General features: G+C 41.5%; 1 long non-coding RNA gene across 1 annotated transcript; it reads right to left on the reverse strand.

The window, feature by feature from the left end:
• Nucleotides 1–21,479: 21,479 nt before the first annotated feature.
• On the reverse strand, nucleotides 21,480–47,103 carry LOC308475640. The gene is made up of 4 exons (XR_013985327.1): nucleotides 46,994–47,103; nucleotides 28,130–28,226; nucleotides 25,456–25,642; nucleotides 21,480–23,137 (listed from the first exon to the last, which is right to left on the reverse strand). It is a non-coding gene; the product is annotated as an uncharacterized lncRNA (long non-coding RNA).
• Nucleotides 47,104–72,089: the final 24,986 nt, after the last annotated feature.

Below are 72,089 nucleotides of genomic sequence, written 5' to 3' on the forward strand. Positions count from 1 at the left end.
CCCCCCATGCCATTTTTACACCCAAAGACCAGGACATGTCAGGAATTTTCCTGACTATGGCAAGCCTATTTCAGCATTGCACCTATTTCCTGCTTATGGAAGGTTATGGGCTTACTTGCATCTGCTGGTCAGGGCCTCACCCTCAACAGGGGATAGACCATAAGGTAAGATGGTAACTTGGTCCATTATTGATAAAGAATGGCCAGACTCACTTCTGAAACAAAAGATGTACCAGAATGGGAAAGCCTAGCTGCTCCTGAACAGTTGATAGGGTGGGCCTTGCAGGCTATGCTTGCTGATGGAAAGAGATCTTTGGCAATGAAAAAATCCTTAAATAAGAGACACGGGGGAATGATTAATGGGGACACAGAAAGGGCTGAACTCCTCAATGCCTTCTTTGCCTCAGTCTTCTCCGATAAAGAAAACAATGCCCGACCTGAAGAATTTGGAGCAAATGATTCAGCAAAGGAAACACAGCCCAGAATAACTAAGGAGATAGTACAAGAATACTTGGCTAGTCTAGATGTATTCAAGTCTCCAGGGGCAGATGAACTGCATCCAAGAGTATTAAAAGAACTGGCAGATGTGATCTCAGAACCACTGGCAGTCATCTTTGAGAATTCCTGGAGAACAGGCGAAGTCCCGGCAGACTGGAGGAGGGCAAATGTTGTCCCTATTTTCAAAAGGGGGAAAAGAGAGGACCCAAATAATTACCGCCCAGTCAGTCTGACATCAATACCAGGGAAGATTCTGGAGCAGATCATTAAGCAAACAGTCTGTGAGCACCTAGAAAGGAATGCTGTGATCACCAATAGTCAGCATGGATTTCTGAAAAATAAGTCATGTCAGACTAACCTGATCTCGTTTTTTGACAGAATTACAAGCCTGGTAGATGAAGGGAACATAGTGGATGTAGCCTACCTTGATTTCAGCAAGGCATTTGACAAGGTGCCCCATGATATTCTTGTAAAGAAGCTGGTAAAATGCGGTCTTGACTATGCTACCACTCAGTGGATTTGTAACTGGCTGACTGACCGAACCCAAAGGGTGCTCATCAATGGTTCCTCTTCATCCTGGAGAAGAGTGACTAGTGGGGTGCCACAGGGTTCTGTCTTGGGCCCGGTCTTATTCAACATCTTTATCAACGACTTGGATGATGGACTCAAGGGCATCCTGATCAAATTTGCAGATGACACCAAACTGGGAGGGGTGGCTAACACCCCAGAGGACAGGATCACACTTCAAAATGACCTTGACAGATTAGAGAACTGGGCCAAAACAAACAAGATGAATTTTAACAGGGAGAAATGTAAAGTATTGCACTTGGGCAAAAAAAATGAGAGGCACAAATACAAGATGGGTGACACCTGGCTTGAGAGCAGTACATGTGAAAAGGATCTAGGAGTCTTGGTTGACCACAAACTTGACATGAGCCAACAGTGTGACGCGGCAGCTAAAAAAGCCAATGCAATTCTGGGCTGCATCAATAGGAGTATAGCATCTAGATCAAGGGAAGTAATAGTGCCACTGTATTCTGCTCTGGTCAGACCTCACCTGGAGTACTGTGTCCAGTTCTGGGCACCACAGTTCAAGAAGGACACTGACAAACTGGAACGTGTCCAGAGGAGGGCAACCAAAATGGTCAAAGGCCTGGAAATGATGCCTTATGAGGAACGGCTAAGGAAGCTGGGCATGTTTAGCCTGGAGAAGAGGAGGTTAAGGGGTGATATGAAAGCCATGTTCAAATATAGAAAAGGATGTCACATAGAGGAGGGAGAAAGGTTGTTTTCTGCTGCTCCAGAGAAGCGGACACGGAGCAATGGATCCAAACTACAAGAAAGAAGATTCCACCTAAACATTAGGAAGAACTTCCTGACAGTAAGAGCTGTTCGACAGTGGAATTTGCTGCCAAGGAGTGTGGTGGAGTCTCCTTCTTTGGAGGTCTTTAAGCAGAGGCTTGACAACCATATGTCAGGAGTGTTCTGATGGTGTTTCCTGCTTGCCAGGGGGTTGGACTCGATGGCCCTTGTGGTCTCTTCCAACTCTATGATTCTATGAAAACAAAAATTGAATTATACTTCTGTAATACAGTGCGAAACATATAATGTGCCTGCATCTTAAATGAAATTATGCTTGCCTCTCAGCCACCAAAATTCTGGCAGAGGGGGAAATTAATAGCAGGGAGGAAAAATGGAAAGGTGAACTCTTTTGAAATGTACATTAATGAGGTCTAAGATCATGCAATTATTAATGAATGTTGGGAAGTTATCAGTATGGGGTGAAGAAATCAGTAGGGGAAGAAAACCTGGGAAATGATGACTAGGACTGCTCCTCTCCAACTTGTTATTTATTTATTGCATTTATATCTCAGCTTTTTGTCCAAGGAAGTCAAGCTGGTGTACATGGTTCTCCCCTTCTTCATTTAATCCCCACAGCAACTCTGTGGTGCAGGTTAGGCAGAGAGGCAGTGGCTGGCCCAGTGAACTTCATGGCCAAGTGGGGATTTGTACCTTTGACTCCTAGGTTCTAGTCTGATACTTGAAGCATTGTGCCACACTGGCTTGAAATCTGGCATGTCCATTCTCCAACTCAGGGCCCCCCAAGATCAGTTTGGACACAAAGACAGGATATAAGTGCAGTTGGTAGTTGCTAGTGACTCCCAGCTGGTTGCCCGGGAACATACAAAGACAAGGGAATGTTTCTTACCATCCAGTTTTTATTCAGTATTTACAGAGAGAGGCTATAGAACCCAGCCTCTTGGATAGTGGTGTTGTCCCGAGTGAATCTCCACTCCCTGTCTCTCCGACTTCCTCATTCGTCATTCTCGTCATCTCTCCTACGGGTGCTGCTACATGCCCTCTGTCTTTGAGCTCTTTGCTCTCCTACTTTCAAGGCTCGCCGGCCTCTGGGAGGAGTGGTCTGGAATGCTTTACAAAGACACTATGTCCATTGGCTATCGCCCCCCTAGTGCTTCCTCCTCCTCCTCCATTATTCCCCAACTTTTCTCCTCATCTGCCTCTGAGCTGTGATCTCCCTCAAACCCCTGTTGTAAATCTAAACTGTCTTCCTCCTCCCTGGATGGGTCAAGCTGGGGAGGTGGTCTCCACCATTCCTCCTCTGTCCAGTCCCTGAAAGTATGGTACTGGTTTACACACTAGGCAAGAGCTGAAGACCACCTTCTTGGTACTATGTCTCGTTTCACTTCACAGGCTTCATATTGTCTGGAAACTGCAAGAGTCAATCTTGTGAGCCTCTGTTATTTTCTATGCCTTAAGCTGACAGGTTTATCTACCTAGGTCCAAATCTCAAATTATACGGTACTTGGTCCAAGCCCCAGAATCCATGACACTTGTGTTTGGGCTATGGAACTATTTAGAGCTAAATGAAAAGCAGAGCCAACCCCAGGACTGAAGGGGCTCACTGTATATTACCCTTTGGAAGGCTCCCTTCTATACCAGTCAAGTCCTCCTCCTGCCATGGGCATTGTGGGTTTAATGGGTAGTGGCAGCACTCAACTTTGGTGCTAAGCAGTTACCATTTAAATTTCCCACAATGCCCCTCCCTAAACTGTACTCCATGTAACATGGAAAAATTTAAATGTCAGCTGCTCAGTGATGGGTCCTGGTGGACTTCAGCAACTGTTTGAGGTTATCATGTGGTGATGAATTTAATGAAAGGCACTGCATATTCACAAAAGGCACCCATACGTTATTACATGCTTCCTTAGCCCTGAAAACCAACTCTGGGAAGACTTAAGTTAAGTCCTCCTGAGCAGCATTTGGCAAATCATGTAAGTGTTTGGGGAAGACTCCCCATGTGGTTTTCAGCATCTTTACATTTCCATATCTGCAGTGATTTATTTGGAATTATCTACTGTGAGAAAACACATATACCCTTGTGACATTCCTCTGTGCCTCCTGGGTGATCCTTCTAATTTTGTCCCTCCTGAAACCTAAATTGTTTACTATTGTTCCATTCATCATAATGCATGTTAGAATAAATCAAGCATTATGCTGAGATTAGTTTGGAGCTGTGGAAAACAAAACCCAGTGTAAATCACGGCAGAAGAAACAACGCAATGAACACAGGCGTGCATCTAATGAATAGAATACATTTTTCAGCATTGATTTTCTGGTTTCATGAAGTGCATAATATTTCACTGAGAACTGGAAAATCTCTCAGGAACTCTAGTTTGAAGAAATGATTAATATATCTGCTATAAAAAAATTCATGTGGTGTGCTTTCCCTTCAGAATCCTATATTGTATGACAACTTTTCATTGCAGAACCTTGCCAATGATGAGAGCCTAAAATGCTATATGGAAAGAAAATGTGGTCATCTTCTATCATGCCTGCATAATGACATAAAAGGAAACAGTGTGGCTTAATGTTTATTTTTTTGTGTGAAAGGGGGAAATCCTTATTGTAATAATGTCACTTCTACCATTAGCAGGAGTGAATTTGCTTCATGCCCTACCCCTTACCTGAAGGAGACTCCATTGGAATTCCCTGAGGGGACGTGGCAAGGAGGTCACCTGGGTAAGTGTGACCAATTGTGGTAGAGCAGATCTGGCCAATCCGACCTCTACTTGTCCACATTCTGCTCACTTGCTAATGGAAAGAAATGAATTTGGTACGTCTAGTTATTGTTTATTGTTGAATTTGGTCTCTTTGGTAGCATTGGTATATAGTGTAGGGCAACTGAGCAAATTAAGGTCACCTGCTCTCACCTATTAATTCACTATTGATTTGTGGATCTTATATTATATTTCATATATATATATATTTCATTATATAACCATTCCACCAATATGCTGGCTTTTGAGTCTTTTTCAGAGGTGGGGGGGGGGGGAATAGCCACCTGTCTGACAGGGAAAGCTATACTAAAGATCTTGCCAAGTTTAGTCATGCAGGAACTAGATACTAGTGTTGTGCCAATTATTTCAATTTTGTTGTTTTTTTAATATAATTTTTATTAACAAACCAATCAAATCACATTAGTTCCAAATTACAAAGCCAATTTTTGTTGGGGGTACCCATGCTTCGAGCTCAGAAAGGGATCCAAACATCTCTCTTGCTGCTGCTTTGATATTCACAATTCTGTCCAAATAATATTCACAGTTCTGTCCGATCTTCTCTTTATTGTTTTCCTCATCTTCTTGTTGTTATCATCATATATTCCTTTCCTTGTGACCTCTGATAGTCTCCACAAGCGGGTTTAAAACAAACGTTGTTATGGAGACTTCCGGGGTGGCGCCATCAGCAATGGCGGACTCCCTCTGAACTGGAGGGACTAGCTCCGCGCAAAACGGGTCTTTTCCGCTACGGCGAAGCGGGGACCCTTTTAAAAATCACAGGCAGATGAAGCCTGTGACCATGGGACTCAGCGGGCACCCTTAGCGCCCCCCCAACCCGCAAAGGAACCCACTAACGGGCTCCGAAGCGAAGAGGGGGAAGTGGCGTAGTGCTGTGAGTCAACTGCTATTTCCGTGGAGCGAAGCCGCATAGCTGTTGCCGGAGAGCGCTGCCTTTTTCCTGGGACAATTTGGCTTCTAAAATAAGCACCCGTGAGTACTTAAACTTTGAACAATTGGACTTTAAATAAGGACTTGCGAGCAGAAAGGAATTGGATTTAAAAATTTACTTCAATTTGGTACTAAACAGGGAAGGTCTAAACAGGAAGTCAGCCTTCCGTTTCTTTGTAGACAGAACAAAGCAAAGACAACGTAAACTAGAGCTCAGAAAATCGCTTCTAAAGGATCGGCTTTCATCATTTAAAATCCTCGAACCCCCCTTCGGCAGCAGGAGAAGAAGGGGGATCTTTTTCGGACTGTTTAAACTTGCAGAAGTGAGTTTAAAGTAAAGTAACTTTCCACCGTTCTGATCCTGGAGCGGGGTGTCAGGACTGACGTTTGAAGCTCATTGACCAGAGACAAATGTTTTTTGACAGATAGCTAAAAGAAGAGAAACATAGTGATTCCACTGTTTCCTCTCGCATTTTAAAGGAACAAATATTGACAAAATATCTCAAAAAAGAAACTTTGTTGCAAGAACAATTAGAAGTTTTCCCCCTAGAGGGAGACTGGGAAACTGTAACTAATTCCAGGGAGCTTGCAGCTGTCACAGATTACAATCGTGGGAAAAGGCTTGTGACCTTGTAGGACAATGTATTCAGAAGCTCTGTTGTGTGCTCTCTGTAAAATAAATGCTCTACTGGAACAGTTAACTGAGAAGACGGATTTGATGACTAATGCGGCCAGAATTTTTGAACAGGCAGTGGGAAACTATATGGAGCCCACCCAGGAATTAAATCAGGAGTGTGCCCTGACAGAACAGATGAGAGAAGAGGATGTTGTGGAATCTTGGGCGCCAGAGATTGAGGGAGCTGCGGCCCAGCAGGAACATGAGCTTTTGGATTTGACAAATGAACTTGGAAAAAGCCAGAGTAGGAAAGATAAAGTTTGGACTGATTTGGAAATGGGCCGTGAGATGTTTGGAGCTGTGGGGGCTCTCAATTTTGGAGGGATTCTGAAACATGTTTTTAAATACTACATGGAGTTTAGTCTGGACTATGGAAAAGGGGCTGATTTGTTGAAAAGGGTCAAAAACATTACCAAGTTGGAGTTCCCACGAGTGAAAGGTGAATATGAAGAAGAGCTGCGGAAGGGACATGGAAGGGACTTAAGGGCCTCGGATATAAGGTTACCAGGTTAATGCGCTAGATCGATGGGATAAAAAGGACTGACAAAACCCGGGACCAGGAGGAAGGAACATTGGATGAAGATTGGATTGTTTCTATTTCTTTTTTTTTATCACTAGGATTGTTTTATAAAATTGATGACTGTTAGAAAAATGTTGGAACGAAACTACTTGGCTCTAGCAAAAATGTTTAAAGAATTAGGCAAGAATATTATGGTTATGAGAAGTGGGTAAAAATAAGTTTTACGTTTTAAGGTTTTTTATAAGATAAGATGAAAATAGATTAAGGTAATGTAATGACAGAATATTATGAAATATGGAAAGGATTTGCTGCGATAATTATTAACTGGGATACAAAAAAAGGGAGGAGGAGGAGGTCAAAGAAAGAAGGTAATGAAAGTTGAAGATTTGAGAATGTTGGTTTTATTTTTATCTGTTTGTGGTGTATTTTTGTTTTTTGAATTTGTATTGTTGGATGTGTGTGTTTTTTCCTCTCTTTTCCGTTTTTTCTTTTTTCTTTCTCTGCTTTGTCTTTTTCTGTAATTTTAAAATTTTTCAATAAATATCATTTAAAAAACAAACAAACAAACAAACGTTGTTATGTCCTGTGTGGATTTTCCATTCCTCCAAGAGCCATATTCAAACAGACAGATGCCATTTCAACACTTCCGTACGAAACATTCTTAAAGTCTGTCCGTTAATCCTCGCAGGCCTGTCCCTCTCTCATCAATCTTCTTCGGGGGTTCTGCCCGGTCAAACTCACAGTCTGATATAATAACAAACCAAGGTCTCCCCCCCCCCCCCGATCATAAATCCTGCAGCCAGGCCTGCTTCCTAACGAGTCTCTTTTTATAACTTCGTCATTCCAAAGGTCTTTCATTCCTTTCCAGATATTCCACAAGCCATGTCTTTGAATAGTAATTCATTTCCACACAGTTCTTAATCATCCCGCTTATAATGAGTAATTGCAACGATTCTTCTTGGGGGGAGGATTGTTAGGTAATCACATAAGGTTAAAAAAAAAAGGAAAGTTTCCCCCCATTCCGTCCCGTTCCGACATACCGATCCTTTGATGTGTCTTCTTCTTAATATATTGTTGAATCCAGCCCGTCGCTCCACTTCACAGAGGTCACTTCAATTAGCAGTCTTAACTCCCGTTCTTCACTCGAAATATGTGCATTTGCTTCTCTCTAATTGTTTATTTTGAGCTCCTGCAACCAGGCCGCGTGATCAGAGACAGCGTCTGGGAGAGCCGTCCCACACGAGTGCTGTGCGCCTTCTGCCCTCATCCCCTTCTTTCGAACTCGGGGGTGATTTATGGTAACCGCAGGTGAGGCAGTGTTCCCCATTCCCTTGGGGTAACAAGGGAGGCTGCATACTCCCATATCAGCCTCTTAATTACCTCGTGTGAGCCGGAGAGATGGTACTGTCGGCCATCTTCCAATGCGCCCCTAGCGCCCCCCCCCAATTATTTCAATGTTGTGGGTGCAGGTGTTACCTTTCTCTAGCAATTAATGATGGGGGGGGATGGTCAGAAATAATCAAAAGGGAGAGAAAAGTTCATTAAAATTCTCACAGGTAGCATGTGGGAGGTTGTTGCACTTTTGAGGGGGTTGAGGGGCATTTGTAGGTATATTTCATTCATTCAACAAGTTATCTCTCCCGTGGCCCACATTCTACAGCTTTCCCAGATGTCTGTACTTCCTGAGCATTCCATGATATCCTTAAGGTAAGCTCAAACCCATAACCATTGAAATTAAAAAGAATTTTAGGCCCAGTATACCTGAAGGAGGGTCTCCACCCCCATCATTCAGCCCTGACACTGAGGTTCTCCTCCGAGGGACTTCTGGTAGTTCCCTCACTGTGAGAAGTGAAGTTACAGGGAACCAGCCAGAGGGCCTTCTCGGCAGTGGTGCCTGCCCTGTGGAATGCCCTCCCATCAGATACTAAGGAAATGAACAACTATCTGACTTTTAGAAAACGTCTGAAGGGAAGTTTTTTATGTTATTGGGAAGTTTTTTTATGTTTGAAGATTTACTATGTTTTTATATGTACTGCAAGCTGCCCAGAGTGGCTGGGGAAATCCAGCCAGATGGGCAGAGTGTTGATGATGATGATGATGATGATGATGATAGCACCAAACTACAAACACAGAAGCCTCTTTCTCAGAAAAATAAAACATTTAAAAATTTTGAGTGCAGGCTTTGGCACAGAACTGCAATGTACACAGGTCAGATGTGGTGACAGAATTGCAGTCCAAGGTCTCTAGAATGCTCAATAAAGGTGTTCCGGGGGAACATCTTACTTCACCGTATATACTAACATCTCATGGTGACCTGTCCTTCTTTGGCCTCAGTGTGGCTTGCTACGTGGACCCTCCCATTTAAGTTGGAAAGATTAATTACCAGTGCCAGGTGATGGCATGGAAATATTTCAGGCAATCCAGAGGAGTTACTATAAACATTACAATAAGGAGAGTGGAATACTTTCCTTGAAACAGCATGGTGCAGAGATGATGTGAAAGGTAGAACGACCTTCTGACATGATGGCAGTGTTGAGAACACCCTCACTGGAAATCCATTGGTATTCATCCAGGGCGGCCCATAACCCATTAAAAATAAAATACCAATTTAAAATATGCCCGAATATTGCCACACAAGTGTTAACATTCTGAAAAAAGCATTATTAAATATTTTGCACATTGACTTCCAATTTGAATTCTATATGCTCTATTTTTCACAGAGACATGCTATTGACTTCAGAAAAGTTATTTTATTATTCCTTTGCAACAATCCTTCAGGCCTTTATTTAGGGCCATGTTGTGTGTTAGCTTCATAAAACTAATGAGGCAGTTGGATAAAGGTAACTGGAAAGCCATCCTTCGGCTACTTCCATAGAAATTCATGAAGCAAATACTGAAATGTTGTGAATGGTTACCCCACTGCAGCCAGCCAAGTTCAGATCACATTTATCAGTCTAGGAAAGCACGGCTTCTTAAATGTATATAGAATGGAAGAAGAGGTCTCTACAAAGTATTTTAGAAAGCTGTTTGCTTGCTCTGCATTTTCTTTAAAAATGGCTGGCTGCTGAAGCATTGCAATTAAAGAATTTAAAGTGGATTGGTTACATTTTCCTTCAAAATTATAGGGAGGGTTTCATATGCCAGCTTCACCATTTCCTTCATTTGGTGCAGGTATTTTATTTTCAGTATAAACAGGACTCTGTTTTTGCACCTACACAAACACATAGACCAAAGGCTCCTGTTTCCAGAAAGGACTGGAAGTTGGGTGTCTGATCTCTCCACCACTTTTAATTGTTCACTGAGACATGGAAGGGAGGAAAAGGGAAAATCAGGAGATTCCGAGATCAAATCAGAAACCGGGATTGCTTCTGTAATTCCGAGACTGTTCCTGGAAAATTAGGGATTTGGAGGGTATGGAATATAAGAAGAGCTGTGCTGGATCAGCCCACAGGCCCAACTACTCCAGCAATCTCATAGTATTGAAACACATGCCCGAGGGAAGCCCACAAACATGAGGCAATAGCACTATCCCCAGCAACTGCTATTGAGAGGTGTACCACCAGAAATAGTACACACCCATCATAGCTAGTACACAGCCATCCAATTCCGGAAATAGTACACATTCATCGTAACTAGTAGCCATTGACCCCCACTTCTCCGTGGCAAACTTTTAACAGAGAGTAAATAGATGCTGGGATACTCAGCCCCTAGGAAGTCAGGAAAGATGGGAAATATTATTTAGACCCTCTTATGTCAGGGATGCCCCAGAATGCTGCAAAACATGGCAATTCTGTCCAGCATAGGATTCATCAGTTGTGCCCATTGCAATCAAGAGGCTGGTGAAAATACCATACTCCAGCCACACTGGAGGCTTGGAGTATATGTGAACTACTTTGATGTTTGTTGTTTAGTCATTTAGTCATGTCCAATTCTTCGTGACCCCATGGACCAGAGCACGCCAGGCCCTCCTGTCTTCCACTGCCTTCCACAGTTTGGTCAAACTCATGCTGGTAGCTTTGAGAACACTTTCCAACCATCTTGTCCTCTGTCGTCCCCTTCTCCTTGTGCCCTCCATCTTTCCCAACATCAGGGTCTTTTCCAGGGAGTCTTCTCTTCTCATGAGGTGGCCAAAGTATTGGAGCCTCAGCTTCAGGATCTGTCCTTCCAGTGAACACTCAGGGCTGATTTCCTTAAGAATGGATAGGTTTGATCTCCTTGCAGTCCATGGGACTCACAAGAGTCTCCTCCAGCACCATAATTCAAAAGCATCAATTCTTCAGCGATCAGCCTTCTTGATAGTCCAGCTCTCACTTCCATACACCACTACTGGGAAAACCATAGCTTTAACTATATGGACCTTTCTTGGCAAGGTGATGTCTCTGCTTTTTAAGATGCTGTCTAGGTTTGTCATTGCTTTTCTCCCAAGAAGCAGGCGTCTTTTAATTTCGTGACTGCTGTCGTCATTTGCAATGATCATGGAACCCAAGAAAGTAAAATCTCTCACTGCCTCCATTTCTTCCCCTTCTATTTGCCAGGAGGTGATGGGACCACTGGCCATGATCTTCATTTTTTTGATGTTGAGCTTCAGACCATATTTTGTGCTCTCCTCTTTCACCCTCATTAAAAGGTTCTTTAATTCCTCCTCACTTTCTGCCATCAAGGTTGTGTCATCTGCATATCTGAGGTTGTTGATATTTCTTCTGGCAATCTTAATTCTGGCTTGGGATTCATCCAGTCCAGCCTTTCGCATGATGAATTCTGCATATAAGTTAAATAAGCAGGGAGACAATATACAGCCTTGTCGTACTCCTTTCCCAATTTTGAACCAACCAGTTGTTCCATATCCAGTTCTAACTGTAGCTTCTTGTCCCACGTAGAGATTTTTCAGGAGACAGATGGAGTGATCAGGCACTCCCATTTCTTTTAGAACTTGTCATAGTTTGCTGTGGTCAACACAGTCAAATGCTTTTGTGTAGTCGATGAAGCAGAAGTAGATGTTGTTCTGGAATTCTCTCGCTTTCTCCATAATCCAGCGCATGTTTGCAATTTGGTCTCTGGTTCCTCTGCCCCTTCGAAATCCAGCTTGCACTTCTGGGAGTTCTCGGTCCACATACTGCTTAAGCCTGCCTTGTAGAATTTTAAGCATAACCTTGCTAGCGTGTGAAATGAGCGCAATTGTGCAGTAGTTAGAGCATTCTTTGGCACTGCCTTTCTTTGGGATTGGGATGCAGACTGATCTTCTCCAATCCTCTGGCCACTGCTGAGTTTTCCAAATTTGCAGGCATATTGAGTGTAGCACCTTAACAGCATCATCTTTTAAAATTTTAAATAGTTCAGCTGGAATATCATCACTTCCACTGGCCTTGTTATTAGCAGTGCTTTCTAAGGCCCATTTGACTTCACTCTCCAGGATATCTGGCTCAAGGTCAGCAACCACACTACCTGGGGTGTACAAGACATTCATATTTTTCTGGTATAATTCCTCTGTGTATTCTTGCCACCTCTTCTTGATGTCTTCTGCTTCTGTTAGGTCCTTTCCACTTTTGTCCTTTATTATGGTAATCTTTGTACGAAACGTTCCTTTCATATCTCCAATTTTCTTGAACAGATCTCTGGTTTTTCCCATTCTGTTGTTTTCCTCTATTTCTTTGCATTGCTCGTTTAAGAAGGCCCTCTTGTCTCTCCTTGCTATTTTTTATTATTTATTATATGCATTCAATTTCCTGTATCTTTCACTATCTCCCTCACATTTTGCTTGCCTTCTCTCCCCTGCTATTTGTAAGGCTTCATTGGACAGCCACTTTGCTTTCTTGCATTTCCCTTTCATTGGGATGGTTTTCTTTGCTGCCTCCTGTATAATGTTATGAGCCTCCATCCATAGTTCTTCAGGCACTCTCTCCACCAAATCTACAGTAAATCCTTAAAACTGTTCCTCACTTCCACTGTGTATTCATAAGGGATTTGATTTAGATTGTGTCTTACCGGCCCAGTGGTTTTTCCTACTTTCTTCAGTTTAAGCTGGAATTTTGCTATAAGAAGCTGATGATCTGAGCCACAGTCAGCTCCAAGTCTTGTTTTTGCTGACTGTATAGAGCTTCTCCATCTTTGGCTGCAGAGAATATAATCAATCTGATTTCGATGCTGCCCATCTGGTGATGTCCATGTGTAGAGTCATCTCTTGTGTTGTTGGAAAAGAGTGTTTGTGATGACCAGCTTGTTCTCTTGACAGAACTTTATTAGCCTTTGCCCTGCTTCGTTTTGAACTCCAAGGCCAAACTTGCCAGTTGTTCCTTTTATCTCTTGACTCCCTACTTTAGCATTCCAATCCCCTAAAATGAGAAGAATATCCTTCTTTGGTGTCATTTCTAGAAGGTGTTGTAAGTCTTCATAGAATTGGTCGATTTCAGTTTCTTCAGCACCAGTAGTTGGTGCATAAACTTGGATTACTGTGATGTTAAAAGGTCTGCCTTGGATTCGTATCGAGATCATTCTGTCATTTTTGGGATTGCATCCCAGTACAGCTTTTGCCACTCTTTTGTTGACTATGAGGGCCACTCCATTTCTTTTACGGGACTCTTGCCCACAGTAGCAGATACAATGGTCATCCAAACTGAATTTGCCCATTCCCATCCATTTTAGTTCACTGATGCCCAAGATGTCAATATGTGAACTACTAACATGGGCCTACTTAGCATGCTTCAAACAGGCCGTGGGTAAAGTGACCATCTAGCCCTCTTTGGATATGCCTGTATAGTGAACTGTAGAAGTCAGTCTGGCTCCTGCAATCCACTCTTTTAAAAAATGACTCAGGGTAATGGATATGTTTGTCTGCTGCAAAAATGTTGCCAAGTGGAACCACTTGAAATCACTTATCCTCAGTGCAAGGCCATTGGCTATTAGCACTACTCTCTGTGGAAATGAGGAATTAGACCAGCATAACTTGTGAACCACAAGCTGAACGCCCCAATAGAGCTTGTAAAGTATACAATAAATGGAGAGTGCTCAGTTTTTCCCCAATAATCTCAGAATACTAGTAGACCTTCCTAGGATGAACTACCTTGTTTCTTATTCTCCTTATTTTTAAACAGGAGGTCTGTTCCATTTATGAGAGAAACTGGATGTTTGACACAACAAATCAATGGAAACTGCTGGTGATAGAATTTTTGTCTTCTCTGTTGCTGAATTTAGTATTACCCTTTCAATGTTTACAATAGCATTCCCCATTTTTCAGTGCATCAAGGACAAAGCTGTCAGCCTCCACTTTTAAATCACCAGCAGTCTTGACCCTTCCTTCTTGTGACTTCCTACTTCACAAAGCTGTCTTTGCATACCACTTTGCAAAGAGTATACAACTGTGAAATTGTAATTTTAAAAAGTGTGAGTACGTAATAAAAATAGCAATTATAATATATTTGCAATAAATTCCCAATCAAGGTTGTTCTGTGTTTCTGTTGCAAGAGAATAAACAAATCTGTGTTGTGAGCATCCCTCAAGACTAGAATCCATGAAATCAATTACTCTGCTAAATAAATTATGTGTCTGTGTGGGTCTACAGTCATGCACTTGTTACATTAAGGTAGTAATGAATGGTGCTTGCAAGAATCTGGAAATGTGAAGTTTACAGCCTCGTAGGCCTTCATTCGCATAACATCATAGCTGTCTTTGCCCCTGCGTGAGTGCCTGAGGGCCCCGCTCCTGCCACTCACCACCAGGCCCAGGGCGGGGCCTGACAGGCCTCATAAGGACTGCTTGCTGCCCAGGAGGACTCCCCTGCGTGAGTGCCTGAGGGCCCCGCTCCTGCCACTCACCACCTGCACAAATGTCATGAAATGGACATTGTGGTTCAAGCTACTGTGCAGCCATGCAACTGTTTAAAGAATAGTCTCATTCCTTTACATGGAAACCATTTAAAATTGTTTGTTTTAAAAAATGATATTTATTACTTTTTCAGCATTTCCAACACAGCACTACAAACAAACAAAAAAAGAAAAAAGAGAAAAGAGAAAAAACAATACAATACAAAAAAAAAACGCTACATGGACTAACAAAGCAAACAAAAGCAAACAAAAACAATTTAAAAACACCTCAAACATTTTCAATATCTTATATTTCATTCACTTTAAAATTGTTTTCAATCCTATGCGTACTTATTTGTGACTGAACTCGGTTTGGAATCCTGTTTCAGTTAGCATCAGTAGGAGTGACAACTGTCTCCCGATCAAAATATCCTTTTTGGCCCCTTTAAACTGCAAGATAAAAGTTTGTATGTCATAAAACCGGGACTTTTTTCAGCCGGAACTCTCCGGAACTAAGTTCTGGCACCTCTCAGGTGGGCACCATTGTCATTATAAGGAAACAAGGGAGGTGTTCATGGTGAGTTCCAGCACCTCTTTTTCTAGAAAAATAGCACTGAGTAAAACAATCTTCCACTAAATAGATGTTTAGTTACCATGGAGAGCTTCTTCTAGTTTAATGTCTCTCTATCTTGTTAGTCTTTATAAACACTGTGTTTGCACATTATCATCCTTCCTGCAGAATTGTTATTCTCTTGTTGTGAAAGGGTATTTTGTTGGCTTTATAGCAGAATCACAACTCCAGGCTCTGTACTCACAACAACATATGATTGGTTATATAATGAGAATAAAAACAATAGCATATTAGGTAAAGAATTAACATCACACCAGATGTAGCAGTGTAAACGTTGCACAACCGTTCTGCAAACTTCAGGTTTGCTGTTAGGTGACAGACAGTAGGCAGAACTGCTCAAACACCTCCTTTGCCTCTGTTTTCACTCAAAAGGAAAGCAGTGCCCAACTTGATGATAACAGAATAAAGGATACAAAGGAGTCAAAGCCCACAATAGGAGAAGATGGTAAGGGAACACCTAGCTATTTCAAATCAACTCAAATCTCAGGGTCTGAGGAACTGCACCTGGATCTGGTCTGCGACCACTCACTCCAAAACCTTGCTCAGGAAAGGGAGATTAGCAACCGGCCAGTAGTTAGTTAGGTTTTCCGAATCCAGGGAAACGAGTGCTTTTACCACTGCCTCCTTCAAACAGGCAGGGACCACCCCCTCTTGTAAAAAGACATTGATCACTTCCCTGGTCCAGTTGGCTGTTCCCTCCCTGCTGTTTTTTATCAGCCAAGAGGGGCAAGGGTCTAGAGTGCAACTGGTTGCCCTGACCGATCCGAGCACCTTGTCCACATCCTCGAGACTTACCATCTGAAACTCATCTGACACAACAGGACTAGACTGTGCTCTGGACATCCCATGAGATTCATCTGCTATAACAGCAGAGTCAAGGTCTTGGTGGATGCAAGCAATTTTATTCTCAAAATGCTTTGCAACAAGTCATAGCGAGCTATCGTTGGTTCTATCACCTTTTAATGTTTAATAGGTTATTGTATTTTAATATTCCGTTGGAAGCTGCCCAGAGTGGCTGGAGAAACAATGGAGGCAGCAAAATATGCCATCACTGCCACTAGGTAGGCACGATAATGAGCCCTTACCAGTGTTCGGTTGCATTCATTTGGATCTTTCCTTCACTTGCATTCAAGCCATCTCCCAGCTAGTTTCCTCACCCTAAGCTCTGGAGTATACCAGGGGGGTATACTCCATCTTGGGGAATATGTCCTCATCTTTAAAGGGGGGGGGGAGAAGACATAGGTAACTACCAACCATTGAGCTTGATACTGATTCCAGGAAAGGTCCTACAACAGATAATTAAACAGTCAGTCTGTGAGCACTTAGAAAAGGATGCTGTGATTACTAAGACTCAGCATGGGTCTAGTCCAATCCCTTGCAGATAATGAAATAGGAGAAAGACTTCCGCAACATAAACCACCATATGAAACATAAAAACACTGGATAAAAGTGCAAATGAAAGTTGGAATGGATTGACACACATTCATATGTTCCCTACTTGACAGTCAATTCTATAAGGCCAAAACGACATGCTGTATAGAAATGCATGACCACTGCTAGGCCAAATCTTTTGCTGTATCTCCCCCGTAAAGCATCATTGCAAAAAAGCAAAAAAGAAAGGGAAAATGGTACAATCACATTAGAATTTCCCTGCTTCACACATACAAATGGCATGACATCCTATTCCATTCAATTCTGGCTGGGTTACTAGGAAGATGCAGGCACAAGCTGCATGTCACCATAATCCTTGAGGCTTAGTGGCATGGCACATGTTTGGCTTTCCTGAAGATTATTTAGAGAAGCAAAAGAAGTATGAAGAGACCAAAGAAAATCTATAGTTGTGCTGAAAACATATAGGCTGACCAATGGTGCTGCATAAAGCTACAATAGCTCTGATTAATGTTTAACCAATAACACCAGGGAAATCAATAGCACTGCAGTGCTCAATTATTTTCATACACATATTTTCTTGCTTTGTTTAGATTTTCTTGAGTGTTTATTCAAGCTTTTCATAGAAGACAATCCTTCATTGGTCTGGTGAAGTTCTGAGCAGCAGTTAAAAAGTTATTGAGGTTTCCTGCCTCATAAAATTGTGGCAGCAACTACAGTGGTACCTCGGGTTACATATGCTTCGGGTTACATATGCTTCAGGTTACAGACTCCGCTAACCCAGAAATAGTACCTCAGGTTAAGAACTTTGCTTCAGGGTGGGAACAGAAATCGTGCTCCGGCAGCGCGGCAGCAGGAGGAGGCCCCATTAGCTAAAGTGGTGCTTCAGGTTAAGAACAGTTTCAGGTTAAGAATGGAACTCCGGAACAAATAAAGTACTTAACCTGAGGTACCACTGTACTGGGAAAATAAGACAAAAGCACCAAGCATTTTTTGAACCTCCCTTTTTTTCACAGAATGGCAATGTTTACAGTAGGAGCCACCTGGTGGATTCTTTGTACAATGCCTATTCCTTTAGTTCTGGAAGATCACTGGCCTTTTGGGAGCCATGGACAAATGGGGGGCTGTACCCAAAACTCACACATGCATCCCCACAGTGAAATGCTTCACAGAAACCCTGTCACACACTGAAACCCCACATTCACAGCCTGCTCCACACCGAAGCTCCACACAAACAATCCATCCCACAAGGTAACACTGAAAACATGGCATGGGTTGACTCACAGGAGGATTCCTCAGAACCTTCAGAAGACAATACAGGTGTAGCCTGATGTGGAACATCACTGCTGATCTTGGACATTCAATGCTCCCTATTTGGATTTAGCCCAGAAAGATGAAGGGAAAGTGGATTCATGGAGGCTGGGTTGTAAGCAAGCACAATATCATTGCTGATCATGGGGCACATCTGTTACATGTCAGCCTTAGCTTTCAATTTCCTGGCTTTGTGGACTTAGCTAACATGTGGGAACCTTAACTCTGACCTCAAATTGGCAAGGTTTTTGATCATTGAAGCATTGTACTGCATCTCTGCCGTTGAACAACTCAGATTGCAAAATGGATTTATTTTTTAAGAGAACTGTTGCAACTGCCATGTCAATTTGCAGTGTTCAGCCTTCTACAGGGACCTTTTGATAATTCAGTATTTAAGAACCTTTTACTTTATTATATCTAGCAGATTCAGCCACAACCACTTTCAAAGTTCAAGCAGTAATTTCCAGCTTTAATACATAGAGTGCCTCTTGGGACATCCTTCTGGAAAATCTCTACTGAGGAACAAGGAAACGGTCTGTTTGTGAATAAGAACACAAGATAAGACCTACTGGATCAGACCAAATACGCAGCTAGTCCTATGCTCTATTTTCCACAGTGGCCAGCTAGAAGCCCTCCGAGAAGCCCAAAACCAGGACATGAAGGCAACAATCCTTTCCTGCCCATTTCTTAGCAATTGGTGTTTGTTGTTGTTGTTGTTGTTTTTTAAATGATATTTATTGAAAAAAGAGTTTTTTAAAAAAAATTACACAAAAGAAAAAACAAGACAGAAAAATAAAAATAAAAAAATAAAACCATCATTCTCCAATTCTCCACTGTCAATACCTTCTTTCCTTGACCTCCTCCTCCTCCCTTTTCCTGTATCCTGTTTTATAATAATCACAGCAAATCCTTTCCATAATTCGTAGTATTCTGTCATCACATTACCTTGATCTATTTTCATCTTATCTTATAGGAAACCTTAAAGTTTAAAACTTAAATCTTAATTTTTACCAACTTCTCCTAAACCATAACATTCTTACCTAATTCTTTAGACATTTTTATAAGAGCCAAATAGTTTCATTTCAACATTTTCCTAACATTCATCAATTTTGTAAGACAGTCCTAATGATAAAAATAAAAGAAAAAAGCAATCCAGTCTTCATCCAACGTCCCTTCCTCCTGGTCCCAGGTTTTGTCAGTCCTTTTTATCCTATTAATCTAGCACATTAACCTGGCAATCTTATATCCGAGGCCCTCAAGTCTTTTCCATGTCCCTTCCATAACTCTTCTTTATATTTCCCTTTTAGTCGTGGGAACTGCAGCTTGGTAGTGTTTTTGACCCATTTCAGCAAGACAGTCCCTTTTCCATAGTCCAGGATAGGCTCGATGTAGTATTTACAAGCATGCTCCAGATTCCCTTCAAAATTGAGAGCCCCCACAGCTCCAAACATCTGACAGCCCCTTTCCAGACTTGAAAAGTCCAAATCTCCCTGTAAAGGGGGGGTCTATCCAACCCCCCATTTCCAAACCAAACCAGATTTTATCTTTCCAAGTCTGGTTTTTTCCAAGTTTTTCCAAGTTCATTTATCAAATCCAAAAGTTTATATTCCTGCTGGGCCGCAGCTCCCTCCGTCTCTGGCGCCCAAGATTCAGCAAGGTCCTCTTCTTTTAGTTGTTCTGTCATGGCACGCTCCTGTTTTGATTCCTGGGTGGGCTCCATATAGTTTCCCACTACCTGTTCAAAGGTTCTGGCCGCATTAGTCATGAAATCCGTCTTCTGACTTAACTGATCCAATAGGGCATTTATTTTACAGAAAGCACCCAACAGTGCTTCTGAAGACATTGTCTTACAAGGTCACAAATCCTTTCCCACAGTTGTAATCAGTGACAGCTGCAAGTTCCCAGGAATTAGTTACAATTTCACAGTTCCCCTCTAGGGGGAAAAACTTCTGGTTGTTCTTTTTCTTGAAAACAATAGCAACAAAGTTTCTTTTTTAAGATATTTTGTCCATATTTGTTCTTTTAAAAGACGAAAGGAAACAATGGAGTCACAATGTTTCTCTTCTTTTAACTATCTGTCAAAGACATTTGTTTCTGGTCAATGAGCTTCAAATGTCAATTCTGACACCCCGCTCCAGGGTCAGGACGGTGGAAAATTACTTTGCTTTAGATTCAGTTCTGCAGGTTTAAACAGCTCAGAAAAGGTCCCCCTTCTTCTCCTGCTACCGAAGGGGGGTTCAGCGATCTTAAATGATGAAAGTCGATCCTTTAAAAGTGATTTTTAAGGCTCTAGTTTGCGTTGTCTTTGCTTTGTTCTGACTACGAGGAAACGGAAGGGTGACTTCCTGTTTAAACCTTCCCGTTTCAGTACCAAATTAGGGTTAATTTTTAAGTCCAAATTCCTTTTTATTTCGCCAGTTCTTATTTGAAATCCAAATATTCAGTGTTCCAGTACTCACGGTTGGTTGTTTTAAATGCCAAATTGTCCCAGGAAAAAGGCAGCGCTCTCCGGCAATGACTATGCGGCTTCGCTCCGCAGAAAAAGCAATTGACTCACAGCACCGTGCCACTTCCCCCTCTTCACTTCGGAGCCCGTTTGTGGGTTCCTTTGTGGGTTGGGGGGGCGCTAAGGGTGCCCGCCGAGTCCCACGGTCACAGGCTTCATCCACCTGTGATTTCCAGAAGGGTCACCGCTACGCCGCAGCGGAAAAGACCCGTTTCATGCGGAGCTAGTCCCTCCAATTCAGAGGGAGTCCGCCATTGCCAGTGGCGCCACCCCGGAAGTCGCTTAGCAATTGGTGTTTGACAGCATGGTCCCTGGACGTACGACATGTATAGCCATCATGTCTAGCACTGATATTGGTATCCTTTATGAATTGTTCTAATCTATAAGAGCCAGTGTGGCACAGTGGTTCGAGTGTCAGACTAGGACCTGGGAGACCAGGGTTCAAATCCCCACTTGGCCATGGAGCTCACTGGGTGACCTTGGGTCAGTCACTGCCACTCAGGGTTGTTGTGGGGCTTAAATGAGGAGTGAGGGGAGCCTTGTACAACACATTGAGCTCCTTAGATCAAAAAGGAGGGGTCATAAATGTCATCTCTAACTGACTAACTAAATAGTCCTGTTTTAAATCCTCCTAAGTTGGCAGCCATCTCCGCTTCTGATGGCAGTGAATTCCATTAACACATTTTTTGGAAAATACTTTCCACTCTCTTCATTACCCTCCCCTCTCTGCCACCCTCTGCATCCACTAATAAACACAATTTTAAAGGTTTGGTGTCATCTATACATATTGGAGAGCACTGCACCCTTGATACTTTTGCTCTTTTTAAATGAACACTAACAAATGTATCATATTGCACTATTCCACAATGAGCGCATCTTGCTAAATTTTGAACTGCCATAGCTAGATGTATCTCCTAATTATTTCACAAGAAAAGTTTTTGTGAATACACAGCCAAATCCGGGTCTTTCTTTTACATTGTAAACATTAAGCTAGACATCTTAGAGCAGGCTTCCTCAACCTGGGCCCTCCAGATGTTTTGACACTACAATTCCCATCATCCCTGACCACTGGTCCTGCTAGCTAGGGATCATGGGAGTTGTAGGCCAAAAACATCTGGAGGGCCAAGGTTGAGGAAGTCTGTCTTAGAGGAAAAGGAATTGGAGAAAATGGAGGTGGAGGCTGGGAAGATGAATACTGAGATCCTGAAACACTTGACTGTTATACATTTTCTGGGATATGCTAAGAGTGTGTCATATAGCAACCCATTAGTGACTACAGAGGAGGATCAAGGGGGAAATCAAATGCATATTGTTATAATTAATCAACAAATTATTTTCATTTCGATACCATTTAATCCTTAGAACATGGGTAGGAAACATATGGCTGTATAGATGCTGTCCAGACTCCAATTCCCATCTGCCCCCAGCCCACATCCTCAGGGATGATTGGAGTTGTTTTCCAGCAACACCTGGAGAGCCAAAGGTTCCCCAGAAGCAAAAAACCTATGTTTTCAACTTTTTAAATAGGTTAAAAATACCACATTCTTGCATAAACTCATCTACCAAAACCCAGCACAACTAAATAAGTTCATTGACTAAAGGAATGCATATTATTCTTGACACATGTGCTATATACGTAGGCTAGAATTCCAAAGCATATGAATTTATTATAAAACCCACAATAGATTACTCCCAATTAGCTATCTCAATATGCAAAGCGTTCATTTTGTTTCCTTTACCAATTACAGCTCAGGGGATAATAACCTCTTCTTTTTCCACCATTCTTTTAAAACACAAACACAAGGGAGTTCCAAACTTGAAATGGCTCGATAACAGAAAAAGAAAAAAAAGGAAAAGAACTCTATGTATATTCTAACTATCCAGATCTTTGTCTTGCTGAAAATTACATTCAGCAGCTCCTGGAAATTGACTCAATTAATATGACTAGGAAGGCCACTATTTTTGTAAGCTTCATTTGTATGTAAAATACCAAATTTACACTTGTGACTAAATTAGTAACATCAAGTGATGCAGGTTCTAGCCGAGTGATGAAGGCACAGCATGAGGGTTAAAGAATTAGAATTCTCATCTATAAAATAGTGTATATGCAGTATCTAAGAAAGGTTAATTGCTTTTCTTTTAGTTAATACAAGGATGCTTTATTTTTAGTAGCGTGTAAAAGATATACGGTACCCAGTTGCTCCCTGGTGTAATTCCATTAGCTGCAATAGATTACTAGCACAGAAGGCAGCTCTTAGTATTTAGTATGATAGCAATCCAAGTGCAGTGCAAGTTCTGATTTTCGATTAGATGGATACGTGAAAAACATAATATAAAATAAATTTGCATTTAAATAGCTGCTCTCTTTGCAAATGGTCTCAAAGTGAATCATAACTAGACATGTACATTTCCAATTAAGAATCTCAGTTTGGCTATTTTAATTTAACATCTTCTTAACACGAGATTTTTACTGTTTAGTACATTAGTTATACCACAGTCACGTGTCTTCGTTTACTTAAAGCGAATGAAAACGATGCTTTCTAGAAAGTTTACCACAAGGAGAATAAATTATGCAAATTGTTCATATTCTGCAAATACTGTTATAACATGACACCATTCAGTAGCAAATACAGGTTGTTAGAGATAATCCCATCTCAAGATAAGGACTTAGTCATACTGGATGCGAGTACCAGGACAGATGAGGCATTAATAGGCACTAAACAATGGTGAGAGAGGAGTGGAAATGTCAGTCTTGTTCATTCATAAGTCCATTTCTGCATCAATCTGCATTTTTTTAAAAAAAATGAAAACCATATGGAAAAATGCATTATTTTGGTATTCAGTTTTTCACAAATTATGCATTTTGCATGCATATTGCAGACATTGAGCATATTACCCCTAATTAGGGTTGCCATACATCTGGGAATTCCCAGACATGTCCTCTTTTGCGTGTTCTACATACCCATCAGGGGAGGGGTGGATTTTACATTTTAAAGCAAATGTCCTGGATTTTGGTTCAGGCTGGGCTCTGGATCTGGCTCAGGTGTGGGTGCAAGGGCTCTGGCATGGGTGACCTAGGCTCTGGCTCTGGCACAGGCAACCTGGACTCTGGCACTGGCATGGGCAACTCAGGCTCAGCGGCGGTGGAGGGGCTCAGCAACTTTTTCTGTCCAGATTTTTACCTCTTGAAATATGGCAACCCTACCCCTAATGTTCATTAATGAACTCATTATTGTATGTCTTTTGAGCTGAGAATTGTACTGCAAAATTCAAAGAAACGCGAGACCTGAAAGATAATGTCCTTCAGATCCATTTGTCCAGGAAGTGCAAATTAGGTCAGTTCACTTCAAACTGAGGGACAAACCATCATTAAGCATCCTTACCCTGGAAATCAAGTAATTCCAGAGAGCCAATCCCCTGTCACTGCTTTTTATATAGCTCCAAGGTTTAATTGACACTGAAATGCTGAATGCCTCTGTGTATTGCTGAAGGCGTTAAAGTGATGAAATTCCACTGGAGTATACTAAGTAGTCTCTGAACTCCATGATGGGCACATGAAGAAGGGAGTCGGATGATGACTGCAGGGTTTAGGTCAATTTACATGGGGAGAGGCGGTCTTGAGGTATTGTGGCCCAGAGTCATTTAAGGCTTCATAGGTCAAAACCAGCACTCCGAATTTGGCCTGGAAACTAATTGGCAGTCAGTGTCAGGATAGGTGTTACATGCTTTCCCCAGTGAGCAACCTGGCTGCTGAATTCTGCATCATCTGAAGTTTCCAAGCTGCATTCAGAGGCATTGCAGTGCTCCAACCTAGAAGTTATTGGAGCATAGACAACAGGAGGCATATACACGTTCTGACATAATTGTCTTCAAATCATTCTTGAATTCTGCATCTAACAAAGTCAAGTACTTCTGGTGATGGGTTGCAAATAGCTCACTTCAAAACTGTCCTCATAAATCCAGAGAGGATGTTTGTTACTTAGATAGGTGGACTCATAATTTCAGACTGAAGGCTTATGCATCAACTCAACATCAACGTGATGCTTGCTAACTACATGAATATTTATTAGTTTTGTTGATGAAAGCAGTATTACTAGGGTCAGTCATTCATACAGTACATTTCATCACCCAATGCGATTGGACCATGCATTACAAGGATGCTCATAACTGCTCATATAATCAATCAAGTACTAGTGGTCTGAATACAGATGCATTCAGGTGGTCCTGTGCTCAGAATTTTTTCCAAAATACAGTAGCACAGCAGCAGTGATGGCAAGAGGCCAGAAGTGTGGAGCCATTTGAATTTTTAAAGCCTACTCTTTCATTAGCAGGTGAAGTGTATTTGAATAAAAAAACTAATGTTGAAACAGTTGAGAATGGTTAATTTATCATCTCTTTGTCCATTTAATTATTCTAGCAAGGCCTCAATAGACTTGTTCATTGATGTCCTCATTGCTGGCTATTACACTAGGCACAAGTAACCAACATAGTGCCCTCCGTATAACTCTGATCATCTTTTACTATTGGCAATGCTGGATAGAACTGTTGAGGGTCCATGACATTAGGATGGTGAGCACTAATATGGGGCCTTTCTTCATTTACCATTGATACAGGTGTAGTTACTGCTTGATCGGATGTTTTTAAGAGTGATACTAATTGCTGTTAAGGCAGTACATTATTCCATAATACTAGGTTAATAATGGTAAATTTGTGTGGCAGCATGCCAAAAAATCAGGAGTGGGGGTGGAGGACAGCAACTAGACCCCTATAAATGGTAAATGCAGAAAGGCCCACATAAAATCAAGGCAGTATTATGGGATGAGAAGGTAAAGAATACTCAGAAATCCCAGCACCTTTTGATGCAGCTTGAAACTTTCACACTCATTTGTTATAAATAGTAAATAGTCACCAGAGACACCCAGTTTATCGTTTGGCTTGCTATAGAAAGAAAACCTATAACCAGTACTTAACAACTTGGGGCCATTTCACACATTACAATTTCTTATTTGCTCATTTAACAGCTCACGCAAGACATCTAGTAATTTGAACATTGTGAAAAAGAGAATTTATATAATAATGCAGCAAGGCCTCTGAGCACTCACATATAAACTGTGGTTATGTTACTGCTGCAATTGTTGGAGGACTGTAGCTCAGCACTGAACATTATTTGCATGCAGAAGGCCCCAGATTCATTCATTGGCATCTCCAAATGGGGTGAGAAAGACTCCTCTGGGTAAAGTTGAAGAGCTATTCCATTGTAGTCAGTACTGGTATTGATGGACCAATGTCCTGAGTTGGTAAAAAAACACAGATATCTATGTTTGGTTAACAGCTAGCACATTGGTTAACAGCTAGCACTTATATCTGACAAACTGTATCAATATTGTGTCTTCCTCCCACTATCTCCAGTTTAGTTTACGGGGATATTGCACGGAATAAATTTAAAGTGCATTGAATGGTTTTGCTGTGGTTAATCCAAAAATCTAAGAAGTTGATGAAACAAAAGGAAAGAATGAATAAAGCTAGCATCTTTATGTTGGCAGTGTCGCTATTTATCTACTAGGTTCGAGTTAGCTTAGCTACCAGGTTTTGTAGCCTTTGATAACCCTTATCCACCTTGAATTTCTCTTATCCTAAAAAAGGCATAGGTCTGTCAGTGGCTACTAGCCAGGATAGCTAAACAGAACTTCCACATCCACAGGCACAGTAGAGTACCTCTGAGTGTCTTATGCTAGGAGCAGTGGCGTAGCGTGGGTTGTCAGCACCCGGGGCAAGGCAAGTAATTTGCGCCCCCTAACCCGTAGATTTGCGCCCCCTAACCCTAACCCCCAGAAGTTGCGCCCGGTGCGGCCGGCCCCCCCTGCACCCCCCACGCTACGCCACTGGCTAGGAGCAAGCAACAGGAGAGTACTATTGCTTTCTTGCCCTGTGTGCGAAATTCTCGGGGACATCTGGCTGGCCACTGCTGGAATGGGGATGCTGGACTAAATTGGACAAAGATATGTTCCAGCAGAGCTTATTTAGATATTCCCAATGATACTAGCCCAATACAGGAATCATACTTTCAAGTAAATTTAACACATGAGTGGAAAGAAGTGTACTAGCTTCACTCCCCATCATCGTCACTCTCCATGAGTTGATACAATCTGCAGAAAAGCTATAGTACTCAATCATAATAGGCTATCCTGTAAAAATACAACCCAGAGAGTATCACCACACACACACACACACACACACACACAAAGTGTTGGCATCATACCAGTATTTGGTCTGGCCCATAGACTATGGAGAACCATCTGCATTCCTGAAGGCTTCCTACAGAATCTGTGGGGGAAATGGGGGTCACCTAACAACTCTTAGCACTTTTAACAAACCACAGCTCCCAGAATTCTTTGGGGGAAGACATGATTGTTTAAAGTGCTATGGTGTTGCTTTAGATGTATAGTGCAGATGGAGTCTCATTCTTGACCTCCCCTCTCCAAGCCCGAAGATACTAAATATTGCAACATATTTCTCTTTTCGTGTAACTAGCTGAGACAAAATGTACTTCTGCGATGAAATATGACAACCCAGATTCTAATATAATTTTAGGAATATTTTGCATGAGCTTATTCTTTGTTTTAACTCAAGAAGCAAGCATCACCCTCATTAAGGTGCTTTTTTTGCCTTCTAGTCAGACAAGTATAAGGAATGTAAAGTCGTTTCCTATCTTTAATATGCAGATGGAGTTCAATGCAAAGACATCAAAATTTTAATGCAGAACATGATATAATTCATTCACTCTCAGATCATCTCATTTTCTACCACTGTTAGATCAAGGTGATATTCAAGGAGGATAGTTTTACACTGTAACTACTTTATGTAAATGTTTTTATATTCAGGATACATTTAACTATCCCGTTAATTTTAAAGGACCAGAGTTATTTTATTTCCAAAAGAAAAATACTAGTTGATTTCAGATGTGTGTTCAGTCTGCCTGCTTACTGATGTTTTGCTCACATGTGAGGATGAGGGTGCCAAGCTTTGACCCCATCCCTCTTGTTGCCATCCAACTCACAGAGCGTGCTCATGAAGACTCTCCATGTAATTTGGAACCCTGAACAATTGGCTCCCTTGCCAATTATTTTCACAATGATTCCTTTCCTGTAAACTTCTTTTATGGCCATGTTTCTTAGATTCCTTTATAGTTTTATTTCAAGTTGTGGCTGTTTTGTTCTCTTCTGTTGGGGCCAGGGAGGTGGGGATAGAAATTAGCTTGTCATCCCACAATTGAGTATAATGGAATTACCATTAGTTATACCCCACTCTTTCTGTAGGACAGATATTTCCCTTACTAATAGCTTGTGCCCTGCTAAATAACCCATGCTACAACCAGTATGTATAATCTTTCCCCATTTGTGACAGAATTAATGATAACAGTCAATTTGTTACAGTTGGATATAATTTGCTATCTGTGGATATAATTAATGCCTGACAAGATATTATGCAAATATCCCACACTACATTGAGAATTAATCACTATAAACATTTTCTAAGGACACATTATTCATTTTAATTAATTCATATTCTGTGCACACTGGTAGTCTACTACATATAAAGAAACATCTTCTAGACTGAAACTAGATAAGTTGATTCCTCTTTCTGAACTAATGCTGGTTGGCATTGAACACAATTGTTCTGACTTCCCAGACATCTTCCATGGACCGCTACTAACGACTGTCATAAGTATGATGGATCCATGCTAAAGTTCCCCACTCAGGCATCTATCAAACTTACCTTGAATTATGAGGAACATATGAGAAAGGTTATTGGAAATACCTCGCTCCCCAAATGCTCATTCAACTTCCATCACTGAAACAGGCCACTTGGGAAACTAAGGGAAATGACACAGGAGCTAAAGATGCAAAGAGTGAGGCACTTCCTGATCTTGGAAGAAGTGGTAAGGATAAGCTCATGATTCCATAGAACTTTACTGTGTATACAAGTTTGTAGCTAGTGGGAATAACCCTGGATGACTTCGGCAAGGGTTATCGAATCCACTAAATGGAAGGAAAGCTGCAAAGGTGAGAACTCCAGGGCTGAAACTAGATTGCAACCAGGGTTAGTGCAGAAATGATCTGCCTGGTAGTGTAGTTTTATGCACACTGATGAAATAATGGAGCAATTTACTAGAGACTTTCCTGATCCATCATTCACCAGCTTCTGTAGGAAACATTTCTATATCCAAACATTCCTATATGAGTAAGCCTGGAAGTAAGGGATGGGAAATTCAATTCAGTTCACATTTAAAAGTGAATTTACCAAGTTCTCACTTACTGAAACAATATGAGAACCAAAACACAACCGTCATTTGAAATTCACACTTCTCCGAATTTTGCAGTGCAGTTCCCCAGCTAGGTCATGTGTACAAAAAAGCATATACCAGGGTAAAGTTTGCATCTAAATGCATATATTGGTGAAAATAATGTACGAAAATGCATTATAGTAGGGGGAAATACACATGCTTTGTAAACATGTGTATATCAGGAAAAATTGCATGCAAAAATGTGTATGAGAAATTTGCACTAAAATAATGGTTAATTTTCATGAGGACTTCCCCTCACAAAAAATATGTATGTATGTATTTCACAAACTGATGTGAAAATGTGGAGAACTGAACATATGACTGGAAAAATGAGAATCAGAGAGAAACCAAAATTGACATATTCACCTACCCTAGGAGAAGTCAACTTTTATTGCTTTGAGCATAGAAATCAACCTTTATAAATAAGGGGAAATCATTCACCCACCCCATAAATTGCCAGTATTATTGTTCAGTAGCAAGACAAAGCACTGGGTTAAATGATAACATTATATTTGAAAGTTGCTATGGCTCAACTTATCTCTCATCCCATATTGAAATATCACTGCTGAACATCATAAACATATTGATTTGGTTTTAAACAAATTAGTAGAAGACCTCAGAAGAGCCCATCTAAGAAGTGTGATCCTTTTCATTTCACTGGGTGCGAGGAGGAAAATGCCCTTCATAGTTCATGACTGCCATTGCATCTGTGACTTATGGGCCTTTTTATACTATAATAGTCATCCTTCATGGGTGAAATATTCTATATGGATGTTGGATTTCTATTTTAATGGACACCTTCTGGAAATGTTCGTTTTTAAAAAAACAGACAGTAAGGTTCCATTCCAAAGGCCAGATTGTTTTCTTACTGGAAATAAGAAAAGTAAGTCTCCAATTCAAAGAACTCTTCCTGTTCTCATATCTACTTTTAATTCCAAAGTCACGAGGTGGACTTCGTAGGCTATGGGACTGAGCTTATTGGTTTTAGGAGAAAACATTGTTAACATGGGTCTTAATATGGATTTAACAAATAAATATTGGATTTATAGTAGAGCTGGGGGGTGGAGCTGCTTTCAATGTCACTAAGCAATGCACGTTGTGGTTCTGAGTACAAAATCAAGAAGGGGAAACGGCAATGCCAACCAGGGAAGTCATCTACTAGGAAACCCTGCTGGTGGCCAGGATGTAGCACTAGAGGAGTAAGGAATTCCCTTCACTTACATTTCATCACTGGGAAGGGGAGGATGCCACTGCCAGCATGGTATATGAGTGCATGGTGGCTGAATAGAGGGTTGTCCAATTGTCCAAGCTGCTCTTGCCATCAACAAACTCACACCAGTTGCTAGCAGGAAGTTAAGCTTGGCACATGATCAGTTATAAATCAGACCAATGTGAAAATTTAACAAAGCTCGTTGACAACATGTCCCATTTTGCTGCTTGAGGAGAAACAGGAAGTGCTACCCTGCCCTACTGCCACCGCCACCACCCTCCTTTCTTTTCACCTCCGGTGTTGAGGCCAGTGCTGCTTCTCTGCTGTCACTGCAGGCATGGTTCTCCCCTTCCCTGTTTCTCCTCACAACAACCATGCAAATGGAGGTTAGAGACAGGGAGCAGCCCAAGGTCACCTAGTCTCCCAGGTCCTGGTCCAACACTATGACGATTACACTACACTAGCTGCCTTCAAATGTATATATAAATGTATATGAATTTTATAAGCCACATCCATACTCCTTTCTCATTGGGAACATGATGATAACTCAAAAGGTCACAAAGCCATAACAAGAGCTAATGGGATGATATCATAACTGGTGTGCATCGTTGGTCAACTCGTTATTTGTCCATGTATGCATGTAGGCAGAGTTGACATCTTAACCGCATCTTGACCTTTCGGTTGAAACATCTTTGGCAATCTAGGCAGCTGATATTTCTCATACTTTGCCATTCTTTATCGTTTCAACTGAATTTCATTTCAAAAACCCTCCCTCCATTTTGGACAACGCAAGAATTACAAAATACATACCCTTAAAATTCTAACAAAATACAAATCATCTCAAATTCAGCCATGTGCAGCTGTCTACGGCCATACTACCCTGAACACGCCCGATCTCGTCTGATCTCGGAAGCCATGTGCAGCAAGGGGCCTATGACATTTTACTCGGTAAAAATAAAGATTTGGTATTGGAGAAAACAGGTTTTATAGAATTCTGAACAAATGGCTTCATCTCTTTTGCTCGCACACACTTTCCCTTGTTCACTCTAGGCTAGAGTGAATTGTGAACTACTTCATAAGATAATTATTTGATGATGAGTTAATTTCTCACCATACTTTCCTTCTTGAGAAGTCCATTGTAGGAGAAATATAATGTGTTAAAAGTATTGAATGTCGCCTTTTAAAGAGATGGCATGCACATGATTATTCCATTAAGCTCTGCAGTTTTGACTGCATAGATGTTAGATGAGGAGGTAATCATAAGATAAAGGACAGGCAGAGCATTGGGTGAGTTTCATAGCAGTTTCAGCCAGCTATGTTGTAATTTTAACGCCAATTCTTGCTACATTAATGGTGCATTAAGTTTCTAATTAAGCTACACTGAAGTAACAGCTATCAGCTGTAATGGAGTTCTGCTCTTAAAAGAGGATTTTTTTGCTGCATATATATTCAGATTTCTACCTGGGAAAAGACTGCTTCTTTTATCATATATACTAATAGTGACCTCATTTCACTGAGCACAAGGCATTATATAGCCAAAATGACATAATCCGTGCAAAAGAGGGAGGTACTGGCAGGCTTGGGATAAGTACAAGTGTGTGTGTGTGTGTGTGTGTGTGTGTGTGTGTGTGTGTTTGGAAAAAGAAAAAACCTCAAGGGAGGATTTCCACCACCTGCCACAAACCAGCCCAAGGAGGACTGATCATGCTCAGAGCTTCCCAAAACACCAAACATGGAGCTTAAAATGTCCCATGCACTGTGGTTCCCAAGCAGGAAGCCTACACAAGGAATTTGGGCAGATGGGCCAGAGGAACAACACACTTGCCAATCTTGCGACATCAGAATGATATTGTGGGTGGAATTCTACATTGCACTAGGACAGCAGTTGCAGACCTCAAAACACACTGAGGTGGCTGTGGAAGGTACAATGTACAAAACTATTCTTGCCACTCCTCAGAGGAGGAAGAGACATGTGGTGGTGTAGCAGCATGCAGCAGTAACAAAGCTATTGCTATTCTAGGCTGCATCAACAGAAGTATAGTGTCTGGATCAAAGGAAGTCATAGTCCCATTCTATTCTGCCTTGGTCAGACCACACCTGGAATACTGTGCCCAGTTCTGGGCACCACAACTGAAGAAGGATATTTAAAAGCTAGAACATGTGCAGAAGAAGGCAATCAAGATGATCAAAGGTCTGGAAACGAAGCCATATGAGGAATGGTTGAGGGAGTTTAGCCTGGATAAGAGGACAATGAGAGAAGGCGTGATATTCATCTTCAAATATCTCAAGGGCTGTCACATGGAAGATGGAGCAAGCTTGTTTTCTCTTGCTCTGGAGGGTAGGACCCCAACCAATGGCTTCAAGTTACAAGAAAGGAGATTCCAACTAAACATCAGGAAGAACTTTATGATGGTAAGAGCCATTCAGCAGTAGTACGGACTCCCTCAGTAGGTTGTGGGTGTTTTTAAGCAGAGGTTGGATGGCCATCCATCATGGATGCTTGAGTTGAGATTTCTGTATAGAAAGGGGTTGGATTAGATGACCCTCAGGGCCCTTCCAGCTCTATGATTCTATGAAATGTTGGATCTGCACAAGCATATCAGCTTACTAGACAGAATGACCCAGCTCCCCCACGTGCTGTTCTGGGGATTTTCTCATACCCCTCAAGACCCATTTTCACAAGACGCAGGGAGGAGGATAAATTCTCACTGTGCAAACAGAAGCCCCTGGGCAGAGCTTCCACTGACAGTGTTCATTAATGAATCTCGCCTATGTGGTTGACAAGTGAGCAGTCCCACCCATGTGTCAACTTTGACCCACAAGGCTGATCTTGATAAATATCTGGCCCGTGGAGACAAAAAGTTTCCCTGCCCTAAGTTATAGCAATAATTTTAAACCATATTTCCTTTTTGTGTGGTTGATTTCTGCAGCAAGTAACTTCAACTCTGCATTCTGCATTAATAAATTCTGTAAGCTATAAGTGCCCTGTGTTCAACAGAGAGCTTATCTTGCATAGCCACATGATTGCCAGAGGTTCCGGTGGGAAAGAGCGATCAAAATAAAACAAACCTTTCAGCCTCAGCGTAAAAATCATGGCTGAGATTCATCCTTGATAGAACTGCTGCTGCGGCTTCAAGGGAACCACTCTAGGGATGTCTGTGGAGCACTTCGAACATCTCTGTGTTTCATATACATGGTTATTCAGATGTTGAATCTTGACTGGCTTGAGGCAATGACTCCATTTATAAAAATAAACCGCAACATTTCTCACCCATTTAAGCAAAAACGTGGCAAATTGGATGGTGCCCTGCGTGTCACAGTGAAGCCTCTGAGGAAGCAAAGAAAGAGCTTGTCAAATCTGTGGATTCCCGTCTCCTTTAGAACTCATCTTCCCTTTTAAGGTTAGCTTTGAAGAACTGTAATGTTTCATAAAGAAATGGGTAGCATTAATAAGACGAGCTATTCCCTCAGATACGACTTTCTTCCTTTCCATTCTTGTACGGCTTTCTGATATTTGGCAAAGTATTTTAAGATGAAGGGATGCCATTCTGCCCTTACAAATAACCCAAACATGTGGTGTGATGTACACCAGGATATGCTGAAGAATCTGAAGACAAATTCAGCAGGCTTTGGGGCAGAAATGTCATGCTGAAGTGGGTGTAGAGTGAAATGGGGAGCCTTGGGAAAGGATGTAGCTCAATGGTAGAGCACGTGCTTTGCATGCAGAAGGTCCTGGGTTCAATTTCCAGCATCTCCAGATAGGACTGGGGAATATTCCTGCCTCAAAGGAAATCCACTATCAGGCACTTTTGACAATATTGAGCTAGGCGAACCCAATGATCTGAGTCAATATAAGGTAGAGCCTTATGCTCCTTTGTCTGCAATGGGAATCAACGCAACAGAATAAGAACCTAAATGTAGCCTGTAGCCTAATAGTTTCAACATTATACAGTGGTACCTTGGTTTTCGAACAGAATGCATTCTGGGAGTCAGTTAGACTCCCAGAACCATTCGAAAACCAAAGTGTGGCTTCTAATTGGCTGCAGGAGTGTCCTGCAGCCAATCAGAAGCCACAGAAACCACGCCGGACGTTCAGCTTCCGAAAATCGTTCGAAAACCAGAACACTCACTTTTGGGTTTTGATCGTTCAGGAGCCGATTTGTTCAGGAGCCAAGGCGTTCAGCTTCCAAGGTACGACTGTATTTTACAAACTACTCTCAGGTCCTTTCTAGGGAAGGAGCTACTGTCTCATTCCTAAGACCCTGACATCCAGTTGTGCTGAGAGACAGAAAAGGGTAACTAGTCCAAAGATTGGTATGCGTGGACCACATCCCAGAAGGGCCTCACCACTGACCAATCAGAACAACCTCTGTGGCATCTCCTCCTTACTGCCACACACCTGCTCTCTCCCTTATGGCCCAGTCCGCCAACACTATCAAGCACAGGAAGAGGGCAAATAAGCAAGCAGCGGTTTCCGCTGCTGCTGTGGTGGCGAGATGCAACCAATAGTGTCACTGCAATGGCAAAAAAGGAGGAAGAGAAGAGGAGGAGCCACTACCAATGAATGGGCAGGTAGCAATGATGGTTGCTGCTTTTACTTAAGCCCGCCTCCTCTTCTTCAGCTGCCCACAGTGTTTCTCAGCTTGGGAGTCTGCCAGGGTCTGATGACAATAAGAAAGAGGAACAGCAGAATAGCACACATAGAAAACTGGTGTGTCAGGAAGAAAGGCTAAATTAAAGGAAGGGTGGGGAGCTTGTGGCCCTCCAGTTGTTGTTGGAGTGCCCACCCCTTACCATTGGCCATTGTGGGTGGTGCTGATGGAAGACATGTGACATTTACAGGGCCACAGCCTAGCCTTTCATGCTACTTTTTTTGTACACAGAAGCTTATTTATTTGCTTTTCTAGGGAGAAGCAGTCCCTACTTGAACTCTGAAGTGCTCCAATCTAGAAATGGATTCCTCACAACTTATCCATTCACTGTGATAACTAGGCCAAAGTATTTAGGTGTGCTGCTTACCCTGTCCCAAGGGCAGTAAGAGACACTTTAAAATATAGTGTTTAAGTCATATTTTGTTGGAATCTTCCTCTTGATTTCTCTCCTGGAATCATGTTTCTTGAGGGTGGCAAGTGCTCCGCAAGACAGTTCCTTCTTCTGCACCCAAGAGACACGGTACATTAACTAAAAATGGTATGCACTGGTGCTTAAAATTAAATGTCATTTTTACTTACAGACTCTAATGTGTGCTGGGCAGAAAAATCACACACCCGATAAGTGTGAAATAGATAAGAGAAAAGAAATGCAGGTGCCAGCTAAACATCCCTTCTAAGCTCTCCATGGTTTCCCTCTAATTCTCATGCTTCAGGCAGGCACCAGACACAGTCTCTCTCTCTCTCTTGCTGAAGCATTTTACCTGCGGTTGCCTTAGCATTTACCTGAAATCAAAATTTGGAGAGAGCATTGGGGACACAACTGTTGATGTCTGTTTCCCAGTGTAAGGGCTTGAAGTCTCAGGTGGCCCTGAGGAACAATGGATAGTGTCTTAATTGGCTAGAGTAGCCCAAGTGATAGCAGTGGGCTCTAGAAAACTTTCCCAAACAAATGTGCTTACTCACCTGAAACTTTTCTCCTGGTACAATCTACCTTTCTCCCTTCCCAACCTCATAGGAACTGAGTGTGTTGTCATCCCCTGCACCATTTAACCGCAACCATGAAGCTTCTGTTATCTGCCACAGCGATATACAAAGCACACTTATTTTATAGCAATCAAATCTGAGCATTATCAGTTTGGAGGGAAAGGACAGAAAATTAGAGGTGTTCAGGGGAACCCACTCACAATTTGTATGTTAGAGATGAGCAGGAAAGTGCCTGCTGACCATGACCATCGCAAGCTGATGCACTTCTCAGGCCATGTAGCCTGGTAGCCACACATTTGCATTAGTGAAAAAGGGGCCCTAGATGCACACTTGTCAGATTCTTCTCTCACTAACACTGAACACAGGGCATGGTCACCAGTTGTTTCAGCATGCAAGGGGAGCTTTCATTGAAAGCATGAGGGGATATATCTGGACCCCCCTCCTTGTTATTAATTTAGTCTTCAGACCATCTCATTTAAAGTCCACCTAAAAATAAAATACCGGTACATTCTAAACCCCACATAAAAATACAAACAAGGGGCATGACATCAGAGGATACATTGAAATGGTCCATTTGCTAACTGCAGCTGGAATGATAATTTGTCAAAAGTGGAGAAATTCCACCCTACCTTTTATAGACTCTTTGTTTTCTAAGGCGTGGGAAATGCCCTATATGGTCCATCTGACAAATAATATAAGAAGGCAAATTGGGCGATGAAAAGTTTGTAGGGAAGTGGAGTTTGCTTATCATTTATTGGAATAATAAAGTGCAAGGTTTGAGTCACTTGTATTTATTACAAAGAGATATATAATGAATTGCTATAAAAATCGTATTATTATTATAATCACCATCATTTATTTACATGGCACCATCAATGTACATACTCCTGTACACAATTAAAATAAAAATTTCTACCCTGCAGGGCATACGATCTAAAACAACAATACACAAAAAAACAGTAGTTTAACATGCATAATTCACAATCCATTAATTAATGCTTGATTGTTATTGTAATTAATGTTTTTCATTACTGTCATCCTAATATTTCATGTCCTTTAGAAAGGGCTCCAGAGAATGTTCTCTATTATCAGAATCAATGTGCCATTCAAGAATATGGTGAGGCACATTTTGTAATATTGCTGTCCTCCAGATACATCACAGGTTTTGGACTGGTATGTCTGCAAACATTGCCAGTTGAACTAATCATTCCATCCATTCGAAGCAGAGCCCAGTTTCCCATTTCCCATTAGAATAGGAAATTAAAGGTATTTTTTCCATTGATGCTGATATTTTACACTTACTAACCAATGCATAAGACTTGAAGAGGAAATGGCAGCTCTGCCAATTTGTGCTTCTACATCTGATACTCTTTGTTTAAAGATGTTTCTGGTTATATTTTCAAGTGAATTCAGTGCTTGCACTAAAAATTCATATTGCTGCAATGTTTGGAAATCTTTGAAATGAGAAACTGCCCAGAGCTAGCGGACCTTAGAGACCCTATTTTCACCCATTTGAATTAATCTGAGCCAATAATTATGCATCCCTAGAATTTATTAGACCAGATAGCCTCAACACAAAATTATGCTGTTCTAATTAAATAAGTACATTTTAATAAGCCCCAAGTCATATGCAAAATATGAGTTTAAACCTTTTCAGATGCAATATTTGGAAAGCCCCAAATTTTTGCACAAAAAATTAACACTAGTACCTTCTTTGCTCTAAAGGCATTGGGCATATTGATTCAGGGTACCTAAAAATCAGGCGTCTAGTAAAGGTTTGCATGCAGACAAGTGAATTTAGTTCTTTTTTCTTTATTTGTAGAGCCCAAGATCATGAAGCAGAATATATATCTATATCGTAACTCATTACCATGAGCGAGATGTTGCACTCATAGTGGATAGCTCAATGAATACGTTGACTCGGAAGGCAGTGGTAGCCACCAGCTCAGATGGCTTTAAAAGGGGATTAGACATATTTATATAGGATAATGCTATCAATGGCTAGACTCTGCTTCAGTTGTGAGAGGTACTATGTCTCTCTGGAAACCACAGAGCACTAAATGGCCTCAGTCCAGTATACCTGAAGGAGCGTCTCCACCTCCATCATTCTGCCTGGACACTGAGCTCCAGCTCCAAGGGCCTTCGAGCAGTTCCCTCACTGCGAGAAGTGAGGTTACAGGGAACCAGGCAGAGGGCCTTCTTGGCAGTGGCGCCTGCCCTACCATCAGATGTCAAGGAAATAACCAACTATCTGACTATCAGACTTTTAGAAGACATCTGAAGGCAGCCCTGTATAGAGAAGTTGTAATGTCTGATGTCTTACTGCATTTTAATTTGTTGGAAGCTGCCCAGAATGGCTGGGGAAACCCAGCCAGATGGGTGTATAAATGATAAAATTATTATTATTATTATTATTATTATTATTATTATTATTATTACTACTACTACTACTACTACTACTACTACACTTAACTCCTATATGTGGGTTTCCTTTGGGCATCTGGTTGGCCACAGTGAGAGTAAGATGCTGGACTAGATGGGCCACTGACCTGATCTATTCTTATTTTCTTACATAACCTGATCTCTCTTTAGAGTCTATGCACCATTTATGCAATGTTTTCCCCTTACGAAAGATTACTGCTTTGCATAAATACCCACTCTATTTCCAAGTTTAGTGATAGCCATGCCACCAATGTAATATCTGAAGTGAGCCTTAACTGCAATATCAGTATAAGATAATTTGCCACTCTAGGGTTAGGATTGTATCTCTCCCCCACCTCACACTTTTCATCATCAATCCATGTTTCTCACTTATTTAAATCTCATTAACATCAATTTTCAACAATTTAAACTATCACTAGCCAATCATGTTGATTGTAGAGTACTACTCATTTTGAAAGGATCTCAAAAACATTAACAGATTGAAGTAGGCAGAGTATCAAATAAGGTACTCTTTTCTTTTTTTTACTCAGTTAGAAAATAATGGAAAATAAGGAAATAATATGAATATTACACACACACACACACACACACACACACACACGTGTATATGTATATATATTTCTTGGGTAGCAATAGTACCTATAAATTATCTGTCATAGAAAGTCATAGCATCACTGTTATAGGCAATATGGGGTTGGGGTAAAAGTAGGAGGAGAAAGGAAAGGGAAAATGAAGGGAGATGGTAAAATTTCATTGTTTTACATAGTAAATGAGCAAAGCTTTTATGTCAGCGTGACATAAACAGTTGGTGTCTTTTGAAATTAAAGTCTGAGCTAATTTGACATTGGCAGTGGTGATGATTATGATGATAGCAATGGCTTCTGCGGAAATGATTGGTTTGATTATCATATTGCATCTATGACACAGAACAAGCTTTCTGACGGATGCCCTGCTTTAGACTATTACTAAGTTTAGAATATTTTTCATAAGGTTCTGTTTAATAGGGTGCCACAAGTACAAAGCACCAAGCTGCCGAAAATGAGGGATTGAGACCTATGCAATTACCATCAGAGGCCATAATCTATAAAACAACATCTGAGAAATAATGTTATAACATTTCAGAATTATTTCATACATGGTTCCATGCTGTAATAAAAAACTCGTTTGGAAACAGAGCTGTGCCATTTAGATGTGAGTAGCTCGTTATTTGTTCATTTCTCTGTTTTTATTTGTGTGTGTGTGTGTGTGTGTGTGTGTGTGTGTGTGTGTGTTTAACTGAGAACACATACATGCTTTGTTCAACAAGAAGAGACGTTGTCTGCTCTGCCATTCCTGCCATTATGGAATGCACTGAATTGCACCAGTAATTCTGCACTGTGTCACGATGAAGGGAAGAACTAAATGGCTGGGTTTGAAGAAGTCTAGCAGTACCTATTGAAAGCTTGAGTGACAATGAGTTTTGAAACCAAATATGGAATGCACCACTCTTCATCTAAAATAGATTCTGGTGCAATTCACCATAATGCATTTAAAACAACAACAAAAAACTTCCTGGTCACTTCCAGCTGTGAACAACTGAGAGGAAATGGCAGCATCCAAAATAATTGATCCCTGCTTCAAAGCAGGTGTGGAGCTTTCTTAGAGACAGGATGGATGTTGGATTCCTTGCAGCAGCTTTTGGATTATAGTTGATTTCTAGAGAAGGGCTGTTTTGAGCCAGAGCCCAGTTCAGGTGGGATACAAGGATGCCTGGTGTAACAGAAGAGCCAATTCTGAGTCCAACTCCTCTGCCCCTATAAGTGTATAAACTCTTTGCCTATATATTATCTACATTATTGTAGAGGGAACAACAAGGCACATCCATAGTTTCACAACCCAGCCCCAATACCCAAGGAAGCTTCTGGCAGTGGCAAGAGGAAAGAGAGAAACCTCCTCAAGGAAAGGCCCAAAGCAACAACTTCCTGGACCCTCAAAGAACATTGTGACAGAAAGAGCACCATGATTGATGGTGTCTAAGGCTGCTGGGATGTCATGGACAACCAATAGAACTGCACGCCCCGCCTCTCTCCCAACAGTGGAACAAGAACAATGTTTGCCAACGCTACTGAATTGATGCACGATCTTAAAATAAAAACCAGTTTTCTATTTTCTTAGAATTATGAAGCTAATGAAGAAAACAACAACACATTGAGAACACCCCCTCCCCCCTTTTTTGTAATTTGTCCTGAATGCCTCCCTAAAATTTCATTTACAGCCAAATTAGAAATAGCTAGTGTGTTGCGTCTAATTTAATTCTTGATTCACTTTTAGATTGCTTGGCAAACAGATTTATGCATATTAATTACTTTTCTAATGAGAAATATTTGGAAGTTGCATCTGTTGTAGCAGCAGAGCTCAGTTTAAAAAACAAAAAAACAAAAAAAGGGAGTTGTTTTTTGGTTTTTGTTGCAAAGTGAATATACAACATTAGCAGCTATTAGTTCAGCCAGCTTACACTCAAGCTGCATTCAGATGTGAGGTTTATTGCTTTAGTTTATTTAGTAATACTAGTGCTTCTGCCCTAATTTCTAACATTCGTTTTACAAAGCAGTACCTGTTGCATTATGGAACTGTGGCTTTTTGATCAATATTCCACCATGCTATGCTAAATTGTAAATGGCAGGAAAGAACGGTATGCTAAAGTACCGCCTCAAATTTCATCACACAAAGTTGCAACAAAAACATCTCATGATTTACCAAGATAAGAGGGTTGCAAACTGCCCCCCCCCCCCGGAAACATGGAAATGAGCACTATGTTTTCACTAAATTCCACTGTGCTTTTATGCTGTGTGAGAGATCCCATAAAACATGGGAATTATCAGGTAATGAAAAGGCAGGAAAATAAAGTGCTGTCTGAATGCAGCCTTAGATGAAGGAATGCTTCCCTATTATCAGGGAACAGGGGCCCAAGGGCCACATTCCTTCTAGGCAAAGTCCCAGGGGCCACTTGCCTTTGGTGGGCAGGACTAGAAGCAAAAGTGGGTGGAGCAACATGTGCTAGTCTACTCCCACATTTCTGTCTATCCTTCAGGAATGCAAGAAGCATTATAGGATATCAAGGGCACATTCTAATCAGGCAGGAACACTCACAGAGGGTAGAAAGTAGGGCTGGTAAAAAGTGTAGCCTAAGGAAAAGGGGTGTGGCTAGAAGGGGCATGACCTGGGAAGAAAGAGAGGTCTGAGTTCAGCACCAAGCCTGAGCTCCCCCATCCCTGCTGTATGATGGGGATGCATACAGTGATACCTCGGGTTAAGAACTTAATTTGTTCTGGAGGTCTGTTCTTAACTTGAAACTGTTCTTAACCTAGAATCATAGAATCATAGAATCATAGAATCATAGAGTTGGAAGAGACGACAAGGGCCATCGAGTCCAACCCCCTGCCAAGCAGGAAACACCATCAGAGCACTCCTGACATATGGTTGTCAAGCCTCTGCTTAAAGACCTCCAAAGAAGGAGACTCCACCACACTCCTTGGCAGCAAATTCCACTGTCGAACAGCTCTTACTGTCAGGAAGTTCTTCCTAATGTTTAGGTGGAATCTTCTTTCTTGTAGTTTGGATCCATTGCTCCGTGTCCACTTCTCTGGAGCAGCAGAAAACAACCTTTCTCCCTCCTCTATGTGACATCCTTTTATATATTTGAACATGGCTATCATATCACCCCTTAACCTCCTCTTCTCCAGGCTAAACATGCCCAGCTCCCTTAGCCGTTCCTCATAAGGCATCGTTTCCAGGCCTTTGACCATTTTGGTTGCCCTCCTCTGGACACGTTCCAGTTTGTCAGTGTCCTTCTTGAACTGTGGTACCCAGAACTGGACACAGTACTCCAGGTGAGGTCTGACCAGAGCAGAATATAGTGGCACTATTACTTCCCTTGATCTAGATGCTATACTCCTATTAATGAGGCCCAGAATTGCATTGGCTTTTTTAGCTGCCGCGTCACACTGTTGGCTCATGTCAAGTTTGTGGTCAACCAAGACTCCTAGATCCTTTTCACATGTACTGCTCTCAAGCCAGGTGTCACCCATCTTGTATTTGTGCCTCTCATTTTTTTTGCCCAAATGCAATACTTTACATTTCTCCCTGCTAAAATTCATCTTGTTTGTTTTGGCCCAGTTCTCTAATCTGTCAAGGTCGTTTTGAAGTGTGATCCTGTCCTCTGGGGTGTTAGCCACCCCTCCCAGTTTGGTGTCATCTGCAAATTTGATCAGGATGCCCTTGAGTCCATCATCCAAGTCGTTGATAAAGATGTTGAATAAGACCGGGCCCAAGACAGAACTCTGTGGCACCCCACTAGTCACTCTTCTCCAGGATGAAGAGGAACCATTGATGAGCACCCTTTGGGTTCGGTCAGTCAGCCAGTTACAAATCCACTGAGTGGTAGCATAGTCAAGACCGCATTTTACCAGCTTCTTTACAAGAATATCATGGGGCACCTTGTCAAATGCCTTGCTGAAATCAAGGTAGGCTACATCCACTGCGTTCATCTACCAGGCTTGTAATTCTGTCAAAAAACGAGATCAGGTTAGTCTGACATGACTTATTTTTCAGAAATCCATGCTGACTATTGGTGATCACAGCATTCCTTTCTAGTGCTCACAGACTGTTTGCTTAATGATCTGCTCCAGAATCTTCCCTGGTATTGATGTCAGACTGACTGGGCGGTAATTATTTGGGTCCTCTCTTTTCCCCTTTTTGAAAATAGGGACAACATTTGCCCTCCTCCAGTCTGCCGGGACTTCGCCTGTTCTCCAGGAATTCTCAAAGATGACTGCCAGTGGTTCTGAGATTACATCTGCCAGTTCTTTTAATACTCTTGGATGCAGTTCATCTGGCCCTGGAGACTTGAATACATCTAAACTAGCCAAGTATTCTTGTACTATCTCCTTAGTTATTCTGGGCTGTGTTTCCTCTGCTGAATCATTTGCTCCAAATTCTTCAGGTCAGGCATTGTTTTCTTTATCGGAGAAGACTGAGGCAAAGAAGGCATTGAGGAGTTCAGCCCTTTCTGTGTCCCCTGTTTGCATTTCACCATCTTCTCCTCTGAGTGACCCCACTGTTTCTTTGTTCTTCCTTTTGCTACGAACATACCCATAAAAGCCTTTTTTGTTGCTTTTAACCTCTCTAGCAAGCCTGAGTTCATTCTGTGCACCACTTTAGCTAATGGGGCCTCCTGCTGCGGCTGCACCGCCGCTGCGCGATTTCTGTTCTCATCCTGAAGCAAAGTTCTTAATCCAATGTAATATTTGTGGGTTAGTGGAGTCTGTAACCTGAAGCGTATGTAACCTGAGGTACCACTGTATTTTTGTATTTTAGGCATATCTGTTGTGCTGGGTGTTAGCTTAATAAAATATTCCATCTTAACATTTCTCATTCCAGCCATTGAGCCTCCATGGAATGTCACAAGTATAAACTTGGGGGAAGGGTCCATTGGACAGAAATGGTTAATTACTGAATTAACAAGAACAGAGTTAATATGGGCCCTTATGTCATATTCCCAGCATCCAGATCCCTTCCCGCTACATTTACAGATTTGAAAAAGTTCCCATCCCATGAGGATTTTCTGATGGTACATTCCATTGGATTTCCTTTGCACATAGTCTTTGGTCTACTGTCTCTTTAGTTCATTTGCATCATCTCCTAACCAATTGCCTTCCCCTTGCTGAGCCAAGTTTGGGAGGGAGAAATGAGGAGTGGTGCCATTTTAGATTTTATGCAATGAGCAAGATACTTCCTCGCTGATTTAAAAAGCCTGGTTTGGGTAGGGGAAGAGGGGAGTTGGGCCAAAAGAATTGTCTGCCTTCTCCCTGCTTCACTGTCGCAGCCTCTATACACTAAATCAGGATGCAGCCTGACTTTTACAGAAACAACAGCACTGCTGATGTGTAATCCATTGGGGCCAATTCCTCTCTGTGCTCTCCACACATAAAGAGCCTCCACTATAAAAGCCAAGTTGGTCAAGTTGGCACTTTTGTGCACCCCCAGAGGAAATAAAAAGTGATGCCTTAGAAGTGCAGAGTGACCAAACCACTGAAACCAGACATTGCTATGCAATATCACTGGCAAGATGTTTTATATAGCTCAACAGACTAGACCTCCTGACGCAGGATATATTAGATAGGAATACAACCAAACTAGTTGTCACCATAGTGTTTATCTTTGCAGACAATACATTTTTGGCATGATAGCTGGCTGTTGGAATATTCTGACACATCAAAATCCTCTGAAGGTCATTTCAAGAATGATTTTATCATTTTGCAAATTTACCAGATTAGTACTTCCTGAACAGAAACACAGCTCCCCTTCAAAACCCACACTTCTCTGAATTTTGCAACCCAGTTCTCCAACCAAATAATGCATACAGAAATGTGTGTGTTCATAAAAAGCGGACACATGCATACATATATCCATGAAAATAATATACAAAGTTACCTTCTAGGGTAAAATTACTTGAATCAATCCTGTGTTAGTTTCTGTTTCTCACTGTGCAGCTGCTTGCAGTCACAGGACTGTGTTTACATTCCAGGGATTCCAGGCTATTGGAGTCTCATGGGAAAGGGAGACGGGATGTGACGTTACTTGTTTCCTGTTTCCTTTGTTCCTTTGCTCTCTTTGTTCAGTTGCTCTCTGCTCTCATAGAGAGAAGATGTATATTTCTTTGCTCTCTGCATAGCTTAGTAATAAAGCATGGCGTGTAGCTCATACCTATCTCATCCTTCCGCTGTGTTGTTTTGATGCTCTTCTGGGAGGGCTCGGAGGAAGATGAGCCTTATCAGCTCGGACGAACGGAGCTGACAACATCCTGTACCAGGCAGAATTGCATGCAAAATAAATATTGTTGCATCCCAATTTCCATGTGGTTCAGGATTCCCAGGGCTCCAGGCACTTATCCAAGTTTTGTGTTTCATTTGGAAACGAGGCACAGCAGAGACTTTATGCTATAGGGTTTATTTATCTTTATGCTATAGGGTTTATTTACACATATATACAACCTGAGCCTATGATAGAGAGGTTCACAGCATAAAACTGCAAGAAGATCTTGCTTCTCCCAGCAGAAATCAGGCATGGCTCTTCCTCCACCTTTCTACTTTGCTTCCAGCTCACATCACTGTCACTGCCTGCTCTCAACTCTGGCTTTAGCTGGGGAGAGGGGGTGTCCCACTCATTTGCCATCTCGTAGAGAGCCTCTTAATTTCCCATAATCTCACCAGCAAGATAGCTTGGTTATTTCCATGAATTAGAAGGCTTGATTAGATTTTAATACCTGCCAGATCCAAGGATTAAAGGTCTTGATTAGATTTCGACACTTGCTGGATGCAGAGATTAGCGTGGTTAGGCATACAGTTTAACGCCCACACCCAAAATGCGTAACAATGTTTTAGAATATTTTTATACAAAAAGACATTTAAAATTTCCTGATTTGTTTTTGGGGGTTTTTTACAAAATTTCACAAGTCTGTGCAGCAATGGAAATGGGGCAAATTAAAGTTAAGAACAGAAAAATAAGAAACTGTGAAAGAATTCAAAATTGACAGATTTGTCCATCCATAACCATCGCTCAGGATAACCCTGCATCTAATGACATGGATTCTAGCGCACTAAAACATATACCATAATAAATTTGTTAGTCTTTAAAGTATCACAAGGTTCTTTCTTGGTTTTTCTACAGTGCTACTAACATGGCTAGCCCTTTCAATCATTCTGAAAGTGATGTCTGGTGAGGGCTCCACCTCATATTTGTTTGTGCTTTTTGACCTTTCGTTAGTAGAAAATCTTGCATCAAGTGTTTCACCTGTACGTTGGATCAGTTCAGTTATTCATGACTCTTACCTTCTGAGAAATTCATAAGCAAAAAGGCTTAGATGAATATTTATTGTTTACTTCTGCTTCATTATCTCAGTGCATTTATCCACAATGGCATTTTGAGGGCATGATGCACATTTTGTATTAACAACATAATTTAACATTAGCGAAGATAATGCTAAGCGATGTTTCCTAATGACTGAAATTATACTTCAGGGGCTAACCCATGTATATAAAAAAAAAATCCACCAAAAAAACACCCATACGCCCTTTGAATAGGAATTTTCAGCTTACCATTAACACTGCTGGTATATCCGATAATGGAAGAAAAGAAAATATATTTCATATGATTGTGGCTTCACTTGACCTGTTCAACATCCATTGTATGATCACAATCACCTCTTTTACCATAAACCATATTTATTGCTGTGGATTCAGTTGACAACCTTCTACATTCTGAAATGCTGTTTCAGTGAAATCATGTGAACGTCTACTCAGACCTGCATCCTGTTGAGTTCAGTGGGGTTGACCCCCAAGAAAGTAGGCGTTAGATTATAGCCTCAGGCTTACTGGTACTTGACATTTACAAGATTATACTGTAGGTATATATCCTGGCAGGTATCAAAGAAGAAGTGCCAGGGATGCATTCAAATCAGAATTATGCTACAAATATGGGGAATAATGCATTGCCTAGTTGTGTCCAGCAGGAAACTTCAAGAAACTTAGATTAAAAGCCCAGCAGGTTTATTTGGAAGTCAATAATGCTGAAATGTGTAGGACTTTGTACTTGTTCTAAAGACTGTGGCATTAATACTGAAGAGTTTTTCAAAGGGAAAGTGGAATATGTAATGTTTCACTGAAATAAGTATCATCAACATGCATATGCTCAAATACCTCCCTCTCACAATTTATCTTTTAAGCCATGCTACTTGGGAAAGGAAATAAATGAATATAGCACACCCAGCGCTGGGAAGGAAAGTGATATATGAATGAGAAAAGAACAGACACCGAATGTTAAAAGGCCCTGTAAGCTTACCTTAGGTCCAATTCATATAAACAAGCCATGTGGAAAGCACTTCATGCCATGTGTATCTGCCAATTTCATAGTGTCACTGACCTAGAGTATCTCAAGTATTACGAGTCTTCTGAAAAGTTTTTAAAGCTTACATGAGATACATTGGTAAACTTAACTGAGGGGCACTGGTGACCAAGATGGGGAAGTTTCCTGGAAACTGAATTCTATGAGGAACAGCTGAAAGATCCAGGCATGTTTATTCTGGAAAACAGAATATTTAAAAGGAGATGCGATGGCACTTTCGTATCTGAAGAGCTGCTATGCCGAAGACGAGCAGACAGGTTCTCTGCTGTTCCAAAGGACAGAACTGCAAACAATGAGTGAAAACTGTAGGGGATCCAATTTTTGGCAAAAGCGTAAGACAGCAGTGGTGAACTGGGAGCCAAATGCAGCCCTCCAGGCCTCTCTATATAGGCCTTGTAATTTACCCCAGTCAGCACCCCTTCTCCACAGGCCACATCCCTCACCAGCCCAGTTTTGAACCTTACCCTACTTTGCAAATATTCAGGAGCAAATGGCAGGGATGGTTGGAGATGCCAACTGGCCTCCCGGCACTAATATCACCATGGCTTACTGGGAGGAGTCAGGCAGGTGAGGTCAGTGCTGTGTAGACACACTGCTGGGGCCAAGGGTGGGAACAGATGACAGGGAGGAATGGCAGAGCTTTCCTGGCCTCCTTAAGACCACTGTCACTGCATCTTGTCAAGAGGAGAAGGCATGTGCAGATACATTGGCAGAACTAAAGGCAGGAGCACCACCCAGGGCGGGCTGCTTACATGGCCTCTCTACACCTGCATTGCTGCAGCTTTCTGGGAGGGGGAGGGATGAGGTTGTGCTCCCACCCATAGGTATGCTCAGCCATGGCCCGCCAACCACACTGGCCCTTCCTCTTCCAATAATCACCACCACCCTTTCCTGCCAACTGCTCCTTTTCTCATTGTGAGGTTTGCCCAGCAGAAATGTGTTCTTGAGCTTTGATAACATCTCTTGCTCACTTGGAGGATAGAGAGGAGTATATGAGTTTGCATAGGGAAAAATTGCAGCCATTGTTCCACCCACTTTTGTCTCTGGCATGTGGCCCCTGTTAGGCTGTCCAGAAGGGAATGTGGCCCTCAGTCTTGAAAAAAGTTCTCCATCTCTGCATTAGGAGAACCTTCCTAAAGGCGTGAGCTGCTCAACAGTGGAATAGACTGCCTCAGGAGATTTAAAAGCATTTACAGTGGCACCTTGGTTCTAAAACTTAATCCATTCCAGGAGTCCATTCAATGCTGAAACTGTTCGAAAACCAAGGCACGGCTTCTGATTGGCTACAGGAGCTCCCAGAACTCAAGTGGAAGTCACATTGGACATTCGGCTTCCGAAAAACGTTTGCGAACCAGAACACTTACTTCCGGGTTTTCAGCATTTGGGAGACTATTTGTTCGACAACTAAGCCTTTTGAGAAACAAGGTACCACTGTACATTGTTGCTTCTGCCAGGTATACTGTTAATGTCTCTGCATTGCAGATCATGAATTGAGAAGTGACTTGGCCTAGATGACTTCCAGGGCCATTGCAAGCCTATGGTCTTTATATTGTTTAAAGAAAAAGAATAGGGAAGCTGTAAGATCAATTTCTGAAAATTAACACAGTGAAACATATGCCACAGGAAGGCAAAATATCCTAACACAGACTTTCATTTATCCATTTAGTTCTCACCTCAGGAAGAAAGCTTGATGATTTTCTGGAACATTTAAAAGACTAAGAGCCATCTATAAAATGTAAAACCAGCAAAGTGAGGAATGCATTGTGTGATTTATGTGTTTTATGACACCATTTCCAAAACACAGGAGACAAATCTATTTTCAAGAATGTTCTAGCCAGTTGAGGTAGAAAAATGGATCAGATTATCAAGAGGCAAGGAAAACATGGTTTTATGAAATTATATAAACCTTTTAAAGATCTAGTTAAAACGGCTTTTAAAATAAACAAAACAAAAAGAAGAATCATAAGTGAGTGAAGAAAAACTTATCAAAGTGCAGATCAGACATTAGCCACAGGACAGGTATTAAACTGGATCATATCAAAAGAAAAGAGAGCCAAAAGCCAGAAAGTCATTGGGCAATCAGGGCAATTGAAGTGGGAGGAGGGAAGTTGGAGACACATCTCCATGTTGAAAGCCACCTGATAAATGCTTTGCATGACATTTTCCTTCACGCAATACATAATTAAGTTATGGAGTACATTGATATGGTGATGGCCATTTGCTTGGATATATTTTTTAAATGATTAGACATATTCATAAATATGTTTATCAATGGCTATTAGCCACAGTCTCCATATTCAAAAGGCCATATATCTCTGATTACCTGTTGCTGCAGAACAATCAAATGGGATGGTTATTTCCTTCCTGCGCTCCATGTGAATTTGCCAAGGGGTAAGCTCAGAGCTTGACCGAGCTCAGAGGAGTTGGAGCATGCAGGAGTGTGACACAGGGGAACTCCATTATGAATACCTGTGAGCTTCATTCCCCCAACATATCAAGGTAATAATATTTCAGGTGGTGCCTCTTTGAGTATGTAGAGTTCTGGAGGTGGTCTGCAGCTCCTGTCACTTTTCAATATTGATCACAGGGGAATGACACATGCAAAACAAAGAAGCATAGAATGACCAGGGTGAGAATAATGGGTTTCTATAGTTCTAGGCTAGCCTAACTTGTGACCTACATTTTAACTTCATCTTAAAGTTAGTTTTACAAACTGTATAAAATTAGTAGGCCATAAAAAGTGAAACACATCTTGCAGGTGTGGCAGCATTGTGAAATTCTAGACTGCTTCGATTAAAATGGGAAAATCATTGTCCTGACAAGCTTTGTTCCACCACTACCACTATGCTGAAATTAATTTGATGTGTTGTTTCCAGCAGCTCATCTCATTGACCTAAAATTGACCATTATGTGTGAAGATAAGGAAAACCATCTTGGGGTCAGTTCAGTGCTCCATTTCAAAAGATGTTCTATCTTACTCTCTAATAGTAGCCATCATTTCTCAGTCTTTTGTCTAATTTTGTGTAGTGTAGGAGTCAGATGCTGGAAGTATGTCAAGCTATGACAGCCTTTGCCATACCCTCCAAGGATATTTGTGCTGAAGGGTACCAGCTTGATTAAGACTGAGCTACAGATTCTACTAATAGTCATTCTGGACTACAGGGGAGAAATGTGCTAAAACCAATATTAAGCTTAGAAAGTGATGTGGCATAAAATTGAATTTACCATTGTGAAGAACTTCTGCGATTGATTGATGCATATTTTAATTTTTTTACTGGTAAATATCTGAACTCAAGTAGAATGAAGTTGAATTTGGACTTAAGAAGGAGAACTTTTCAACTACCTTAACAACCAGAAATTCTACCCAGAAATTCCCCAAATCTCTTTCCTCTGTTAGTTCATCTAGTTTATACATTACCTAGCAGTAGTGGGTGGAGTGGGTGGCTATTTCTTCTGCTTTCCCCACTTCTTTTGTATCATAGGAAGTGGGACTTGTAGATCGAACCACCAGAGAACCCCTTAAATCCCATTTCCTACATTACAATGGAATTGAAGAAAACCATATGGGTCATTCATCCTACCTCTTTCTCTGCTTGCTGGTAATTCTATGTTAGCTGGATGTAATAATACAGAATAATGAGTGGTTGGTGGGTGTCTTCATTCAAACAGAGGGCTAAGCTACAGTACATGAACTGACAAGGGGCCAATGGGATCCTATAAAGCTGATGTCCTGTCTGTGCCATTACAAAGATAGATGAGCTTTGAATAAGAGGACAGCACAGTTCATAACAATATGTAACACATAAATTGCAATGTGCCCTTGAGGAGAGTGCTCTATTTTATATTCCGATAATGAAGAGAAGAACGATCATTTTAATCTTTTGTTTATGCCCCTGATTTCACTCTGATGTATTATGTAGAAGAGCATCACACTGCCAAAGAACAAAATCACTAATACACAGCATTCCTGTGACTGATTGATGGTGCTCTTTGTGAATTTTACTGAATTGCAAGGGCTGTTAGTTAACATTCCACAAATCGCAACACTGCTTATAAAGGCTACCCAACTGCAACAGTGACAGCAATAATAGGACATCTTCTCAAAGAAAACAGCATTTTTAATGGGTTTGCACATTTACATCTAATGTCTGGAGCCTGTTTCATCCAATGAGCAATTGTTTTCTTTAAAAAACATTCAGTATGTGTGCCTGGTGAGTTTGGAAAGTAATATTTAAAGAGTGCCAAGTAATGTTTGTTCTCTAAGGACAAATGAATCCATATCCACTAGTTCACATGACTGGATTTTTTATGCTGTACTCTTGTAAAGTAGAATGAGGATTCTTGAGGCAGGAATGGAAAAAAACAGTTGTAGCGGCAAACCCCAACCATTTCCCCCCCTCATGTATTCCATGTTGGGATATATTTTTCTTCTTTATGCCTATGACTCTATTACTGTTACATGGGTTAATAACTCAAAAGGGTTCACTATATTGAATGAATAAATCAATAGAGAAATCCTTTTGTTGTTTTACTGAATATCTAATTTGTTAAATCCTCCTTTTCCACTCCAAACCCAAATTGCTTTAATTAAGAGCATTCAGGCTGCTAATATTCTTCTTCAATGTGATTAGTTTTCTATAACTGAATAGATCAAATGAGGCTATGGAAACAAATTTAAGGACCACAGAAGCTGAAAAACGGGCACTTCAGAATCTCCCTCCCAAGGGAAGAGGGAAGCTGTCAGTTTCAGTTGCTCTATGTTTTCCAATTTTAAGTTCAGTTCTCCATATTTCAGTTCGTGATTTAAAGAAAATTCCCATGAACACTTTATCCAGGTTTTTAAGGATTGATGTGTTAATGTACTTTTAATCTTTTCTTGGAAGCCGCCCAGAGTGTCTGGGGAAACCCAGCCAGATGGGCGGGGTATAAATAGACATTACCTTGCTGGGGAACTGCATTGCAAAATTCAGAGAAGTGTGAATTTTGAAGGAGTGGCTGCATTTCAGTCCACATCTTGTTTTGGAAAGTATAAATTATGGAGGTTGGCCTTTAAATGCGAACTGGATCAATTTTCTCCCCCATCCTTAATCCTCCACCTCTGAAGCTGTAGTGGACCCACCACTTAATACCACCAATTAATAATGTCGCAGATCCACTTCCACTAACTGCCCCCAATTAAATATAGTGCACCCACCTCACGGTACACCAATTACACAAATTTCTACAATTTACCACAGATTATCTAGTGTGGGACTTGTGTGAGGGAAAACGTAATGATTTAGAGTCTCAGGCAGGAGCCGATCAAACAAACAAGAAAAGAAGTTTAAACAAAAAGAAGTTTATGAAACAAAGTAGGTCAAGAACAAAGTGGGTTCTTTCAGGTAGAAGTTGACTTATTTACTTTAACGAACTATAAGACATCTCAGGCTTAAACACAATACTATAGGCACAACTCTTAAACTTCAATTACTAAAAATCAGATATTACACTTCAGGTGGTAAATATTCAGGTTTATAGAATAGTTGGTAAAATGCTCAACTCAGTTTCTGTTGTGTAGATATTACAATTAAATATTTTCAACACCATACCACTTCCTTCACAGCTTAATACTTAGGTTCATGAGCAAGGGGCACTTCTCCTTAGTTACCCACTCTCTTAACAATCCCACACCTGAGGTTTTCTAAATGGTATAACAGACCCAAAGGGGATCACCTCACCCCTTGTTACTGGTTTGGAAGTCTTCAATACCTAGAAGAACTCTCCCCTCCTGGCTATACTGAAACCCAGGTAGCCTGTGCCAGCCCCTGTAGCTGCCAGGCCTTGCGTGGCTTTCCCGGGGGCACATTAGGCCCCCCCACTGGTGGTTGCCTGGTGGTTGCCTGGCCATGCATGACCTTCCCAGGGCCACTCAGCCTTCCATCCAAAACATGATTGCACTAATTTCATAGCTGATAGTAATTACCAGAAGCTTAAAATTCTGGGAACATACATACTTTTTATAAAGAAAAAAATAATTTAGTATGAATAAAGTTAGCACAAACTTCATCAAAATATGCATCTTTGAAGGTGACTCAAAAAACAAGGCCCACTTCATGCATTATGAGTTACAACCACAGAAATTACTATCACAATTCACTCCTGTGTCTCAAAACATTGATGGTAAATGTGATTCACATCAGTGCTGGCAACACAAAGTTAGATCTGTCTTTAGACACAAGAAGCGCTTGTGGGGTGTATCCATCATTTTAAAAATCATGATTCATAGGCAAGGCCCAAGTTTTCATGAGTGTTCAGCATTGCACCTTTCTGACGGTCCTTTCTAAATCATTTGCACAATTTTTTCAGCTGGGTTTATACACAGGACATCCCAAAATCACTTCAATGTGCTAAATCCTTTACTAGCTAAAAGAGCTTCCTCATGCTTCCTGGCCGGATTAAAAATTAGGACCTAATTCCAGAGCTATCTGGAACACTCTTATATCTTTTGTTTTCCTTTATTCCCATTCCAGTTCTCTGTGAACAAGGGGAAGAGATGGTCTGGCTACAGAAGTCTAAAGAGCATCCATACTCCCCCACCTTTCCACTATTTGGGGGCAGGCAGTGGTGTGGTTAGTAGCTCGGTATAATCTGCTACTAACATAATGTTGGTCTGTTCCCAAAGGGCTCTTTCTCATTCATTCATTCATTCGTTCGTTCATTCGTTCATTCATTCCTGTTGCATCCCACTTCCCCTGTATGGAGCTCAAGGCATCTTACATGGTTTTCCCTGCTCTTCCCTTTTAACCTCATACTGACCCTGTGAGGTAGGTTAGGCTATGGCCACATCCCTGCTATATATTTAAAGCCCTATTATAACACTTTAACAGTCATAGTTTTTCCCAAACAATCCTGGGAGCTGTAGTTTGTTAAGGGTACTGAGCAGTGCCATTTTTCTAGAAAAAGGGATGCTGGAACTCACCATGAGCGCCTCCCTTGTTCTCTTATCATGGCAATGGCCCCCACCTGAGAGGTGCCAGAACTGCATTCTGATGAGTTCCAGCTGAAAAAAAGCCCTGGTGCTGAGACTTCTTAGGAGACCCCTAGTACCCTAGTATGGAAGTAAGAGCTGGACCATAAAGAAGGCTGATCGCCGAAGAATTGATGCTTTTGAATTATTGGTGCTGGAGGAGACTCTTGAGAGTCCCATGAACTGCAAGAAGATCAAACCAATCAATTCTGAAGGAAATCAGCCCTGAGTGCTCGCTGGAAGGACAGATCCTGAAGCTGAGGCTCCACAGAACAAGATGGTTGGACAGTGTTCTCGAAGCTACCAGCATGAGTTTGACCAAACTGCGGGAGGCAGTGAAAGACAGGAGTGCCTGGCATGCTCTGGTCCATGGGGTCACGAAGAGTCGGACACGACTAAACGACTAAACAACAACAAGTACCCTCAGAGAGCTACAGTTCCCAGAGTAGTTTAGGAGTCGATCCCTTTTCCCAGGGAACTCTGGGAATTGTAACACTGTGGAAGGGAAAAAAGGGGGGGCTCCCAACAACTGAGATGCTCATGTTGCTTTCCTGTTCTTTCTACTTCTTTTGCATAAACCGAAGCAGAGAATTGACAGCCAGAGTGTTTGTGTCACTCTCCACCCTTATTAATGTGCTGCCATTGTGATTGTAATAGCGGAGACCTTCCATAAGGAAAGTATTCTTTTTTCCAGCTGTTAGCATCGTTTGCCATCTTGTGCTCTTGCTTCTGCCCACCTTTATACGCACCTGAAATGACAAGTTCCCAAATATATTTTGCATGTTAAAGGATATCTGCTACTCCCCACCCCAAGCCAAAAAACAAAACAAAACCCTGGGCTCGGATACTTTCTGCTTTGTACTTTTGCACCCAATTATATCCAAATCTAATAATGTTCCCTTCATTTTCATACATGTTTTACTATTAACATGCAGAAGTGTAGCATGCCCAGATCTGTCCTGAGAAGTGGTACTATAATATAGTTCATAATTCAAATATGACAAAATACACTGCCCATGAAGCAAGGTAAAGTAATAATTACACAGAAGTGCTGGGCAAACGGTAATGTCTGATTAAAAGCCTGTTTTATTGGAGGATCTACTACTATGGTAACAGACAAAGGCGTAATTTATTCTGACTAATCAGGATTGATGTTAATTAAAGAAGAGTTCAAGATAATGACTTCTCATTACTATGTGATAGATAGAAATAGATTGCTCTACCTCTAGGTAAAATAAGCAATTAGATAACTTCTGTTTCTTAAGGACTTTTTTTTTTAAGAAGCCTGATCTCAGCCTGTCATTGTCTTTTTTGTCAAGATAGTAATATTTGCATGTCTCTTTCTATCAGCACTCACCACAATCAATAACATTTTTTTAAAGGACACTTTTCTAGGCCGCTATTTGGGGCAGGGGATGAGAGAAAGCAATATCCTATGAGTGTGTGTGCGATTTAAGGCAGAAAATATAAAGTAAATTAGCAAAGGGAGAGATGCAACTGCAGCAGGGCCTCTCCATCTGCTCTGCTGAGAGACAGGCCCTGTCAGGGTCTTCTTCGCCCTTGACTGCTACAGAGCGGCAGCCGTGTCATGCACATTTTACAACAGAGAGCAAGAGGCAGGGGGACATTTCTTTAGCTCTTTTGAGCAGCAAGCTCCATCAGATGCCTTTCGTCCCTTAGGGGCTTGGCTTTTCTGAAAATCTCTGTCAAGCTTATCCATGCAGAGTTTTTCTAATTCTCACCATGCTTCTTAATCCCAACAAGAAGCGAGTTGTGCACGCACAAACACAAACACACTGTTCCAACGAAAGCAAGAACAATTTTCACATATTATATGTATTGCTATGGATCGTATCCAATTCCGTCCCAGCAAAATGCTGCAACAGGATTTCCATTTCTTCTCCTCTCCCTGCACACCCATAAAATCTGTTCTGGGGGGTCCCCAACTCTTTAGAGCTGGTTTTGAGAGTGTGTGAAAGATTAGAGGGGTCAGGAGAGAAAAAGGAAGGTCCACCACATGTTCAGAAATCCCTTGCCAATGTGGAGCTGTGGTATTGAATCTGACCCTATAGGTGTAGCACAACATTTGGTGCATCGGTGAGCTTACCAGAGGGAACTTTTGAAGAGAAGTCCTGGGTGGAGGAGCCAATACTTCTATCATAGTGATTTCCTCAAAATGCTTATAGGCCCAGAAGCATCATGGGGAAAACTTTATGGTGACATTTGTAGCCACCTCACCCGGCATACCTCTTTCGATGTTCAGGCCTTACAAAGGGAGGCAGGTGGAATTCAGATGTTATTATAAGATCTCCCAAAGGATGCTGGTGTCAGTGGTGGGCTGTCCAGGGCCTGTGGTCCCCAGCATTTGGTCCACCATGCCAGGTGCTGATGTCAGTGTGCCTGTCTGATGCTGTGGCTGTATAATTAGGGAGCTGCTTTGTGAGATGGGAAAGATGGGTTTTAGGCCCCCTCTCTTCTCCAGTCTCTGCCTATGTCTGTCCCCTGACAGGCAATCAAAAGGTGAGTTTTTCCATCTGGGAATAATGTCAATTCCGCATGGCATGCCATAACTGTCACCTTCTATTTCCCAAACTGGTGCTCTTTCCCACTTGCAACCAACTCTTCAAAAGATGCATTGGATGAGGTGTGGGGAACCTTTGGCCCTCCAGATGTTGCTGAACTACAAATCCCATTATCCCTGGTCACTGACCATGGTTTCTGAACCTTAATGGAGCTGTCATTCAGCAGCAGCTGAAAAGCCACAGTTTCCCCACTCTCGCGCTAGAGAAAATCTCACGATGAAGGAGGCTTGCTTGTGCTGCCAAAATATAAATAACTGAAAATAAATCTTTCACTGTACATCTTCCTCTATTGTATTAATTCCATCTACATACATGACAACATTTTTAATAGAATTTTGAAATATATCTCCATGGCTGAAACTTGACAAGGGATCTTTATTTCAGTACCACCAGCCCTTGAGAAACCAAATCCTAATGCCTTTGCTCATTATTTTCTGTGATGAAAAACAAAGGCTGGAAATTTTGTGTAGCCTAGAAGAAGAAAAAATAATTACTGGTGAAGTTTTTACCTTTTAATGAGAAGACTTAAGAAGTGTAAGAAAATCTGGGCTTTAATGAAGAGGCATAGGCTGTAGAAAAACACTTAGCAGACTAAAAAGGTGAATTAGGGTGGCATTGGAGATCTCGTTAGAGAAGATTATAGGCAGACAATAAAGTGGAAATAACAGTTCAATAATAGCTTAACTTGGGTTGCCTGTGTGTAAGAGAACACTATTGTCAGTATTTCAGTCATCTGCCTCACTATGAAAGACCAAGACCAATCAATGCAACCCAATCTGAACTGAGTGAGATTCACTTAAAATATCCTTGTATTACTCAAGTTCAGGAGTGTGAAAAGAGCACTAAGACCCACTCTCTCTGTATTACCAATTTGGACATATTACTGAATATTGACAAAAATGGTTTGTTCACACAGCCTTGTAAAAAGGGAAAACTTGTTTCATTCTTTGAGATCAAATAAACAAGCAAAGTGAGAGAAATTCACATGGCTGGGCTTCTGATCTTTATTGTGTCTTTCCTGCCATTTCAAAAACAAAGCACAGGGGAGAGATGCAAAATATTCCGATATTTGGAGACAACAGATTGGAGAGTGCAGGTTAACACAGTGGCTCATTCACACAGTCAAGCCATGATTTTGCCATCATTCACATGCTTATTTCCTTTCCCTCCTTCCATCCAACCTTCTTTTGTCACTTTGAGCAGTCCATAGTTTGCTCTGAGATTTGAACTGGAAGAATTATGATCTATGCAACCATAGTGACAGATCTGAATACCACAGCAAACTATGGTTTTCTCTAACTAGGACAGGGAAACCCAAACCCTTTGAAAATTTTTGCAGTATCTGATCATCTTGCAAGTGTTTTTCACTTCAGTTCTAAATAATGGGGAAACATACACACACAGGGCCACTTCTGCTACAAAGCAGGATGAGGTGGCTCAGACATCAAATACTGAGGGGCAGGTAGCAACACTGAGGAACTGTACAGATTTTTGTGTGCTGTGTCCTCTGCTCTGCGCCCTCTAATCCATCCTACTGTGCTCCAGTGTATGTCCCCATAGGGATGGGTGAATATGTCAATCTTGGTTTTTCGTAGCTTCTCATTTTTCCAATTAGTTGCTTAAAAAAAAAAAGTTTCTCATGAAAATTCATTACCATGTTTGTGCGAATTTCTCCTATGATACACATTTTGATGCAGAATTTTTCCTAAGGTACACATTTTTGCAAAGCAATATTTCCATATGGAATGCATTTTTTAATGTATGTTGTTTTATATGCACACTTGTACCACACTACAGTGGTACCTTGGTAGTTGAATGGCTTGGCTCACGAACAATTTGGCTCCTGAACGCAGCAAACCCAGAAGTGTTCTGGTTTGTGAAGGTTTTTCGGAAGCTGAACATCCGATGCGGCTTCCAATTGAGTGCAGGAAGCTCCTGTAGCCAATCGGAAGCCGCACCTTGGTTTTCAAATGGTTTCGGGAGTCGAATGGACTTGCAGAACAAATTAAGTTTGAAAACCAGGGTACATATACAGTGGTACCTTGGGTTACAGACGCTTCAGGTTACAGACTCCGCTAACCCAGAAATAGTACCTCAGGTTAAGAACTTTGCTTCAGGATGAGAACAGAAATCGTGCAGTGGCAGTGTGGCAGCAGCGGGAGGCCCCATTAGCTAAAGTGGTACCTCAGGTTAAGAACAGCTTCGGGTTAAGAATGGACCTCCAGAACGAATTACGTTCTTAACCTGTGGTACCACTGTATATGCATTTGTATACACATTTCTTGGCTGGAATTGTGAAATCTATAGAAGTGTAAATTTCAAGGGTCACATGTGTTTTGGTTCACATATTCTTTCATAATATTGGTAAATTTGACTTTGCATGCGAGCTGAATCGATTCCTCCTTCCTTGTCCCTAGCTGCCAGCCTAGTCAGCTTCTTTCACATAATTAGGAGGACACCATGTTGTCCTTCGCCTCAGGCAGGTGTCTGGTTGTGTGTGTTTACATTCACATCTGTGAACGCATGCACACATAAACGCACACATATATATTACAGGCAATGAAAAACCTGCATGTTGTGTGGGTGTGTTTGTGTGCTTAAATGTTATGTACACACAGTGAAAACCTTTCATGTTAAGTCCTACACAAAATTGTCTTTTGTAGTTCAGTGGAAGAGCAACTGCTTTTCATATCCCAGGTACAAATACCTTGTATCTCTGGGTGCAGCAGGAAGAGACCGCTGTCTGAAACCTGGAGAGCTGCTGTCAGCCAGTGTAGACAATACTGAACGAGATGGTCCAAGGGACATTGGCTCAGTATCAGGCAGCTTCCTGTGTTGCTATAAGCGTTGCTTGCAAGCAGAAATGTTGTTATATACTGCAAAAAAAAAATCTCAGTTTCAACATAAAACAGACACCAGCTGTTTCTGCTTTTTGTTGCTAATTTTGGCTCCTATGTCTACAGCTGTTTTCTTTTCTTCCCATGCTCCTAGATGCCACACTTCTTCAACCTTGTATACCTGACTTGATTTTCTGTTCCTGGCTTCTGTTTTCTGGTGAACTCCTGACTTCATGTAGCTTCTAATTTCAAACATCCATTTCTTTGTCCTACATTCTGACTCATACAGTATTTTTTAATTGGTAGGACTACTGGGCACCTCTCCTTATGTTAACCTTTATTATCCACTTATTCAAAAATTAAAATTGTGCTTTCATATGTTTTCAGGTGAGACCACTAAAGCTTAAGGCATTGCTTTTATTTTATTTTTAACCCACTTTGTTTCTCGTTTCTTTTCAATCACTGGAATGAAATGTTCATTTCCCTTATATCTTACAAACTTTACCCAAAGCCCCAATATGGAGGATGAAATAGTATTTGCAGCACTGTTTGAACGAGGAAATTCAAATAATTCAGACTTGCCACCCCAATCTTCTCATCTCAAGGAATAACATACCCAATTCCCTCAGCATATCCAAATAATATCAACTTTTTTCTTCTCCTTAAATAAACCTTGTCATTCAATTCAGTTTTGTGATAGCCAAAATCTCCTCAAACTGTGTGCCTACGCAAAAAATCTACTGAAGTCACTAGATATTTTCTATTGACTTTGACAGCCTATGAATCTGGCTGTGCTTTTGCAGTACCTTGGAACGCACCCAGATTTTTTCCCTTGCATATATGAATGCTGCCCTCTTCTGGAAACTAATTTCAACAGCTGAACAGGCCTGAGAAACAACACACTGATTTTTTGATTCTGACTTGTCTTTTATAAACATGCACACTATGAGAGAAGAAGGCAGCCATGAAAATAAACTGGGAAGCAGACGTGTTGTTAAAAAAAAAAATCACTAGATCTTGACTTAAGAGTCTAACTAGAACACAAATCTATTTATTTAGAGCATACATTTATGATTCCTAGGAAGTCACTCCCTGAGGCCAAAGAGTAATGCAGATCTCCTCCTCCATGGGCAAATCAGGTCAGATGAGAGATAGAGAGAAGCTTATAGTGAAAAGGGCAGAAATGGTGGGCACTCAGGATACGATCAGATGAGGGTCTGGATCTGAATACCTCCTATTCTCCCGATATGCCCCTGGATCAGAGGGCGAAGTGTGCTGGTCCTGGGGCTGGCATACTGAAAAGGAAATCCAGCTTCCCTCCACTTCCTAACTTGCTCTCAAGAGCCCAATGAACTTTGGATTCTTCCTTTGTCCCACCAGCACCCTTTTCTGACATAGTAAGCTTGCTCTGTTAAAACACTTTCACCCTGAACTTCAGTCAGTGATGGGGTCCCCAAGCAGTTTACAGATAGCAGTAATGAAATGGTCCCCTCCTTCCAGTTTATAATCTAAAAGACAGAGCACAAAAAGAAAAGGGATTGAGAGGAAGGAAGAAATCATGTCAATGGATGGCGATGAACAGAATAAGGTTGAACCCCGACAAGAGAGAAGTACAGTGATACCTCGGGTTACATATGCTTCAGGTTACATACGCTTCAGGTTACAGACTCCGCTAACCCAGAAATATTACCTCGGGTTAATAACTTTGCTTCAGGATGAGAACAGAAATTGTGCAGCGGCGGTGCAGCGGCAGCAGGAGGCCCCATTAGCTAAAGTGGTGCTTCAGGTTAAGAACAGTTTCAGGTTAAGAACGGACCTCTAGAACGAATTAAGTACTTAACCCGAGGTACCACTGTACTGTTTCTGGGAGACAGAAAATGAGCAGGTGTGGGGAAATATCTGGTCCTGCATGGGATGATTGTGCCCCTGAAGGACCAGATGTGCAGGCTGGGAGTAATTTTGGATTCACAGCTGTCCATGGAGGTGTAGGTTAATTCTGTGTCCAGGACAGCTGTCTACCAGCTCCATTTGGCATGCTGGCTTAGACTCTGCCTGCCCACACACTGTCTCGCCAGATTATCTCCTGCTTGGACTACTGCAATGCTCTCTATGTGGGGCTTTGAAATTGACTTGGATACTACAATCCAGAATGTGGCAGCTAGACTTGTGACTGGGAGTGGCTGCCAGGACCATAAAACACTGGTCCTAAAAAATCTACATTGGCTCCTGGTACGTTTCCGAGCACAATTCAAAGTGTTGGTGCTGACCTTTAAAGCCCTAAACAGTCTCAGCCTTGTATACCTGAAGGAGCATCTCTAGCCCCATCATACAGCCCAGACACTCAGGTCCAGCTGCGAGGACTTTCTGGCGGTTCCCTCACTGGAAAAAGTGAAGCTATTGGGAACCAGACAGAGGGCCTTCTCAGCAGTGGCACCCTCCCTGTGGAACACCCTCCCATCAGTTGTCAAGGAGATAAATAAGTCACCCGCCATGTGAGCAGCTATGTAATTGTACTACTGCAATCATAAGCTCAGAGTATAACAGGCAAACTTAGAAATAGGAAGCACGGCAACACTGTAATGGCCACAGATCTGTTTGCCAGCCATTGCAGGCAAAGCACCTTTGTCCATTGAAGAGGTGGCAGGCTTATTGTCACAGTGCCTGTTTAAGGAACAGGCATTGAACAGGGAAGAGAAACACCATCAGGCGGGGCTGATGTTCAGAGCTTGCGGTACGATCCGACTGTGCTGGTATTTGCACCAGGCAAGCCCACTGTGAAACTGCAGGATGTCCATGTGCTGTTTCCAGGGCAGAATGAGACCTCCATAAACAAGACTGGGATTGCCAGAACATCTTAGCAGTTCTAAGGCTTCAGTGGGCAACATAGATACAAGTAATGGGAAAAAGAAATACATCGACAGGTAGCAGCTGCAGCCACAAGACTGGATGTGTAATAATCACTCACTGCCATCCTTTCTTTTTTTCAGGAAGGAAAAGGGAACATCTGTGGCAGGCAGGAATTAATGGATCGATCTTAGCCAAGAGATCAGAAGGGGAAAATGCAACATCTATAAAGATTAAACATGTCGTAAATGTTTTGATATGTTCTGCCTTTGTGAAAATTTGACAAGTAGATTTAACTCTTCTCTTTTTCCACCTTCTTTCAGGAAATGCCCACAGCGGCAAAACTGATATCGGAGCAGATGGCTTTCCTGTGGTTGTTCGCATCAGGTGTGAGTTGTAGCAATAATCTAAAAGGTATTAGGACCATTCTGATCCTGGAGCACTTTCCAAAATGTTCACAAGCATAAATTTCTTATACCATCTTCTAGCCTCATGCCAGTTTAAGAAATTCAATCTTTATTTACTTCAAAATACCCGTGGAAAATCAGTGAAAAATATTTCTCTATATTGGCTGTACAAATTCTTGTACACATTAATCTCACTCTTTTAAAATGATACCTGTTTTGCTTTAATGCACCTGGAAGTCACACAGAATTCTGGCTCTTTCAATTATTGTCTGAACAATCCCAATGGATCAAGTGCAGAGCTTTCCCTGGCCACCCAGGCATGTAAAATCCTAATGCACATAAGGTCAAAATCATGCACTGGAGTCCCAGAAAAGGAACTGGGAATCAGCCATGTAAATGAAGACTATATATATGAGGTTTACACATTTATTTAAGAACATAAGGAGGGCATGTTGCATCAGGCTAATAGCCCATGCAGTCCAGCAACCTATTCTCACAGCAGCCAACCAGATGTTTTTGGGAAATCTGCAAGCAGGACCTGAACACTATCAGGAGTTCAGCCTACATTCGAGTAGGACCCTGGCAAAGACACATGCCCGACTGGCATGTTCTCTCCCTCCTGGTCTTTCATTCGGGAGATTCATAAGCTTTCTTCAGCCTGAACATCACAGCGACTGATGCCAACCGACAGCGGCACGCTTAGGGATCCACAGAGTTTGCGCATCTCGCGTAACAGACCTCAGCAACTCAGCATTTTGGCTAATCTACATTATTTACATATAAACACACATGGAGCACTGCAACATGGCTCCCTCTCTCTTTAGCATCAGACAGCAAAGAGAAAAAGAACAAAGGACAAGAGTCCCACTTCACAGAACACAGTAACACAAACATCCTGTTTTTGTCACTTCCCACTCTGTGGAGTCAAAACGTCTACCGTGATGTGAAAGACAACAATCCTATGACTGCAATCACAGAGCCAGGAATTCTAACAAACACAACAGCACTCTCCCCATTGCAATTTCAGAAGCATACTGCCTGTGACTATAGCCATCATGGTTAGTCAACACTGATAACTGTATCAGTTGTGAATTTGTCTAATCCTCTTAAAAAGCTATTTATTTAAATATTTATAAATCATACTGCCATGTAAAAAATCACAAGAGAGTATTTAACCTAAAAGCACATTAGTATAATATAAACAATAGGAATATTTGGAAGGGGTGCGAAGCAATCATAAGAAAAATATATGACTTGGGATTTATTGTGATGTATATTTATGGAGGTGGAGAAGAGTGAGGTGTGCTTGTTGAAAGTCTCCACAAGAAAATTAAGTGTTGAGGTGGTCAACTTTTCTGATCTAATACAATATATATATACAATATAATACAATATATAGAGAGCCGTGTGGTGTAGTGGTTAAGAGTGGTAGTCTCATAATCTGGGGAACTGGGTTCGCGTCTCCGCTCCTCCACATGCAGCTGCTGGGTGACCTTGGGCCAGTCACACTTCTCTGAAGTCTCTCAGCCCCACTCACCTCACAGAGTGTTTGTTGTGGGGGAGGAAGGGAAAGGAGAATGTTAGCCGCTTTGAGACTCCTTAAAGGGAGTGAAAGGCAGGATATCAAATCCAAACTCTTCTTCTACAACAATTTTAAAACAAATTAGGGCAAACACCAGGTAAAGCAAAGAAATACAAGCAGAGACGGGGAAACAGTGAAAAGATACGGAAATGAGACAAATCCATAAACTGTGAATTTGCTCAAGAAGTATAATGGATTAATGGAAGCTCAGATGACACTTACGTTTGAATTTAAGACTACAGAAGACTAATGGAGAGTTATTGCAGTGTATGGCATTTGAAATGCAAAGTATGATTTTATTCATATAGTCAGCTGCAAATTATTAACCAGATAGCTGTTATGAAATTCTTCCACATTTTTAATGTAATGTGGCAGTTCAATGAGTGCTTACTAAACTACTCAGATTGGATGCTATAGATGTTATATGTGTGTGTGTGTGTGTGTGTGTGTGTGTGTGTGTGTGCATGTGCCCTGAGTGTACCCAAATGTGTTTATTCAATGGACTACAGATGGGATTTTCTTATGTTCTTGATGCTGAAAGTCTATTTGCAGAAAAACTGAACACATATTCACATCTGGCACTATCAATGGAATTGGCACACTTGCTCAATTAAAAATGTAACTGTTCAGATCTCATCATATTTAATTCATGGATCATTGACATAATCTCTCACCAATGTGTACTAAGGGAGCTCTTATTCAATGGATCACTGGCAATGATACACCACAATGGCAGTCAGTGAATAGGGCTTCTAAGGAGGCATGAGAACACAGACAGACTCAGAGAAGATTCAGGAGAGAGAAGAAGAATTAATGAAGTTTCCCCCCCCCCACCTGCCATATAGCAGTCTGTTGTTCCCTTCCCTTTTGATATTGTTCCCATTGCCTCCAGCACTACTGTCCTAATTCAATATCAATTGTTCTTCTGCCATTGGTAGCACTTTGTATATCTTTGTATGCCAGGATTCTAGCAAAAGCTAATTCAGTTATATGAAGCACACCCAGGCAGCCAACTAGTTTCTGCACACCCACATATAACTCTGGAACAGAAGAGGCCATGAACAGAATACTTTTCTTGTTTCACAGGTTTTTATGGGCCTAAAATTGGCCTACCAACCACATTAACTCGGGTAACTGATTTCCTAATAAGCAGATTCATTTGGGTAGCTGATAGCGTTCATTCTGGTCATTTACCTGACCAGAGCTTTCAGGTCCTCAGTTCATTCATTTTCACCTTCCTGCTCCCCACTATCACACTGTTCTAGAGCATTCTCTAGAACAGAGGAGCCTGGGGAGGTTTAAATTTGAGGACTCTGGGAACAAGACCTAGTGGTCCTATTCTTGGCACCAGCATGAGGAGGTGATGGACCTATCACTGCTGCACTTTGGTGTCACAGGTGCTGTAGTCTAGGAAGTAGAATGGAAGTTACCATCTTAACAACTGTCAAAGATTGTTCTGGGAAAGCGTTAGAAATTTTGAATGGTGACTCATAGCTGCCTGCTGCCAGGTAAGCTGGTGGCAGAGGAGGCCCACCAGTGTTGGTACTTTGCCAAAGACTTCCTTAAATTTGAAGCTGGCCTTGTTAAAAAGCCTCAGGCTTTGACATAAAATCCACACAGAAACATTTTATTTGGACTTCAACTCACTTGCAGAATGAACACAGAGGCTGTTGAAAATAATGAAGGATTAACATCAGAATGTATTAAGGGAATTGTTGTAATATTTTGAAATGCAGTAGAACTATGAGATGATTAGTATTCCCTCCGATCTCAGTCAGCTAAAAAATAATAATAATTTATAATTAGGCATAACATTGGGATTTGTTTGATTATTGGATAATTTGTATAATTTGGAATACATAATTTGGTTTGATTGGACTGATCAGGCATTGGCCTGGCTTTTTAGTCTGAGAAACAGATCTGAGGTGAGAGCAGGCTGCTTTTAGACTGTGCTTCCTTGCCTAGCTAGAGCCAGTCTCCCTCTGCTCCTGAAAATCTGCTTCCATTCGAAATAGTGTACTGAGCTCTATGTAAACACTATCCTATAAACTTACCACATCAGTCTGTTATGGCCTATAGCTTGTCCACACAGTGGACAAGTGAAAGTACCAAAACAATTCAAAAGGTTGGTTGTAGTTTTAGAAATGTAGGAATGTGGAGAGATGTTGTCATCTTTCACTACGAATCTCCATTTGCACTGAAACACTGCTTAAAGGGAAGCAAATTTTGAAAAGGTTGCTAGTTCAAGAGGTAACTTGTAGAGTTTTGATTTTTTTAATATAAAAAAGTACTACATAGAAGAAACTGAACAGAAGGAAAACAATTTTGCATTGACCTTCTGGTTTCCTAACTTTGGCAGCAGATTGTTAACAGTAGCTCATGTCCACTGGCTTGCCACCTTAGCTTCTTAATATATTTCCTTTTTCTCTAGAAGTTTTATTTTTTAATGACCAGGGACAGGCAAATATTTTAATGTTTTCCGTTGTTTTGGTTTTTAGTGTGACAGAGATGGAGGCAATTCTCTCTCACCAGAACATGACATTAGTATAACAGTGAATTTATAGGAAAAGTTAACAACCATGGCCAATTAGTCTGGGCTCCAGTAAGTTGCAAGAGATACAGAGCCAGCCCTACCATCAGGCAAAGTGCGGTAGTTGCCTCAGGCAGCAAATGCTAGGGGGCAGAAGCAGCCACCTGGCTGTTCCTGGTAAGCCATTTCCTCAGCCATTTCCCTTAGTTGGAATTGTGTCTCCCCAGCCCCAACAATCAGCCTGTTACCTCAAGTGCACTGGAAAACACTATACTGTCCCTGAAACTGAAGTAAGAATCAACTTCCAGCGCTGTCAGCTTCTGCATGTGGAGTGCATAGAGGTGCCATGTTTTCCTTTATTTTGAGCTGGCCCTGGAGAGATGCCTTCATACAATAGAGTCACAGAGCCATCCTATATGTCTCTTCAGAAGCATCTCCCACTAGGTTCATGGAGCTTACTCCCAGGTAAGTGGGGATAGGATCGCAAGTTGAGACAATGTCAACTTAGCTTTTGTCATCCTTTATGGAGATCAGATTTCAAGGTGGATTCTTATCACATAGCCATAATAACGATGGACTTCCAGAGGGAGATTGCACAATGAAAGAGGGCACATAAGGAAAATGCTGTGCTTTGGATTGATGTGGTGGCAACACTTTCCCATACAAGTAAGGGTTGAAGGGAGAATAGCAACATGCAATCTGGCTCTCTAAAACACTGGATAGGCTATAAGGGTGGGTTAAACAGAATATACTATTTTTATATCAACCTCTACAAAGTCCATACTGTAAGGAGAAGGGATTAATGCCACAAGGCTAGGACAACACATATATGCTAGCTATCCCCACATGGTAGCAATATTTCCTCAGAAACACTCATGCTTCCTCCCATTATGCTATTGCTGCAGACAAAGGAAGCTGAAGTGTTGGAGAAAATTGAATTGCTGGAGAAAAGGGAAAAAAAGATGAGAAAAGCTTTGAACATCTGAAAAAAACTTGTTAATTTTTGAGCTGCAAGCTGAAATAGGAAAGGATGTGGATCATTCTATGCAGAGAATCTGATAACGCATATTGCATAATACATAAATGCATAAAACAGCAAAATGGTTTAGGAGAGAATGATTCAAATGACATGTTTGTGTGTGTGACTGAATGTTCTCAAATTGTTGTTGATCAACATCTTTATAAACAAGTTGGATGAAGGAATGGAGGGGATGTGCATCCAATTTGCAGATGACAACAAACTGGGAGGGGTAGCTAATGCCACAGAAGACAAGATAACCTTAACTGACTGGAAAACTGGGCTCAGAAAAGAAAAGAAAGAATTTTGGTAGGGAGAACGGTAAGGTTTTACAGCTAGGGAGGAAAAACCAAATGCACCAATATAAGATGGGAAACACCTGGCTTGCTAGTAGTACATGTGAAAAAGATATAGGGGTCTTAGTAGACCACAACCTTAACATGAGTGTGATACAGCAGCAAAAAGCTAATCTATTCTAGGATTCATTAACAGAGGTATAATGCCCTGATCAAGGGAAGTCATTGTCCCACTCTATTCTTCCTTGGTCAGACCACACCTGGAGTACTGTGTCCAGTTCTGGGCACCACAGTTTAAGAAGGATATTGACAAGCTGGAACGTGTGCAGAGGAAGGAGTCCAAGATGATCAGGGGGTCTGGAAACCAAGGAATGGTTGAGGGAGTTGGGCATGTTTAGTCTGGATATAAGAGGAGACTGATAAGAGACATGATAGCCATCTTCAAATAACTAAAGGGCTGTCACATAGAAGGTGGAGCAAGCTTTTTTTCTCTTGCTCTGGAAGATAGGACCCCAACCGATGGATTCAAGTTACAAGAAAGGAGATTCCGACTAAACATCAGGTAGAACTTTTTGACAGTAAGAGAAGAACCTTTTGACAGTGGAACAAACTCCCTCAGAAGGTGATAGATTCTCCTTCCTTGGATGATGAAGCAGACCTATATATGAATTAGAACGTGTAGGTTCACTCTTTTGCAAGGCCAAGTCAGTCTTCTTTGACTGCAATAACCCACCTGTAAATTAAGAATGGATAAAACTGTCAATTTTGGTTTTCCCCAGTTTCTTATTTTCCCAATGTTAAGTTCAAGCAACTACAGTTCTGGATCAGTTTGCAATCTGGGGGTGGGGGGGACCTGATGAAAGTTCATTGGCATTTTGATGAGTATTTATCCTAACACACACATTATGGTATGCAATTTTGCCTAATATACATATTTTTGCAAGCAATTTGCCTAATGCTTTTTTTCTATGCTATTGTTATTAACATACTTTTAATGCACACTTCCCGCATGTATATATGCTTACAACATTTGGAGGAGTGTGAAAAGTGTGTATAGCTGTATTTCAGTTTGTGCATTCTTCTGGAATGTGCAAATTAGGTAGGTTCACACAAAAATATGAACAAGCCTCCGTGAGTGTATACAGTTCTGAGCTAGATGGACCCAATGGTCTGACTCAGGATAAGGCAGCGTCCTATGTTCCTTTGCTGTGTTTAAGAGACTTTTTTTCATGCATGCAGTTGCTTCTACAGCAGCATGTCATGTTACTTAGGACCAACAATAGCCTGGATGAGGTCATAAGTGTATAAACTCAAATGGTTACCGTGCAGAGGCTTCAAACAGAAATTTGACCAACAGTATCCCAGATTTACCAGTCAGATATAATACAGCACATGAGAATCTGGCTCAGGGTGAAAGGATTTGTGTTGCTTGTCACTAAGCACATCACACACACAAATTAATAAGGGCTCGGGACACACAACAACATTTTGCACAATCTGACTGAATGTGGGGAAATGGTATCTGAACACAGAAGAAACATGGTATTCCCTCAGTAGATGCATTGTTAGTAGATTGTAAGTAGATGCAGTGGGAGATGTGCAGAGCAGGTGCAACCAATGAGAAACTAATGCACTACTGGTGGTGCTTTGTGCATGATTAATCCATCACAAGGAAGGCCTCTGTCAGACTCAAGGGATCCTTTCCCCAGTAGCATGAAGGATCGAAGAAGAAACAGGAAAGTTCGTATTTGTGGTTTTACTCAGTAATAGTGGAGCAAGGCAAAGAATCCAGTACTCCATGGTGGCGTTGCTCACTCTGATCCCCTCCCCTTCCTTCCCCAGCAACAGCCTGCGGCTCTTCAGGAAACCTCAGCAGTCAAATGTCTTTGAGCCCTTTGCTCTTGAATTCTAAGTGACCTGCATGTACATGGGGAGGGTGGTAATTCTATGCTCTCTAAAGATGTTTCTGCTGGCAGTTCTCCAACTTCCCCTTCTTCTCCCAAGATCTCATAACTTGGCAACTCTGCATTCTGCTGGAATCCAGCCTGGTCTCTCTCTTCACTTGGAACCAATGGGGAAGGGGGACGATTCTTCCCACTCCCCCTCCTCCTCTGAAAGAAGCAGAGAGGGAGGAGGGGGAGATTCCCAGCCCTCCTCTTCAGCCCAGTGCCCGACAACTTCTCTGCTTCTGAAGAACAACTGAAGCTTTTAAGAGCCATGAAGCATCATTTGGTAACATCTGAGGAACCTTTGTGCAAAGATATCCAATACTGGGAAATTGAATGCATGCTGGAATTTCCAGTTCCTCTATCCTTTCCTTGTTTGATTTCTCCTCTCAATTTTTTACCTCGTTCAAAGTGCTTTATGATTTGTCAACCCCCTCCTTTTTTCTTATAGACTCACAGAATTCTAGAGTTGGGAGGGACCCCAAGGGTCATCTAATCCACCCCCTGCAATGTAGGAATCTTAACTAAAGCATCTATGACAGATGGCTGAACATGCAATCTTGACTGCCTTATATTAGTTTTTTGTTTTCCAAAAATGCACATCTTCCAGTTCACATTTTAAGCTCAAACTGTGCTTCACATTTTTTAAGTTTGAAGTCCAAAAGCGCAGGTGGCTTAAGCTTTCTTCTTGCCTTTAGGCAGATGTGTCTCTTTCTCCCAAACAATGATGCAACGTCAGCTTTCAAATCACAAATGAGACTCAGGCAGTGGCTAAAAATGCACAGGCAACAGGACAGCCAATGCAAGAGTCCTGATGCCAAAGAAGAGACACAAAGAATTAGAAGGGAAAGGTGGTATTGATGATACTGGGCGTGTGGCCATTACTCAGCCAACCCAGTTATAAGCAGAGCAGATGGGAAGTCGGGAGCTTCTTAGTTACATGGAGAAGCTCTCCTGTACTCTTAGCCATGCCTCTTGGCTAGCCATGGCTTATGTCAAATCCTCTTGAGAACATTCCCAAGACTAAGCTGAGGTATTGTTGACATTCGTCTGTCCCAAGAGACAATGGAGTGTGCCTTTGGGGGTGAAGTCACACCACTACATTAGCAGCACTGAAGTGACCTTCACAGGGCGCATGTCTGGGCAGTAGATATGGAGGCTGCCCAGATGACAGGACACCCCCCACACACACACACACACTTGCTGAGGTGGTCCATTGGAAAGCAAAGCAATACATTTGGCAAAAGCTTGAGGTATAAGGACATAAGGAAAGCCCTGCTGGCTCAGATCAAAGGCCCATCTGGTCCAGCATCCTGTTCTCACAGTGGCCAATCAGGTGCTGAGGGGAAGCCAGGAGGCAGAACCTGAACACAACATGGCTCTCCCCATGTGATTACCAGAAACTGGTATTCAGAGGCATGTAGTCTTCAGGGGTAGTAGTCATTGATAGTTCTTCCTTTCATGCATTTCCAAGGTAACATTGTAAAGTAAAATGGACAACAGCACCTGCAAAACAGTCCTAGTTCTATTGTGGCTCCCTGAGACCCTCTATACAAATTATAAAGTACATATAAATCTTATATACTATAACAGAACCACATATTAACTATCACATCTTTTCTCGAACTTCTGATCTTCACGAGGAAAGAGGATTGTGGGGTTCTTACCAGTACTGAGTGGACTATACTATTATTTACAGAGTTCTGGCTATGATGATTCTGGAAAATAGAAGCAGAAATGGTATTTGTCATTTATTCCACAGTGCCAAAATCTTGAGTCGTAGTCTAGTCTATTATCCAGTTTCACCACTCAGTCCCTTTTGTAATGCTTCTGCATGGCTTGCTATCTCCCAAACTTCTGGGCTCTCACCTTTCCAATGTAAGCTTCTGAATTCTTATGGTAATAAAGTTGAAATGGTAAATTCTCCCTATGCAGTATTTCCCCCCCACTTGCAGTAAAGGAAACTGGCCGTTTCGCATTCAATTGGATATTTACTGATATCTGTGCCAAATATGATTATAAGGATGGGGAGGAAGGCAAAATGTAATCTCCCCTAGCCACTTTTTGGTTCATATCATGCCCTTTCAAGATGGATCTTTCTGACCTAGTGAGAAAT

Source organism: Podarcis pityusensis (assembly GCF_964106645.2).
Source record: "Podarcis pityusensis genome assembly, chromosome: 4".
Classification (NCBI taxonomy): Eukaryota; Metazoa; Chordata; class Lepidosauria; order Squamata; family Lacertidae; genus Podarcis; species Podarcis pityusensis.